General features: G+C 35.1%; 1 long non-coding RNA gene across 1 annotated transcript; it reads right to left on the bottom strand.

Annotated features, from left to right (window-relative positions):
* Window positions 1-35,742: 35,742 nt before the first annotated feature.
* On the bottom strand, window positions 35,743-57,296 carry LOC140699016 (uncharacterized). Its single transcript, XR_012077044.1, has 3 exons — window positions 57,187-57,296; window positions 36,504-36,656; window positions 35,743-35,791 (listed from the first exon to the last, which is right to left on the bottom strand). It is a non-coding gene; the product is annotated as an uncharacterized lncRNA (long non-coding RNA).
* Window positions 57,297-72,089: the final 14,793 nt, after the last annotated feature.

The following is a 72,089-nucleotide window of genomic DNA, read 5'->3' as shown; positions in this document are numbered from 1 at the left end:
TTAGTTCCCTGCTCTGCCTCTTAGTAGCATGCCCACTAGCTGGTTATTAAACACTTACCTGCTATCTGAAAAGTCAGGTTAATAATGATAATAGTATCTTATAAAGATGCTGGGAGTATTAAATGAGCGTTAGTGAAACTCAACATTCAATACCTATCAGGTGCTCATATATGCTATTAGAACTGTCGCTATAATTAATCTGTGAGGCATGAGAAAGGCGTTACTCTTTATCATTCCCTGAATTAATTCAGCCTTGTTTTAATAGGAATGCAATTTTAATAAGAAAATGAGAACGATGCCCTTTGGATACCCCAAATCCTTTCGCAAAGCAGGACACTTGGTGGGAAAGTCACATTCAGGGCCCCGGATTTTGCAAACCAAAGTTCTCTTCTCGAAAAGAAAGTTAAAACGAAACCCTATCACTACGAACATCTGGTACCTTCTCAGGACAGAGAATTATCTAGGGGGGAAAGGCTGCACTAAAGAAAATCCTGAAGAATGATGTGTCTAACTCAAGCCCGTCCAGGTGAACCTGAAATTTCTAGCAAGTCAAAAAAAGGTAACTTCGATAATTGGCGCTTTACTCTGGAGTTAGTGACTTTTGTTCAAGGATTGTTACTCAAAAGTGCCGGAAGCTGTAACAAATAAGGGATCTGACACATTCCTGCGATTTGTAAAGAAACCTTGGTTTGAAGTAGTAGCAACATCCAACTTTATGAGATAACTTGAAAATACTGATGTGCTTGTTTTTTTTGTTTTTCAAATTTTGAAGTTATAAAACCTAGTGTTAGAAAAAAAGTTAGGCACAATCAGAGCTTCAGTGCAAGTTTTCACACATCCTCAGTATCAGAAAAGCCAGCTGGTAGATTGAGTTCAATTCAGTTTCTTCCTCTATTCCTTATCAGAACAATTGTTCGCTTCAAATGACCTCTCTTCCTGAGACACTGTGAAGGTAGTTTCCTCTCTTGAAAAGCCTACTGAAATTTTTCATACTGATATATATCAAAGCCTCTTAAATCTTCTTATAAATTTTTGGAGGAAAAAAGCCAAATTAAGGCTTACTTAGGAAAAAAAATATAAATGGGCATAACATACAATCAGGATCAAATAAGACATAAATGAAATTTTTCATTAGGGCTTTTTACAGAAATGAATTGGATAAACATGGCTTTTAGCACGAAATATATTTTTCTCTTGAAATTTTGCTACTGTCCGTCTTGGGTCCTGGACTCAGAGACTTCGTTAAAATTGGCCCTACGTCTTTATCTTAGTCTATCAAGTTATGCCTAAACCTGATAGTGAAACAGTTCGTTGTTTGGAATTTAAATGGTAGAAACTTTTAGGAGGACCATTTAGGGCCATGCAAAAAAATTCTTAAAATATTTACATATCCTAACTGGAGAATTAAATTCAGAAATTCATGCTAAGAAAACAACACTTTAAAAATTTATGAACAAATATATTTACCCTTCCATTTATTTAAAATAAACCTACATGATGTAATTATCAATTTATCCAGTTATAAAAGCACATAATCTGTAAAATCTTCATCAGCTCATCATTGTTGTGAAATTATTTTAAATTCTTCATTCAATATGAAAAAGTTTAATGATACATGACAAGAAATTAAGTGCAAAAGTAAGATACATATACTGTGTCATTTTCTCTATATTCAAAAAGGAAACATGTTTGAAGTCACTGTTTTTCCTCTTTTTCTGTGAGATAATGTTACAGGTAATTTTACTAGCTTAATAAGATACTTCTCTATATTTCCAGAATTTTCTACACATACAATTTTTAAAATTAGAAAACTTTTTTGAAAGATAGTTTACAAAGATCAAAATTCTCTTAAAGCAAAACAAACAAAAATGTTCAATATTCCCTTATACGGATACCTCACTACACTAAACATTAGTTACGTGTGGGGCATTACATCCCCCAATTAAAGTTCAGCCGCCCTTGTTCACTTGAGATTAAGCATTGCTTCGGTCTAATTTTCTTTTTTCCACTGCACACTCATACCTCACATCTGCCATTCGTAGCATGTGACTCATCCCAGGTACCCAGAATGATGCTATGTGTGCTTCCTTTCCTTATCTGATTAGTCATTTCTAATATTATATCCCTCTATTACTCTTGTATTTCCTAGGCTTTTTTTTAAAATGTCTTTATTTAGTCTCAAGAGGATTTTTACTTTTATTTGAGCCACTTAGCCTAGAACAGACTTTGCCTTCCTTGGGCACCCGTTTTAAATTGGGCAATGCCTAGCACAATGTAGTAATCAGATGGTCCCCTGGTTTTGAATGTCCACTTGGTCAGGGCTGCATTTACATTCCTGTAGTCCTGTCTCTGAAACTTGGAGCTCTGTGAAAGAATACAAAGCTGACTTGCAGATCGGTGTGGAAATGTGTAAATGTTATACATCAAGGAAATAGACTTCGTAACAACAGGAAAGTCAGAGTGCAGATTCTGAGTGTTTAGACTCATTGGTGTGCGAAGCTGGAATGGAATGGTCCAGGAAAAGGTGGTCCCGAGCCCGTCTGACTGCCTGGCACAACAAAAGTGCTACTGCCCACCCTCACCCCCACACCAGAAAAATACCAATTGGCCACTCTATGGACTTTGCAGTTTTCAACAAGTGCAATGCAATCTTCCCTGCAAAAGAGGGCCTCCCAGAGCATGTGGCACGAAATTCCACCCCCAAGAAATCCAAGCCCAGGCTAGAAAGGTGGACACGCACACTGAGTGCCCACAGCTCCGAGGCTCTCTGGACTCCTTACCCTTGGTGGAAAACAACCAAAGGAGGGACAAAATCAAGTCCCCACGTGGGCAGAGTTTCCTCAGACAAGTGCTACTGTCTGTGTTCTATTTAATTTTTTTTTAACTAATGCAAGAAAATGTATTCAGAGGTGAAACAAATGTCCTAATTAATGTTTTCAGAAATTTAGGGATTTCTGTTTCTCCTTGTACTGTTTGATGCGTCTGCATTATTACCTCTCGGGGTTGCTCTGTGTCCTGATTATCTGTCCACTGATCTGTGCTTATTATTCCTGCCTCATTCCCTTCCTCTGAGTATGCTTCATGTTTGCAGCGAGCTAATCAGGACTGGGAAGAAAGGATGGGCAATTACCGGCTTCAGTCCCATAATTAAGGCTCATAAGAATCGTCCTATTACCCACAGGGAGAACAGACTTTGGGGCAGACACCCAAACACTTCCCAGCCACAGTTTAATACTTGTTAAGAGCCAGATAATGGATTCTGCCAAGTATCAGTGTCAGACCTTTTCGATTAGTTTATATTCATGATGCTTTCCTAGGAAGCTAACTTACTCATAGATAGTCTGTGATGTGGTTAACAAGAAGAAAAATATTTTAAAAGACATTTGAAGGGAAATTGCCATTGTATTTTATTTCTGTTTTATGTCTAATCACTTCTATTTCATCGTAGGGAAAAAAAAGAATTGATTCTAATATGCAAGAGCTAGGACCGCAGTCTAGCATGCCTTATGCTGAAAAATATGATTTGGGGTATTGTTGTCATTCTGTAACCAGCAGCCATTCTATTTGTTTATATGTAAATTTCCCAGTGGGCTCCCTTGTAGAAAAGCTTTGCTGAAGCCTGTTGTAAAGAACTAGAATAACAAGGAGCCTAGATTTATCCCAAGGAGCTAGAAGAACAGTGGTCCAGGGGGAAGTATAAAAAATGAAGGCAGCTTGAATTTACAGACTCATTATAAATATACTTTGTGTAAGTATGTATTTATATACATTTGTGTAAGTATACTTTGTATACCAAGACAAGTCTGGCACCTTTGAACTTTGTGTTTTTCAATCAGTTACCTGTATATATATATATGTGTGTGTGTGTGTGTGTGTGTGTGTGTGTGTGTATCTTGGCACCAGAACCAGGAGCTGGTCTGATAAAATTCCTTAAGGGCTTTTCTAATACACAGACTGAGATAAAAAAAAATCATCGCAGCAAAACCACTTCTGGTTTGACTCAGTAACTCTTGATTAGTCAAAGGGTAGTCTATTTGTTCACTCTATTTCACTCTAATATTATAGTTGTTGAGACAGTTGGGTTTTCTGGGCTTTGTAGCCCACTGATATTCTCATTCTGCATGTGTCCTGTGTCAGCCAAGGTCCTTGGCTTGCCAGAAACAGGAAATAAAGTACCTTAGGAATCAGAGGAATGTACTGAATCTCAGCAGCTCAGGGAATCCAGCAGAGTCCAGACAACCTGCTTGGAAAACGAATAGGAACAAAGGCAGTTGTAAGGCTGATCCAAGGCATAGAAAGTATTATGACAGCTTCTTAACATGTACATCGTGGCCAGGATGCCATATTGCAAGACATCTCCGTACACCCCTGTAGTTACAGAAATCAGATTCTCAGTCTTTTTGTCACTCATTCCATAATAAAGTCTATGAGAGACCCATTCAGGGGTTTGAGTATTGACCATGTGCTGCCAGAAGGCAGACAATGGGCGGACCTTTCCACTTCACTTCTGGAGGAGGGGGTTATGTCACCATGTCCCTTCAGTATTACATATAATGAGAAGTCCTCCTTATAAGAAGGGGAATTAAATGTTCGATGGCCCCAAATAACAGATGCTGGCTGCCTGTTTGCTCTCATGACTCATGGAGGTATAACTGCCCCACATAGACTTCCCTTTCCCCTCATTTCACATTTAAGCCCAGATTTGTAAGTCCCTTTCCCTGCAAGACACCTCCAGCTTGTTTGTCATTTATTCGGCATCTGCGTTTGAGGTGCTGCTGCGTCCTAGGTGCTGCTTCTTTCTGAGCACCTTCAAAACGGAGCTCATCAGTTTTGCTCTCTTACTGTGTATTTTACGCACTTTGTTTCTTGGTCTCTGGTAAACCCACCTGTTTAAGATTCATCCTGGAGTTTCCCCTTTCCCTCCTCTAGCCTGTTAACCAAATCATTCTAATTTTACCTTCTTAATATTTCAGGGACATATACCGTAATCTTTCTTTCAGCTACTGTTATTTATTGCCCGTCACCGAATTATGTCACATGGCTATAGTGCGACTCCGCAGCTTTTGTTCAAACACACGGAGCTTTATTTTACTTTAATTTCTGCGTTTTTGGTCATGTTCATTGCATTAGTAAATCTGGTAGCATATAATTAGTCAAAGGATATGAATTTTACATTATACTTGTTAAATGTTAATTAAAATTTAGTCAAATGCTATTGAATAATTAAGCCTGTCGGCAATCCCAGATTTTATTTTGTGTCCATTTTCTTCCTGTTTCCACTTAAATGAGTGGTTATGAGAACTAGGAAAACAGCCATGTAAATCTTAATGTTGGCACGACGTATATGCCTGTATATGTTAATTAAAGGCCATTATGTTTTCATAATTAATATTATTTACATTTTTGTTCCGACACCAGACAGTATAAGTCAAGTGCGGTTCTGCGTTTGTTTCAGCATCTGGAACTAAATAAGAGCTTAGATTGTTTTTGAATGAAAACAACAGAATTCTGGCCAATGGGCTCATTCCCTTAAATCAAGTCAGAATTACCAGCCGTTCAATATTATTCTCAGCTATGTGTCAGTTTAAGTATGAACTACAGTGCCGACATAAGGAGAAATTTGAGCTTTTAGACTTGCAGTAATTTGTGAGACATTTTATCTAGTTTCCTATTGCATATTACCTTCTTAGAGGAATTCTTCGCTTTCATCAGCTCAGGCATAGCTCTTAAATAAATCACCTTCATGACTGACCACAAATCTCAAACTACAGATGTTAGATTTTCTAGATGAAGTCCTCAGTGTGATTTGGGAAACTCTGCCCATCCCAGGAGACACTCAGTGTCTGTCCTTCTCCATAACACAGAGATATACACAGCCCTGAAATCATGTTGTATTTTGTTTAAACTTGTGTTTCTTTATATACAGGACATTATGCTGAAATTATTGGGGAAATCTCTAGCTTCTGAGTTTATAAAATATAAGCAGAGAGATAAAATGTACCGTAGTGTGCTTAATAGACCTCTCACTGTAAGGAAATGAACAAAAATATACCTCTTCTTCTTTACTATAGAAATTGACAACATGCTTTAGCTCTGGCTGATTGCACAGATCTTGTCTATTAAATGCTAAGTCGCCACATCCTAAAAGATACATCTGTCTATCAGAGGATAAGACCACACTAATCCCCCTGTAGGATTGGAAACGAAATTGAAAGGGTGCTCTGGGGGAGTTTGCCCTATTGGTTTAAAGCGTAGATCTCATAAAGCCCTTTTGCTGCCAAGTAGGATTGATTATTTTTCAAATGTGAAGGACAGGATTGACATAAACTATCCTTCCCTTCCCTTTATCACAAGAACCTATGGTGCTGCTTCATGGTATTTATAAGATGATATTTTTCAATGTCAAAATCCCGTGTTCATCTAAATTATAGATTTTTTTTTCTTGTGTGTGAGCACTCTAAAAAGCTTTTCTAAACGTATTGGCATCAGTTTTTAGCAGTTCTAGAGCGTTGTCTAGGGACAATCCTTTTACAGTAAAATGTGTATTTTTATGTGTTTAATCCTTTCGGTGATAAAAATAATTAAACATCTTAAGGGCATGTTATAAAGGACTTAGAGAGGTTTGTTGTAAAAGACAATTAAGCAGTGGTCTATTTGTGTAATTTTTCTGAAATGTTACATACGGACTTGGTAAAGCTAAATTAAACTACTTTAATATGTTGTCACTCTTCTATTTGCTCTGTTTTCTACTCTTGTGTATGTTGTTGCTCCATAAACTTTGAGCACTGATTGTCATGGTTAATTTTAGTCGCAATTTTATTAGTAGACAGACTGCAATTGATAACCCCAACACTTAATCAAATCAAAAGCATGTTTAAGGCACAAACGGCTTATTTCTTATGTGTGGCTCCATTCTTTTGATTCATATTACTCCATTTTCCCGAATAAGATAAAACTTGGTTTCATGAAAGATACCCTAGGGATATACAGGAAAGGTCAGTGACTTTAACAATGTTTGTTCTTCATTCCTGTCCCTAAGTCTGAGTGATTCTAAGAGGCTTTCATGTATTTTACGCTCCAGCATCTCAGCTTCTTGGTTACCAAGCAGCACTTCCTGGGATAAGAGATACACCTGCTAATGGCGTTATAAAACACTTCATGGGCACCATTTCTAATTTATACAAAGAGGGAAAATATACCAATAAACAGATTTCAAAACTGAATTAAGTGTGATTATGTCCTAAGAACAGCCAGCTGGCTTGAGGCTGGTAGAAGACACTCCTGGCACTTTGATGACCGGACACATCCTGTTGGGCTGGAAATTAGTAAATTGATGTGAAATTACAAGTAATTAGCTCTAGAATTTTTCACAGGCCCTCTGAAAATTAAAAAAAGAAAAAAGTTAATCGCTGGTTAATAGGAATAGTGTAGTTGCTAAAGAATGTTTTAAATGCTGTATATTAAAATGCTCTAAGGTGTCATGGGCAGAGATATCTCTAAGGGTATTTTGAATATGGAGTTAGATCAATGAAAGACAAAGCTAAATGGTGACCAACCCCTGGACTTCACAGCACCTCTCTATGTCCGCATCAGTTGGCCACCTCTGTCACCGGCTAGACAGAGCTGCGCTTTACCTGGTTCAGTGTATTCACCCCAGGTTTGGAATCACTGATGTGAGAGAAAGAATTTAGATTAACTTGAAACATTTAGAAAGGTTGAGGAAAAACTTCATAGGTTTTTTGAGCTTGATTTCTCTACTGACTGTCCAAACAACATCTCAATTCTTTGGATTAACCATACCTAAAATCACTACTTTGTCAGAATCGAAAGACAGAAATATAACACCTCCTCTCTAACTGTGTCCTTTTAGAGAGTCTCCTGTCCCTTTTCAGAAGCAGGAGTTGCCCCAAATTCTAGCCTCTCACTCTTTCGTAAATTGGAATTTCATAGTTTTTGTTTTTGTATCTTTTTTTTAAATTGGAGTTTTAGCTTCCCCACACAGAACTGAATTGGACTTTCCTCAAGTTAGAAGCTGCAAAAAAATAAAACCAAAAGAACAAAAAAACCCACAAAGCCTTGCCCTGTGCCATTGTCCTTTTTCACTATCAAGTTGTCTGGAGAACCTGTCTTTAGGTTTTAAGTTTTTGTTTTCTGTTCAGAGTTTGTAATTATTATTGATGGAGAACTTACTCATGATGAAACTATAATTTCTCCCTTTCTTCTCTGCACACATTCCCGCCTTTTTAGGGCGCTTTCTTATTCTCTGGAACACAGTGTTCCAGGCCCATCTTGTATTTTCCTCATCCCAGCTCGGGAGGTAGGCATTTTCCCAAGGAGCCTTTGATATTTTTATTGGAAAATAGTATTAACAAATCAACATCTTGGTGCTGGGTATATTCATCATTATTGGAGTGTCACTGCACATGAATATATGTATGTAAGTATATGTGCATGTTTGTCTATTTTACATCTATTTATTAATATCTAAGGAAACCCCACATGTGTTCTTATTGATACCACCATGCCACCAGATTTATTCTCCAAAAGTGGGAATGCTCCTTCTGCCTAACTGGGGTTCCTTGGCTCCTGCAAATGGACAGTGTCTGGGGCAAAAGGTGAAAGAATAAGAAAGAAGGAGAAAGAAAGGAAAATGGAAGGGAAAAATGAGACAGGAGTCAAGAAGCAGTTGAAAAGGGGAAGCTGTAGGTTTTTCAGGGAAATTTTAGTAAACTATGATGTAAAATATTTATCGCAGGCTAAATACTTGGTTACATCCCACATCGGTGATGATACACAGCTTGATAAAATGATGTGGAACGAAAGCATCCTGACACGTGTGGCTCAAAAGTGATCACTGGACTGTTTTTCTGGGTATCTGGCAAAGATGTTTACCGGAAGATAGGAAAGATTAAGAAATGTCCACATTTTGTTAACTACTCCAATATGAGGTAGAATGATTTCAACTGAATGTTATAATCCAGGTCAGCAGGAATTAGGCTAGAACTCAAACAAAGCCACTGACTTATCTGGTCTGTTCGACTGAATAGTCCACTCTGGACCCAATTTACACCTCAGAAATGTAGAAGCCTAAAAAATTACCTTCAGTGTAGGATAAAACACATAGCTTTTGTATGTCTGAGAAGGGGAATACATTTCCATTGATTCTGTAACTATTTAAAATTCTGTGAGGTTTATTTTAAAGTGAGAAAGAGTGAAAATAATTCTACCCTATTTACAGATGCTGTATATTTCCCCCAACTGAAACCAAACATAATTTTGATATAAGGGATAGATGTCAGATAAAAGAAAATATTTGCTCTCATCTGGACCCAATTGGAATATTACCTTTTCTAAGAAGACTTCTGCTGTCTCCCAGGTAGTTAAGCAATTCCTTCTTTATAACCCCACAGTACTTGTAAAAACCTTTATTGCAATAGCTAATATGGAACGTTATGAGTGTTATGAGAGCCTTTCAAAATGATTTAATGCTTAGACAGAATTTCTGATTAAGTTGAAATGTTACTTCCTCCTGATTGGTTTCATTTATTAAGAAGTCTCTAAAAGAAATATTCCTTAGAGAGGCTCATTAAGTTGTAACTTTAAGCAAATTGATTGTACATACTTAATTGTTCTGTTCCCTTAAGCATTGTGTCTGGTGTAACAATATCAAAATCATTTTGGCAGCACATGTGATGATTTTCACTTTCAGTCAGAAAGAAAAATATTGCCCAGTGAACTGAGAACAATATATGAACACACACAAACATAAACGACTCTCCATATAAGTGTGATGCACACACAGACACATATACACTGAGAGGCATATGCATATGCAAGTCCAACCAATGTGTACTCATTGAGCAACATTAGCATGTGAATGTCCTCAGACTTTTCTGCCATTTGCCTCCTAGATAGGAACCACCTTTGTTCGTCTGAGTTTCATTGTCTACCTGGTAACAATGTTGATTCAGCTTCTGCTAGGTGAGTCTTTAGGTTTTGCTACATGGAGTCAGGTGCAATGGACAAAGGATGCATTAGATGAGGCTGTGAAATCAGTTGTATAGGGAGTGTTGTAAAGAGAAACCCAAAATTAGAGATAGCATATAAGAGAAGCTTTAATTAGCAACAAAAAAAAAGAAAAAAATAGTTTCAAAAAAGATATATTGATTGGACCATGTATCTTTTTCACAGTGTTGAAGTGTAAAACTTGAATTTAGAGTTTTGTTCTTTACACTAACACAGTAATTCTGGTCACTGTGAGGCTTAATGTTTTCTGCAGTTTAATATATGGCCTCTATTATGTTTATATGCTTATATTGGTTAGTATGTTATATACTAATATGCATATTTAGAAATTCATATCTTCATATATGTGCATATATGTATATAAATATATATCATCACATGCTATTTGTCATTATTTAAATGGCAATTACTTTTATTTTCTACTTATTTTAATATGTCTGAAATCAGGAGGCATTTTGAAATCAATGGTATTTGATTTGAAAAAGTGTTCCTTAGTTTTCCATAAAATATTGTTTTATCATACTATATATAGAAATATAGATTTGAATAATACATAGATTTTATTTTATATGTAAAAATTTATTTTATTGAACTGATCAATTTAATCAATTGGATGAAATTATACCTTCCTAATTGATCATTTAAATAATGAAATCAGGAAAGCATTAAAAAAATGAAATGAATTTGAAGAAATATTTTCATCACTGTATAAAATAGGTGTTGAATGTTAAGAGAAACATTTATTTTTCTGCAAAATTTCTGATGCCTGCCAATTTTCCTGTTTCTTCAAAATGCTACAGTTTGAGCTCAATAATACATTTCATTAAGAGGCAAAATTTGATATTAATATTAATAATGTTAATTTATATTAAGCACATTTTGAAACTTTATTTTTGTAAGGGTTATTCATCAATCTAAAATTATTAAAGTTTTAAACTGATTTTTAAATGGCTTTGAAACATTAATACAGCTGCTTAATTTAAAATACTCCCAGATCAGAAATGAACACAAACATAGACACAAAGACACACATACCACACACACAGAAACATAAGCACCCACAATCTAATGGAAGACTCTTTCCATTTTAAAATTTACAACAAATAGAATTTAGATTATTCCAAGTTTCTTCCAAATTAGTGAATTACTTTTTTCATCATCAATTAAACTGCAGCATTTTTGGAAAAGAGTAGACCTTAAATTGATTATATTTTGTTTTATGGAATATTCTAGGGATGTAAGGGGTGGTGATGTGTGTAGGTAACTTTCTCGGTTTTAACAAATGTTTTTGACCACTTATATACCCTAAGAATTGAGATAAGGCCCTATTATTTATAGAAGATGATAGATAGATAGGTAGATAGATAGGTAGATACAGACAATCTCCTTTGGAGTCATGAACAGTTTATTTATCTTCCTTAATTCAGAATCATAAGCTAAAAATGAAAGATGGGGCATGGAGGTTTACTTCAAAATTTCCTCTGTGCCTAAGCACATATTATTTTGTTGATTTGTATTATTAGAAAATCCTCCTTATATAGACACAGATTCATATTTTATTAGATACATATTTGACCATTGTCAAAATAATGAGATCAATGATTTGGAATGTGTGAATAAATCTATGAAAATCAACAATAATTTTAAACAACTTTTTTATCATCTCTAAAGACTGCCTAGTACCTATATAATATTTAATCAAAACTTAAAAAAATAATTATTTTCCTCTGCATGCATTCACTCCCATTGTGTAAAATGTGCTCTGCCCATTTACCATAAGCGTGACTCAATATGAGAAGATGTGAGAAAGCCAAAATGTTTAAAAAATGGACTATATTAAATTTACTCATTGACCATAAGAGGCCTTATAATTTCTCCTTCATGTCATTGCATGACTTGGCCAATGTTACACAGTCAGTTTGTAAAGAATCAGGACAAAAACTGGCATAATGATTTCTGGTTTATTTTATGCTTCTCATATAGGCATATAAAAGATAAAGTCTGTACATAGTCATTTGAATTATAATAAAGGTGACACTACAGCCAAATGAATCAAAGATAGTCTTTCCAATAAGTGATGCTGGATTAACTGAATATTATGTACAGGAAATATGAATCTTGACTCTACTTCACATCATAGACAAAAAATAATTTCAGATCCCTTGTGATATGAAATACAAAAGTTAAAGCAATAATGCATGCAAAATAAATTGGAAATGTTTTTCTGGAGAATATAAAAATATTTTTTAAAAAAGATACTAGAAGATCTATTTATAAGTAAATGGTCAATAATTTAAAGAAAATTAAAATTGAGAAATTTTTATCATTAAAATACATTATTTTTATAATGAAAAGGCAAACCATATACTGGTGAACTAATTTGCAAAAGATATATTTGACAGTACTCTCCCACCCTAAATACACACACATACATATATATGCAGCAAAAGAAAAAGAAAAAAGATGACAATCAATGGACAACAGCCTTAGACAGTCATTTACAAAGAGACTATCTAAATGACAAGCATATGAAAATGTGCTCAACCTCATTGGCCATAAAGAAAATACAAACTAATGCTGCATTGAATATAGTACACACCCACTAGAATCACTAAAGTAAATTGCCTGACAATTCCAAGTCCTGTGGGCTCTGTAACATCTTCAACTGCTAAGAATTTATATTGTTATAGACACCTTAGACAATTGTTCTAAAGTACATACCAGTGCTTTATTTGGGCATAACATATAACCTTAAAAATCACACATTTAAGGCATTCCCTTAAATATGTGAGAGTATATTCACCCAGACATATACAAGAATATTTATGACAGTACTATGTTGAATGATTCCCAATAGGTAATAAGTCAGATGTCCATGAGTGTAGAATACATAAATAAATAAGATGCGGCATATACATTAAGGCAAAAATATACAGCAGTGCACATAAATAATGTATTCTACACATAATAGCATGAACGGGCTCGCAAGAAAACATGTTGACTAAAGGAAGACAGACTCAAGAGAGTCAAGATGGCATGAATCCATTTATATAGTTTTCAAAGTAAGTGAAACTGAGAAAATTCAAAACTCACAGGAAAGGGGTAAAATAATCAGTGTGTGACTATTCAGCATTCACAAAAGAGGTTCTTCCTGTTTAAAAGCAAAATAACAGAAATGGGTTATGTTTTGGTATTAGGATAATTTTTTTCTCCTAGGTTCTGTGTTGCTCACACATAACTTTGTGGTGAAAAATATGCATTATAAACAAGGGTGTTCCCATGAGGTTCCTCTAAATAGCAGGAATAGATGGTGTTAAGTGTGAAGGATTTTTTTTGTTACAAAGTACGGAACTTCATAAATGTCTATACAACTATTTTACAGTTTCAAATTAAGCTACCCAAAAACCAAAAATTAGTATAGTCCAGGTTATTCTTTTAGTATGCCAGTTTCATGTTTAATTTCTTTGTGAACCCTTCAGTGGTAGATAGGTTACCCACTGAGGCATGGATGAAGTGAACATTTAAGAGCACCAGGCTGATACTCCATCGGCAGCTCCTTTCCAATATGGTGCCTTTGACCTATGTTTTTGTATTGCCGCGTTGTGTGAAACATCTTCCCTAATGTGGTGTTTGTTCTCTCTTGCTCTCATTAATAAAAAAGATTTATCTGATACATTAATCAGTGAACACAAATGATACCCACTGGCAATGAGAAACTATTTGTGATTTTATAAGATGTGCTTATTATTAATGGTGTTCTGCTGGTTATTGCAATTAGGCATGTGTAAAATTTTCAGAAGTGACTTATGATGATTAATTTCTCAGATAGCAAACTCTCCTGTCCTTTTTATAAATGACGAGAGTCTGAGATTTATAGATGTTGAGTAACTTCTCCAAATGCACAAACAAAAGATGGCAACAAAGGAACAACCATCACTGATGGTGCCCTTGCTAACAGATTTCCTACAAGAGCAGAATTTGCTTTACCAAAGAAAACAGCAGTCAAAAAAGAGACCATCAAAATCCCTCCCTGCACATCAGCCTAACTAACATATCTCAATCAATGATTACAATTTTCTACTAAGGTAACCCCTTAGACAGTAGAGGAGGATGAACTTGTGTCACGGGAGCAGTAGGAACTATGGTCTGAAGCAAGCATTGCCCAAATTTCCTGCAAAGACTCATGCTTTATCTTTCAGATTAATGCAGATTTTGCATATGGCCTGGAGCTATCCATGTTTGATTTTACTGGCAGTAGAGTGTATAAAATTGCTCACCAGGAAGATGATATATCTCCATTATCCTTATACCTCATGACTAACTGCAGTTAGCTGGGAGTGGAAAACAAGCCCTCTAAAACAAAGAGTTGACAACTAATAACGTGCCTTATTTTCCCTTGCTTAGGTCTAGCGAAGTCTGAGGACCTACTGTGTGTCAGCATTTATTTCAGGGCAAAACCCTATGAGAGTAGGAAGAGTCAGAATGCATAAATCTGAGGGAATCTTGAGCAGCTCTCTCCACTTATCTGAACCTCAGTTTCTTCATGTATAAAATGAGAACGACAAAATTAGATTTCATAGAGCTATCACAAGGATCTCAGGTGACAAATGCTTGTGGATGGAAGTGTTTCTAGAAACCATGAAGGGCTATGTACATTTAAGAGTCAGTCATTGTGTGTATGTGTGTGTGTGTGTGTGTGTGTACACATATATATACATATACAATATATACATATACATATATATGGTAGGCTTTGGGTTTAGGTGCTGAGGATACAGTAGTATACCAAACAGTCAAACATTTCTGCCCTCATGGGAATAGAAGTAACAAAGTTAATGATTATATATATGATATAGGCCTGTAAAAGCTCTGCCTAGGTAGATATTTAGACTTAAATGTAAGACCTGAAACTATAAAATGCTAGGAAAAAAACAGGAAAAATGTCAAAGTTTTTTGACACCAGTCTTGGCAATAATTTTGGATATGACACCTAAACCATAGGCAACAAAAGCAAAAATGAACAAGTAAGATTACATCAAAACTAAAAAGCTTCTGCACAGCAAAGAAAACCATCAACAAAGTGAAAAGGCAACTTACCAAATGGAAAAATACTTACAAATCACATATTTGATAAGGGGGTAATATGCAAAATAGATGAGAAATTAGTAACTCAACAGAAAGAAAAAAAATAAATCCAGTTTAAAAATGGCCAATTGGACTTGAATAGACAATTTTCAAAAGAAGATATTGAAATAGCTAACAGGTACGTGGGAAGGTGCTCAGCATCACATATCATCAGGGAAATGAAAACCAAAACCACAGTGAGACATCACCTCCCCACTGTTAGAATGGCTATAAAGACGAGAAAATAAGTGCTGGTGAGAATGTGGGGAAAAGGGAGCACTTGTACACTGTTGGTGGGGATGTAAATTGGTACAGCCACTGTGGAAAACATTTTGGAGGTTCCCCCCAAATTAAAAATAGAACTACCATGTGATCCAGCAATTCTGCTTTTGGGTATATCTCCAAAGGAAATGAAATCAGTATCTAAAACAGATACCTGCATTCTCCTGTTCATTCCAGCCTTATTTACAATAGTCAAGGCATAGAAACAACCTAATGTCCACTGATGGATAAATGGATAAAGAAAATGTGACATGTGTATATGTAATGGAATATTATTCAGCCATAAAAAGGAGAATATCCTGCTATTTGTAACAACATGGAAGAACCTTGAGGGCATTAGGATACCTGAAATAAGCTAGATTGAGAAAGACAAAACTATATGATCTCATTTATGGGCATAATTTAAAAATAAAACAAAACAAACAAACAAACTTCATAGAAACAGAGAACAGATTGGTAGTTATCAGAGGTGGGTTTCAAGGTGGGAAATGGTTTAAGCTGGTCAAAAAGTGCAGGCTTCTAGTGCTAAGATAAACTTGAGTTCTGGGGATGTAATGTACAGCATGGTGACTTTAGATAACTACACTGTATTATATATTTGAAAATTGCTAAGAGAGTAGATCCTAAAGGTTCTCATCACAAGGAAAAAGGTTTTTGTAACTATGTGAAGTGATAGACGTTCACTAACCTTAGTGCGGTGGTCATTTCACAATATATATGTATGTCAAATCATGTTGTTCACCTTAAACTTATAGAAAATTATATGCTAGTTATCTCAATAAAACTAGAAGGAAAAAAAATGACAGACATAGTTAAGTCGATTGAAACTAGATGCCAATTAACTGTTGGATAGAAAATTTGAACGTAAGTTTTTCTTTGTTATTTTAGAATACAAAGGAAGGGGAAAAAGCCAAGACCTGATTACACAAAATCACAGAATCTATGACTAATTAAAAATGAAAGCTGGAAAAAAGGAAGATGCGTCATCACTTGTAAAATATTTTGTCTCTTAGAAAGACAAACGCATAATTCTGACTGAAGGTTTCTAAAAGAATGGTCTCAGCTGCCAGTTCAATTAAATTCATTTAAGAAAATACCAGACCCAAACTGCCTTTTTCCATTATATTCTAATATCTCTTAACACATTTTTCTATAGCTCTCTTCTCATTTTCGCTTCCCATATTCCATCCAAACTGAAACACTAGATAAAGCCTAAGTCAGAGTAGACTCAGTCAGTTTAATCTGAACAAGATGAGAAAAGAACCATTTAATTAAATAAAATTTAATCCACAGAGGAATACTATTTTATTAAAATTAAAATAAAGTCAAATAAATTCAGAATAGACCCAATGAATTAATTCAAGCCATTTTAAACACAATTCTGCAGAATATAATTCAAAATAGATAAAATATTATATACAATCCTTATAAAAATCATATTATAATGAAATGAAAGGTATCAATGTAATCCAGATTAATTCAAAACATTTTAACATACGGAAACCAAACTGTCAAGACTCAGTACATTTAATCCATATTAGATACTTAGAATGTTTAATTCAATTAAATAAAATTCTATATAAGTAACCTTAGTCCAGAAACATTTTTGTTTATTCCAGTAAGCTAAAATCAATTCAGTTTAATCCTTTACAAAAAGTTAAACTTGGCTCAGATTCATTCATATACGTTTAAATTTAATGTAACCAGTAATTCTGTGGTCAGCAAAATTATCCTTCAGAAGTGAAGCAGAAATAAAAACTTCCTCGTATAAACCGAAACTAACACTAATAAATTTCACTGCCAGCAGAAATGTTCTCAGAAAAAATATTGATAAGTCTTTAATCTGGCTACCCAAAACAAACAAACAAACAAACAACAGCAAAACAGTGGACACAAATTATCAAATAAGAAATCAAGAAGAGAGTCATCCCTGTTGATCTGATGAATATTAAAATATAGAATGAATAGTAGAAAAAACTCTATGCCCACATATTTGATAACTTAAATAAAATGGACCAATTCCATGAAAGACACAAACTACCAAAATCACACAAAAAGAAAGAAAGAACTTAGATAGCTCTATGTCTACTAATAAATTGAATCACTGATTAATAGTCTTCCCCCAAAATGCAACAGACCCAGACAGTTTCACTTGTGAATTCTACGGAACATTTAAGGAAGAATGGTACCAGTTCTCTATAATCTCCCCAGAAATGAGACTCAGAGAGAACACTCTAATTCATTCTGTCATTCTGTGAGGCAAGTATTACCCTAACATGAAAACCAGGTGAAGACATTACAAGGAAGGGAAACTACAGACCAGTAATTATTATGAATAGAGATGCAAAATTCTGCAACAAAGTATTAGCCAACTGAATCCTAATAAAAGGGATAATGCACCACAAGCAGACGGTGTTGGTTTGTAAACTAGACCACATAACTGAAGGGCAAGCAGAGACTGAAGAAAGAGGCAGGCCACTTCAGATGAGGAGCTAGCAGGTTTAACAGGCAAGGGAACATACATACAAGGCTTGCCTTGGGCGGGCACAAGATGAGTATGTCTCCATACCCGCCTGCCAGAATCATTAAAGTTTCTGCAGAGGCTTTAACTGGGTTCGGTCATATATACCATCTAGATGCTCTCAGGACACACTGCTTTCTCAGGACTGTGTCCTTGAAAATGACTCTGGCTTTGGGAACAGTGGGTGGAACATACATTCCAAGAACAGGGGAGGGGGTGAGGAGCCTCCCATGGCCCAGGTCCAGCCTGAGGGTCAACCAGTGGTCACTTCTCCTTGATGACCTCCTCTTCCAGGTATCCGAGGCTGGTTCATCTGTCAATGATAAAGTGATGGAATTTTCCACATCGACAGGTTAAAAAATCATATGATCATATAATTAATGTCGAAAAGCATTTAATAAAATTCAGCACCCATTCATAGATAAAAGCTCTCAGCAAACCTTAATAGAGATGAACTTCCTCAGCTTGATAAAGAGCATCTTAAAAAAGCTGTAGCTAGCAGCATATTTAATTGTAAGAGACTGGATGCCTTCCAGAATGCGTAGAACATGTGCATAATTCCTGTTTCAAGCTGAAAAGAGAATTCTCAACATGAAACAGGGAAATTGAGAATAAGACTAGGATGTCCTCACTCATCATTATTATTCAGCATTATAAGGAGGTCCTTGATAATGCAATGAGGCAAGAGAAAGAATTGAAAGGTTTTTTTTTAAGGTATATAAATTAGAAAGAAAGAAAAAAAATCTTTTTAAAAAATAAGTCATCATTGACTAGTATATTTAATCCAGATCACTATCCAGATCACTCCACCTACTTGAAATTAAATTCCAATTTTGGTTATATACAACTATTAGAAGAGTTTCGTTTCATCCAGAAAAATTCACTGTGGTTTAAACCAGAGCAGAGATTAGTCATAATGGTAGGTTCTCCATATGTTTATGCTTATAAAAAATAAATTAGTACCTATATTTTGGATTTTTTGGGGTCCTGGATCTTTAAATATTTAATAGTCTTACATAAATATTTGAAAATCATTGGCCCAGACCACTTTAATTCAATTAAAGTCCCTGCTAAATTTCCTATAACATGGTACATTTCAATTTAATTCAGTTAAAATTCCTGCTAAATTTTCTGTAATGTGATGGATTTACCTTGGCTGAAATTTAGAATCTCCTTGGAAGCTTTTCAAAATTCTCAATAACCTTATCTCACCTCTGGTAATCCAAATTTAATTGTTTTAGGGTAGCGCTCCTGTAAGGGTAATTTTTAAAAAATTCTCCAGATGACTTTAAGGCAAAGGAAGTTTTCAGAACCACTAGTTTAGGAACTGTTACTATTTGTATTGCCAAATATTTCCTGGAATCTCTACCTATAAAATTGGCCAGAGACCCATTTCACAGCAATTTCCTTTACCTCCTGGGTTCGGATATACTAGGTATATCAGGGTGAAATATCTAACCGAATTTGCAGAAGCATTCTAGAATGGTATAGAAGCCCAAGTAAGTGGATGGGCCCGCATGTTAAAGCAGTGTTTCTTGAAATTGATTGTATTATTGTCTGGGGATCTTGTTAAATTGCACCACAGATTCTGATCTATATGGTCATGAGGTAGGGAATGAGCTTCTGAATTTTTAACAAGCTTCTGTGTAATGCTAACTATGATCCGGCCAATCCATGAACCCCCTACTTTTAATAAGAAGGCAGAGACCATGCTTGCAGCTGCCGGGACTCTAGTTGGAGAATCCTAGCCTTTAAGTGCAAGGTGCCAGTATTCTAGCTCTGCGATCACTCTCTTCTCAACATGAAGCAGGAGTTGTGCACATGCTCTAAGCAGCCTTCAGGTAAAGATCATAACATGTACTAACTTTACGTGTTTTCCGTACTTAAGAAAGCATATGGATATATATACATGAACGGTCATATTGAGGCAAATTTAATTTATTCTAATTATTAAAAATCAAGCTACTCACACACTTAGCCACTTAATGGATTATTAGTTATAGACTCTTTAAAACAAAGCTAATGCGTTACAGCCAAACACCTTACATCATGCTGATGCATTCGGAGTTTGCTTTGAGCCATGCATTGAGAAACAGTCACCTTGTGCTTAAACTTTGCAGCTGATAACTTTCATCCTACAACCTTGGTAGTAACATAATTTTGGAAGAACTGGAATAGTTGACAAGGAAATGTGATGGTGAGTCAGTGTTATAATTGTGTGAGGCATGAGGTGGAGGGAGAAACTAGCTCACTACGTATAAACAATTAGTCTAGTTTCTTCAGTTAATATGAAGGTAAATATAGGAATCCGCAGAGAATTTGAACTGATGCAAATTATATTGTCAGGTATTCAGGGCTCCTTTTTAACTACCTACCAGGAAATTTTTTTTTCTTTTTCTAATTCAAGAAATTTGACCAGGGTAATTTACAGTTATGAGAACTAGATCGTATGTGGGCAGGGAACTCAGCAGGTCATTGCCACCAGGGTTTTTAATCCATACTCAAAGTAAACCATTTCCAGGAAGATTTACTTTTCTAAGGTGGTGGTTCTTGGCCTTGACAGTTCTATCTAAAATTGGCTGAAAGTTACACTATTTTTCCTCAGATCATTTCAGTAAGATGGTAGATTCTGAAGCTATTTCTTAGTTCAGTGGAAAACATTTTAATAAACTGAATGTATAAATACACACAAGGACCTCTAGGCACTGTTAGCGTAACTTCTCTGCCAATGCACACATGCAGGCACGTGCGTTCTAGCACACAGACTTGCTGTTAATAATGTGTATTGTATTTTCAGATACATAGTTGTTTTAGTCAATCCAGACACTTTTCTCTTATCCAGCCAAACATTTTCAAAGCTCATTAACACATCACCGTATAATTATAATTTCACTCTGCACAGCACTTTCCTGTTGACTGCAGGGTGGAGAATAGTTCCCTTTGGTGCCTTTCTCTCTCATCTGGAGCAAAGAACCTAACTGCTGTGACCACTTACGAGAAAAACTTGGCTCGCAGAAGGCCCCAGATGGAGGTCGTTCCAGTGTGTTTCCAGAGGCAGCATTTGTGTCTTTCGTGGACTTCCGGGCTGGCTCCTTTAAAGACCTCATGAACTTCTCTAGTGTTGACGTTTAGAACAGCTTGGACTTGCTTTTAGATATTAAGTTCAAATAACCTGTATTTACAACTAGATTATCTTCCTATGTTTTATTGATGAAAAACGTATACATTCCTGAAAATTTGGGCAATAGGTGATGAATAAATATAGCAGCATATAATGTGATTAGATTAACAGCCACAGTGTTAAAATCGTCGTTCCTTTTCAACCCCTAAAAACAGTCAAATGACATGCTCTACTGGACCGTAGACTGTCAGCAATGTTTTTGTTTTATAATTATTGAATCATGAAATGTTAAAATTGACTTTGATTTTATGAACTGGAAGCTTTGTAGCATGTCTGGGCTTATGCTTGTTGACTCGGTGGGATGACTTCAGTGATCTCTAAAATGTTGGTTTGATAGGTGTGATAACTTCTGCAGTTACACTTAAAGCTTACCTGTTTTGTTTATCTCTCACATGAAATAAAACCATTCTACTCTTAAATGTCAAGATCAGACACAATTAAAAGCATAAAGCAAACGTTTATCTTAATAATAAGCCTTTAGTAAAGAGGGCTTATGACACCACGAACAAAGTATATACTTTCAGAGATATACAAGATTCTATAACTCCACATATCAATGCTTAGCTAAATGCACACTCAAAACTGACTATAAACAAACTTATTTCTTTTTTTCTGTTTTTTGTAACTGAGGTAAAGCTGATTTACAATATTGTGTTAGTTTCACATATACAGCAAAACAATTCAGTTATAGACATATATACATATAAATATATATTCTTTTTGATTCTTTTCTGTTATAGGTATTACAAGATATTAAATATAGCTATATAGTAAGCCCTTGTTGTTTTATCTTTTTTATACATAGTAATGTGTATCTGTTCATTCCAAACTCCTAATTTAGCCCTCCTTCTCTTTCCCTTTTGGTAATCATAAATTTGCTTTCTATGGCTGTGAGTCTCCTCTTGTTTTTTAAGTCAGTTTATTTGTATAATTGCTTAGATTCCACATATAAGTGGTATCATATGGTATTTGTCTTTATCTGTATGACTTACTTCACTTAGTATGGTAAACTGTAGCTTCATCATGTTGCTGCAAATGGCATTATTTCATTCTTTTTTATGGATGAGTAATATTTCATTGTGCATATGTATATAAATATATATATATATATATGCATGTATATATACACATATATATACCACATCTTTACCCCTTCATTTGTTAATGGGCAGTTAGATTGCTTCCATGTCTTGGCAATAGCTAAAAGCACTTCCTCTAAGATAAGGGACAAGAATGCCCACTCTCACTGCTTTTATTAACATAGTTTTGGAAGTACTAATAGCAGTCAGAGAAGAAAAACAAATAAAAGGAATCTAAATTGGAAATAAAGAAGTGAAACTGTCAGATGACATAATACTATACATAGAAAATCCTAAAGATGCCTGCAGAAAACTACTAGAGCTTATCAATGAATTTAGTAAATTTGCAGAATACAAAATCAGTGTACAGAAATCTGTTGCATTTCTATACACTAACAACAAAGTATGAGAAAGAGAAGTGAAGGAAACAATCTCATTTACCATAGCATCCAAAAGAGTAAAATACCTAGGAATAAACCTACCTAATGAGGCAAAAGACCAATACTCCAAAACCTATAATTGAAGACCATAGAAAAAGATGGAAAGATGTACTGTGTTCTTGGATTGGAAGAACCAATATTGTTAAAATAACCTTACTACCCAAGGAAATCTACAGATTCAGTGCAATCCCTATCAAGTTACCAATGACATTTTTCACAGAACTAGAACAAAAAAATTTTTAATTTGTATGTATGAAAACACTAAAGACCTGAAATAGTGAAAGCAATCTGAGAAAGAAGAACAGAGCTGGAGGAATCATGTTTCCTGACTTCAGACTATACTACAAACCTGCAGTAATTAAAACAGTATGGTACTTGCACAAAAACAGACACAGTGATCAATGGCAAAAGATAGAAAGCCCAGAAATAAATCCACACACCTCTGATCAATTTATCTACAACAGAGGAGGCAAGAATATACAATGGAGAAGAGTCACTTCAATAACTGATGCTGGGAAAACTGGACAGCTACATGTAAAAGAAAGAAATTAGAGCATTCTCTAGCACCATACAGAAAATCAACTTGAAATTGACTAAAGACATAAATGTAAGACCAGATGATACAAAACTCTTAGAGGAAAACGTAGGCAGAACATTCTGACATAAATCACAACAATGTTTTTTGGAATCTATCTCAAATATCATCTCAGTATTTCGGGAGATTCCATTTTGTTAATGGAAACAAAAGCAAAAATTTAAAAAGCGGAACCTAATTAAATTTAAAAGTTTTTGCACAGCAAAACAAACCATAAACAAAATGAAAAGACAATCTTGGGAATGGGAGAAAATTGCAAACAGAGCAACTGGCAAGGGTTGATTTACAAAATATACAAACAGCTTACACAGCTCAATAAAAATTAAAAAAAAAAACTCAATCAAAAAATGGATGGAAGACCTAAAGAGAAATTTCTCCAAAGAATACGTATTCTTTGGAGAACAACAGGCCCATGAAAAGATGCTCAGCACAGCTAATTATTAGAGAAATGCAAATCAAAACTACAATGAGGTACCATGTCACCCTGGTTAGAATGGCCATCAACAAAAAGTCTACAAACAATAAATGCTGGGGAGGGTGTGCAGAATAGAGATCCTTCCTACACTTGTTGATGGGAATGTAAATTGGTAAAGCCGCTATGGAGAATAGTATGGAGTTTCCTTAAAAAACTAAAAATAGAGTTACCATATGATCCAGCAATCTCACTCCTGGGCATATATCTGGAAAAGACAAAAACTCAATTTGAAAAGATGCACGCACCCTGCGTTCATAGCAAAACTATTTACAATAAACAAACTGATTTCTAGGCTATCACTCTAAATCCTACAGTTTGCTTTTATCCTTGTTTTGTAAGTATAAAGCAGGCATGATCAAAAGCCAAAGTAAAACATTCTTCCAAAAATTTCAGGGTGATTGTAATTTTATTTCAATGTCATTTTTTAAAATTACTCATTCTTCAAAATTCCTTTGATTATAATTCTCTTCCTATGTCTAAGTTACATTGTTTAGAGTTCATGAGTTAACAAGACAGTCTACACAATGACTTGTATTTTAATTGAAACCCTAGTCTCTTCCAAGTGCAGAGTTGGGCTCCTGTAATTTCAGAAACTCTTGCTTCTCAAGATCAAAACCTAGACATTCAGGTGTTCTTGCTAACTCCTAGGCTCCTTTAAAGTTAAAATCCCTGATTCAATGCAATGGATTTATATCCAATACTGTTTTCATTCACTTATTCTTATTCTTATTCTTATTCTTATTCTTATTAGACAAAATTATGACCTCTTTTATTAATCTTATATACAACATACATAAGAACACTTGTATTATGAAATCAACTTTAATTCAACACAACAGTTTATCACATAGTGATCATTATTAATAATGAAAGAATAAAGAATAAGAAAAGATTACTTCCAGATAGTGATTCATATATTTCAAATACAACACCTAATTTTTGCCTTGAAATAAAAGAAATCACTAAAACCTTCAAGAGGGCATATGATTTGAATGGTGCCTTGAATAATGGAAGAAAGAAGTTAATATTAATCCAGCTCTTAGCTCTAGTCCATCATATAAAACACGTAACAAGCATGTAAAGTATTTACTACTATTTTCATTTTCCAAATAAGAACTACAGTTCTGCAGAATTCAATAGGGTACCAAAGAGAACTCAGCTAGTGAATAATGAGTTTGGATTTTAATCCAAGTTGGTTCCTAGCCCCCTTTTTTTCCCCCACCACTCTATTGCATAGGACACATACGACAAAAAAGATGATCTTTCTGGAGAAACACAGAACTGGACATTATGTAACAGGCCTCTGTTTATCTAGGCTTGTTCCCTTATGCTACTAATGAGAGAACTGTGACCCAGATACAGCAAGAAAACTCCCCAGAGACATGCCCAAAGTAGTGTTGGTGTTAGGACTAAATTTCGGTGTTTTGATTCCTAGTTTGGTCCCTGTTCCTCTCAACATCCTTGTAGAGTCATGTCAGCAATGCTATGCATGACCTGAGGAGTACTTCCTTTATTCAGGTGGTCAGAGTAGCAATTGCAGTAGAGAAATTATACAGAAGAGGTTAAAATCTTGAAAAATAGCAAGAGGAACATGGAAGAGACATGGATATCTTGAAGAATTGCTGAAAGACGTCTCCCAGAAGAACATCTGTTTGAGAGCTGCTTATTCACGATGCTTGTAATACTGTTTACTGAGTGGTGATGTGTTACTTGCACTGTCCCATAGAAAAAGCAAAGAATTAAAGAGTTACCGTCTCAGTCCTAGAAAGGACTTTAGGATGGAGGAAAGAAATATGCTGTTAACATACCCAAATACAGGACACAGGTTTGGAAAAAGACAGTCATCTTGCTCAGAAATTTTAGTGCTAATTTTATATAACTGAAATATTTTAAGTAAAGTCAATACATATTACATGTATAACAGCACATAATAAAATTTGAATACTTTTTTCTGGATATCAGGCACATAAACTAACACGTTTGCCAACTCTTGTACCCTTATTTCAAGTTTGGAATGACATTCAACAATACTTTTCAGTTTGTATCTAAATAGATTGGATCTTTCAGATCAGTAACAACTCTAAAGAAATGGGTAAGGTCTAGAATGCAGGTTTTTCTTCCTTTCCCTACCTGCTTAAAGGATCCCTCACTCTTGTAATCTACTCTCTGTTCATTTTAATGAGAATCTTTTTATTTATTCAGGTGGGATCTAAGGATTGACAAGTTCTTTGCTTATTTTACTTTTTAGGCAACTCTGTGTTAGAGAGATAGTGGTGAGGTGTCCAGCCTTTGCTGAATGACAATTCTATTTTACTTCCTGTCAAAGAGATTTATGTCACCTTTCCGACCTGATTTTTTTTAATGGAGCATATTTTTTGAACACGAATCTGAGTTTTTTTTTAGTACTAGCTAGTAGTCTCTTCCTTCTCACTTGACTATTGCCTTCCAGATTAATTACAAGAGATTGGCAAAATGAGAAACCCTTCATAGTATGATACCCGGGGTGCCAAGAGATGGGTCTGACTGTTTATTAGGAAAAATGTTATTCTGAGAATTCTAACTTAAATACGTGAGGAGTATGTGAGTGCAATCAACCACAATTATGCAATATTTTCAATATTATTGTTTAAATGTCTCTTCTTATTTCCTTTACAAGTTAATCTGAGGGTTATGTCTTATTTTATACTTATTTTTATTCTATTCAATGTAGTGCAAGGTTCTGTCTTATTACACTTTAGCTATACTGACAAGAAATTATTACTGAATCTAGCCATGTTGTTTTTCATGGTTGGCTGAATTTCTTAGATTATAGTCAAAAAGAAAAGAAAGAAGGAAAAAAAATCTTTAAATCAGGTTGATTCATAGTCAGTGCTTCCTACTTCTGAGTGAAATGGAGCATATTTAAATACACAGTTTTGAGAATTTCATATACCACCTTGATACCGTGGACTGTCACATTGATGTAGTACATACACATTGAGATTTATTGCCATTCATTCTGAAAGAATAAAAGAATGACTAAAGTCGACTTACTGTAAATTTCAAGCTTCGTAAAAGCTTTCCAAGCAGTGATGCTTCACAAATGACTAATCACCTGACAGCCATTTTGTTTTTATAAATGAACATTAAAAATGTTTAGTGATTGGTGTAGAATATAATTTTAAAATAATTATGAATACCAACTGTATTTGACCATTTGATTTATTATCCTGTGATATTCATATTAATAATTGTAACTTCCCACTAAGATAGGAAGTTCAACTTCTAAAAAAAGTTTATAAGAGAGGAAGGTTATTTGAAATATTGGTAGTCTTTTGGCAGTCTTCCTTTTCAATGCCATAAAGCTTGAAGCATTTATAGGTGTCTGATGTGAATCCAGAAGCTATTCTGGAAACCTAGTAGAATCGTAAAAATGGCAATATCCGGTGTCCTTAAAAGTAAGGACAACTATTGTTTGTGAATTTTAGGTTTATGAAATTTTTAACATTTCGGTGGAGTAAAACAGAGTTGATTAGTTTTTATCACCTTGACATTTACTTTCAGTCAATAGAAGACCATGGCGCTATTATCCGGTCTGGAGTTATTTAAGTCATTTAAATTAGATTTCAACCAGTATCTTGCAGGTATAATATAAAATGTCACCAACTGGGTAGAATTCAAGAATAAAGTTATCCTGACCTTAGTTGAATATATAGTTTCATGATACACATTTTGGAGTTTTCAGTTAATTCCTTTTGAATTTCCTTTACAGTTAAAAAGCAAACTAATGAGGGCTTCCTCGGGATTCCAAAGGCTGAGTAGGATTTAACTCTTGCCATGTTCTGAAAAAGTCAAAGCAGCTGAAAGAGGTGGCATGGGGGAGGGGGAGCACAAACTGTGAGAACAGAGAATTTAAGAATTTTGATCAAAATGTTTTATTGCTCTGTGCAATTTTCTGAAATCTCAGTCCCCTTCTGAACATTATTCAAAAAGCAATCAAGGGGTTCAGTGTGTTAAATCCTTTTCTCTTGTGTGTTTAACAAGAAGGTAGATGATCTCAGAGGTTAATTGTAGTTTTTTGATTCTGTGACACTATTTGAAGTTTGCATATGAGCATGTCAAATTTTATAAGTACTGTTTGTAGATATGATCCTAGTTTTGAACTTAGACCTTTTCTAAAAAGGTGTGGGAGGAGGTGACTTATAAAATGTGTCCCAGAAATTTGATTTTAAATATAGTTAGTGTCAATATGACAGACTTTATAGGTGGGACTGTATTTGCTTTTATACTTTAATGAACATCAATTTTATTTGTGTTGCAATATGCTTTATTGATTTACTAGAAAGGTAATTACGATTACTATGAAATTGTGCAATGGTAAAAACATCTCACATGTAAGGTTTTTTAAGGTGGAATAGTTTGTGAGTGGGTTCATACACAGACACTAAAAATATGTGGATAAAATACAATATTCACAATGGGAAAATGTATCAATGTGCCCATTAGTCAATTAATAGGAATCATAGATGGATATAAGGAATTAAACAATGCCCCACATTAGCATTCTTTTTAACGTTATACCTCCATCTCTACATATTTAGCTGAAGACTATTTTAGACAACAGGTAAATTGTCTTTCTGATAAAAACTAGTGCTTACAGATAGGTAACATTTTTCATTGTGTTTTAAAATCTGAAGAATCACATATTTATTTTACATAAAAATGGCTTACGAGAAGAAATAATTTTAGATATGTTTTCAGCTATAAAAGAATTTCACAGTCCTTTACGTTAAATTTTTTTCAACATTTTTTTGTGAATTCACAGTCAGTAGTTAAAAATTATAAGGGAAGAAGCAAGTTCATTTTCTTATGACAAACATGGTTTGGGAATTTAGATGAAAAAACATTTTTACAAAGCAAACCTTAGTCCAGATACATTTTCTCAAAAAGAATATAATTTCAAAGTTATACAAAATGAAACTACTAAAGCAAGCCAGTAAATAATACAGAAAGTGCTTTGCCCCTACTATATAGGTCTGAACAGAAATTTAACTAGATGATAACAGACGACAGAATAATAATGTGTAAAATTTTATTTGCTTTATTTATTTGGACAAAGGTCAATGGCTAAATTAGCACATTGACTTGTCAAAAGCTCTCGGGTTCTCAGCTTCTCTTCGTTTCATGGTCACTAACTTTGAAACATCTGGTTTCTTGTTCCAATCTTAGATTTCGCCAAGATGAAAGTCAACAGACTGGAGATGTCTCAGACTCAGTCTGCACAGGATCACACAGCAGAAGAGTAAGAAGGACAAAGAAGCAGCAGTGTTGTCTCTGGTTCCGACCGTGAGTAATGGAAGTTCATACTTCTTGAAACATTCTTATGCCTTGTTTCCACACCACCATATTTTCTTCATGTCTCCTACCTCATTCACGGCTCTTTCTCAGAGTATTTTATGAATTACACAAACAAGCAAGAGCAACTTTCCCCCAGTGGTGGTTCTTGATTCTGGGTAAGGCTTAAGGATTAGGCTCATCCCAGGTAGAGAAGCCCCACGGGGGGGAAAAAGAAAGGGAGGACTTTCAGTGGTCACTCGGGGCTGGCATAACAAGTTAGTGACTTAGAGAACTCAGATGACCAGCTGGCTTGACACAAGCACTTTTGCTGAGCTGTGAATTTACACACAGAAGGCTGGGAAGCCAAGCTGAGAGCTTCTTAAAGGTACAGTGGTAGAGTCTCCCAGTGCTTATGAAGCAAAAGCCAGCAAGGGAGGGAGCCTGTCTCCAACATGCAACTGGTCCCCAGCACTTCCCAGGTTTAGAACTACATAGTGTGGCAGGGTGCAGAGGCAGTGCACAAAACAGAAGACCTGACTTACTGCAGACTTTCAAGGTAAAGAGACCAAACATCAGCTAGGTTCTCAGTCAAAACCTCAGGTGTTCTGGCAAGAGAAATAAAGTTGCACCAGAGGTGGGCTGAGACTTACTATAAATCCAACCCAATCCTGACTAAGCTCAGTCTATTTTAGATTGAGGTGTCTATTCTTATCCTGTCTTCTTAACAAAGGAAAGAAAGGGAGGGAGGGAGGGAGGGAGAAAAGAAAGGAAAGAAGGAAGGAAAGGGAAGAAAAGAGAGAAAGAGAGAGGGAAAGAAAGAAAGGAAGGAAGGAAGGAAGAGAGAGAGAAAGAAAGAAAAAGAAAGAACAGAAAGAAAGAAAGAAAGAAAGAAAGAAAGAAAGAAAGAAAGAAAGAAAGAAAGGAAGGAAGGAGAAAAGATAAGAAAAGAAGGAAAAGAGAAAAGATAAGAAAAGAAGGAAAAGAGAAAAGAAAGAGAAAGAAACTTCACCTTTGAAGATAGACAGCATTATCTGGAGGCTGTTTGCTTCTTGTATTCTAGATAAGGAAAAAACCTCAAAAATATGATCAATAATCAATAGAAATAAAAAGAAACTGATACACACATGATACCAGAATTAGAGTTACCAGGCAAGAATTTTAAAATAACGATTATTAATATGCTAAAGAAAATAGAAAAGGGACAGAAGCATAAAATAATGATGGATTTCAATATGTAGTTGGAACCTATATTAAAGAATAAAATGGAAATTCTGGATTTGAAAAATAAAATACAGAAAATTTTCAGTTTGGTCATTTAAACACCAGATTGGCTATATCACAAAAGAAATTTAGTGAACCGGAAAGCCTGCCAATAGAAAAATGCCTAAAATGAAAAGCACAAAGAGGAAAAAAGAAAAAAAGATGAATTAAAGAGGTAAGAAAATTTGGAGCATGCTCAAAAATTCTAAGAAATATCTTTCCTGGAGCTCTAGAAAGGAAAGAAAGATGTTCATTAATTTACCTTTGGTCCTGTTACGTTTTAGGATCCTGTGAAATGTTGAGGTTGGCCCCCTGTGCGGGCATTATACTAATAAAAACAAATAAAGAGTTTATACCAAAATGCCTGAGCAAGAAAACAAAATACTTGTTTTTCTGTTAGAAAGATGTATCCATCCAGCAGGTTAAAGGTCTATTTGTCAGTTAAATGGGTCATTCTCAGGCTATCTTAGGCTCTAAATCCTTATAGAGTGTGTTCTCTGAAAGCTGTGTAGGATTGAAAAATAGTGAGAAATAAGGGAATACATTGTTCTTGGGTTGTTCAAGCAGAGTCGCCTTGGAAATGTAAAGGTCATGTTTAGTATGAAGAATGGGGTCCCTTTCAGATTGATGAATGATGTTGAACGATCCGGATTTAAAGAAACAGAGTCAAGAATAGACAATAATGCCACACTCCAAGCCTCCCCTATACAAATGGGGAAGAAAAAGAGCTTGGAGAGGGGAAAATAAATAAATTGTGGATTTTCAGATCCACTTAGTACTGGTAGCTATAGTTTATAAAATTCTGTTGCTGCCCGTGGAACTTTCAAGCAGTCTTGCTGATGGTGTGATTCAATTATAAATGAGAAACTTAATTTCAGCTGCTTTAGTAAATATTGCATCTTTCTTAAATGATAAATTACTAATTTCTTCCTGCCTAAAGCTCCTATAACACTTAGTAAGAAAATAGTAATTCTGCCTACATATATAACAGCATTTTGACTCCATAAAACCTTGGGTCTGGTGGGAGGCAATAATACCCACAGAAAAACCACAATGACAACAGAAGTAGAAGTCACCATGCCTCAGACAGGTACTCGAATGTTTATGAGAGGCCTTTTGCTTCTTTTTATTAGTAAGAGCATCAGAAAATAAAACCATCAAAACACCAAAGAAGAGATCAGGCATCAGTTTCTTAGACAAGGGTTGCCAGGCGGGCACTTAGGAAATTAAAAAAAACTTCATATAGAAATAACCCCAGTTTTATCCATGGCATAGCCCCTGAATCACAAGAAAGGTTGCTTTGAAGTAGAATGGGGCAATTAAATATAATATTTATATTTGGTGTTTGTTGCAAGAGTACATTTCAATATAGGCTGTAATCATGGAAACATACAATGTCCAGTCTCCAGTGTTTACTTTCTCAACAAGGTGGTATCGCTGATTTAAACACCTGGTCTTTTCCATTGTGCCTCGTAGTCAATGGGCAGCAACTTTGTGTGGGGAAAAAAGAGGTCTGTGTGATACCAATTACTAATGAAAGAATGGTGGTTGGGGGTTCATTACATACCAGGTATAAATCATGCAAGCAGATGATCCTCACTAAGCAACAGTGATCAGGTCCTTTAAGCTGAGAGGGATGTATATGTAAGGAATGGATCAGAGAGGAGTTCAGCAGGATCACACAAAGGAAGGAAATGGAAAACTTCAGTTAAAGGCATTCACTAAATGATTCCTTTTCACAATATAATTTTTGTCATTTAAGTTTTATTTAAAATTTAAAGCAGATAGCAGCTTTATTTTAAATTGCTAACCTCTTCTAGTTAAAGGATGGGCTGTTCTTTCAAAAAACAAAAAAAAGCCTCTCATCTCACAAACAGAGAGGCTGATATATAAAATAACCACTTTCATAGAAGGACTGAATAAGGTACCAATAATGGAGGGAAGAAATAAGAAAACTCTAAGGAACAAAGGTGATCCAGTTGTGAAACTTGTTGGATGTCAGTCAAATAATTCCCTTTTTTGAATTTGGCTTAATACCTTCGGGACCTGTAAAATATTTAGAACTAAAGCATCTAGATCATATCATTTATTTCTCCAAAAAGTTCCAACAATTCCCTGTTACCTGCAGAACAAAGTCCAAGTGTCCGAGTCTAATACCATAGGCTCCTTCAATCTTGTTTGAAATAAAATTTTCAGCGTCATTTCTGATTCTATTTTTCCATGTGCTTCATTCTGAAATACAGCATCAGACTTTCTTTCCAGACATACTTCACCTAAATCGAACCAATTCTGGTTAGAAAAAAAAATCTCATTTGGGGCTTCAAATTTGATTGTATTTACAAAACTCTTCTTGATACTCAAAATCAAACTCAATATTGAGTGTTTTTCTCCTTACATACACATCATTTCAGAACGCCTTTCTTTAACAGAAAGTTATTTGTAATTTTCCCCGCTATTTATTTTAAAAGACATAAAAGGCCAATTCTCAGTCATATTCATTTTGCATTCCTGGCAGCGTCTTACTCTGGGATTTTCCAATATCAGACATTTGCTAACAGAGTGTTGAATCATCAAGTGAATGAAAAAAAAATTCTGATTTTATTTAGTATTTGGGGTGAGTAGGGGCCATTGCAGGTCTATCATAAACTATCTTGTTTTCTGAATTATAAATGGCGTAAACCACATTTTTGCAAATATCAGATCTCCAGTTATGTAGAAGTGGTAAACGTATCAAGTGTGTGTGTGTGAGAGAGAGAGAGAGAAAGAGAGAAATAGCATTATTTACATTCTGAGATATTCTCATTTGGGGAGAATGTTTCCAGGTGGTCTTTCTATGACCATTAGTAACAACATTGTAATTCCCTTTCATACTATGTGCCTTCTCCCCAGTTACTCTTTTCTCCCATACATAATAAAATTAATTCCAGGTATGCACAATAGAGGAGATTTTTGAAGACAGGTGGAAACCTACTTTGAAAAGCTACTGTTGGAATTTGTGGCTACTTCGGTACATTTAGGAAATTTTTAGGTCCCATTGACTTCTAAAGTACACATTGTATTCAATTTGTAGAATTTCTGACTTTGGTTGGATCAGAAGAATAAAGTTCGATGCTTTTTTCATTGTACTTTTATCCCGAAGATTTTAAAAAGAGGAAAGTGTATCATAAGTAAACGTGTCCTGAAAAGATATCCAAGGTAATTTTTCTCTCTCAAGAGCGGCAGGTCGTTCAGATAAACACACAGCCTTTGAAGTGCTTATCTAAACCAAGCAGAAACCCCTCCTCTTGGTCCAACTCCTCGCTTTCCGATTGTAGTGCGATAGAGGAGCTTGGATGTTTCAGGGGCTGGAGCAGAAGGGGAACAGGAATGTGATCTAAATCATTTTATTTGGATTCCCTACTATGTTCTTTTTATTTGTTAGCATGATGTGTGAGCAAGCCCCCGTACCTGGACTCTTAGGTGACTTCTTTGGGTTTCCCCCCAATATTAGGTCAAGATTTCATAATTTTCATATATTTAATTTTGAAAAAAAAAAAAAGATGCCATCCCTGAAACAGTTAGCTCAGAATTTACTTTAAGGGCTCCTGACATGGTAGAATTTAAATTAGAAGAAAAATGCTCTAAAATTTCTTGTATTACCTGTGATAGGCACAGTAATGACTATGTTTTATATATTATCTAATTTTAGGGAAAGGGATAAAGTACTTGAGTTAGCCCTACTTTACAAGTGAAAATTATTTATATTAAGAAGTTAAATATACTCAAAATGAGAGACTTAGTAGAGACCCAAATCAGAATTCATACTCACGCCTGTGTGCCTTTAATCTGTGAAACAGATGTCTGTGATTTTTTAATATTAAAATTTGTCTCTGGAATTTGAAAATTATCAAGACATCTATAAGCATGCCAAAGTAAACACCTGAAGCTTTGTGAAAACACTGATTCCATTTTCCAAATCCATGAAGATGTCATTTAAACTATTTTAAGGGAAATTGAGTGACTCAATGACTATCTTTACTATTGCATGTTTTGCATTTTGCTTAGAAGTTATATTAAAAATCAAGATATCATAACAAATTAATAAATCAAATCACAGTCAATATCCTACATCCATTTAAAGTCCTTCTGTGTGAAAGGCATTCAATGATGAATAATTCCTGCCACCGTAGATTTGAATCCTGGTTAGACTGGCTATAAAGCCACGCTTCTTAATTACTGTTCTATGCATGAAGCTGTTTATTCCCACCTAAATCCTGACAGTATTGGAAAAAAAAAAAAAAAGCACAGTAGCATGTTCTCCCCAAGATCACTTAAAATTGCGACAATTGGTAATCTGAATTTGCCTTAAAAGCATCTTTTTATTGTCTGTTTTTAGACAGCTTAATTGAGGTGAATCATTCAATATGCAATTCACTCATTTAAAGCATACAATTCAGTGTTTTTCGTGTGGTCACTAAAGTGCCATTATTGCTATAGTTAATTTTAGAATATTCTCATCAACACAAATAGAAGCCTAGTTAGTACCTTTTAACTATCACCTTTGTGTCCTCTCAGCCTCCCCAGTCACAGGCAACCACTACTCTGCTTCCTGTCTCTCTTCACTTGTCTATTGCGAACATTTCGTATAAATGGAATCATACAATATGTGGTCTTTTGTGACAGGATTCTGTAACTTAGCATGTTGTTTTTAGTTCCATATATATTGTAGCATGCATCAGTCTATGCTTTCATTGTATGATTAAACAATATACAATTACGTGGATATACAGATCTTATTCTACTTACAATGGGTTTATTGGGTTGCATCCTAATAAAGCTATGATAAATTGAAAATACTAAGTTGAAAATGCATTTAGTGAACCTTTATCACCCAACACCATAGCCTAACCTAGCGTACCTTAAATGTGTTCCGAACGCGTAATTAGCCTACAGTTCGGTAAAATCATCTAGCACAAAGCTTATTTTAAAATGAAGTGTTGAATATCTCATGTAATTCATTGATTACTGTGCCAAACGTGAAAAACAGAATTGCTGTATGGGTACAGAATGGTTCATGTATTGGCTGTTTGCCCCCATGATCTCGTGGCCGACCGGGCGCTGAGGCTCATCAGTATCAGTGAATCTCAAAATCATCACCCTATGTGAAAGGAAGCATGATACAGAAAAGGACGGGTTACCTAGTTTAATTTATACCCATTTCTAAAGCATGTAGAGCTAAGCTACAGTAATAGCAATCATGAGAATGGTTGTGTTTGTTAGTGAGGTTTACTGGAAATGGGCACAAAGAAAATACATTTGACTTAATTACAGTGCTTTATTTCCTAACTTTGGTGTTGATACATGTGCATAAGCATGTATCAGGACTCACGAACTCTAAGTTTAAAAATTGTGTACAGAACTGTATGTAAACCACACCTCAGTGAAGAACAAAACAAAACAGCATAGCAGTCTGCACTATCTTTAGGAGGAATGTTTGCCACTTTTCAAAATACCTGTGTAAGGAGAGAAAAAAAGAAATAGAGTGAGAGAGAGGGAGGGAAGAGGAGAAGGAGGAAGAAAAGATGGAAAGTTTTTATATTAAGGCTTAAATTAATGGGGGAAAAGTAAGTTACATCATGTCATTCTCATATCTTCCAAAAGCCTCAGCTGAAAGGAGCAACTATGTCAATGTCTGTACCTATATGTACACTCATGGTATATGTATGTATACAGGTACATATATTACACAAAATATTCTTTGTAATTAAAACTAAATGTAATACATAGTGTGTACTGGCTTCTAGAAACTACAGGAATGCAAAAACAAAACAAAAAAAGACAAATAACCAAAACAAAACAATAACCTAATCACAACTGCCAAAGTTAAATTATCTCAATATTTTGGGTTTTTTTTTATAAAGTTATGATTTGTATATAGAGAGAGACATAGATACACATATATGCCATGTATATACACATACGCACATACATATAATGCAGTCATAACAAGTTACTTAGATTCTTTTTATAGATTATTTTTGTCCTCAAATATTTCGAAGATAGTCTCATAATTACAAATATTATGCTGAATATTTTAGCAACTTTATTGTACCGCATAGTTATTGTGTTACTTTCACAACAAATCAGAATCAATCAGTGTTCCACCAGGGAAATGGGACTAATAGGAATATATATGAACAGATTTATTGCAAGGAGCTGGCTTACCTGGTTGTGGGAGCTGGCAAGGCTTGTCTGAGACCCCAGAGGGCAGGCTGTCAGGATGGACAGGTTGAAACTTCTTTTTCTTCAAGCAAGCCTCAGTTCTGCTCCTAAGATGGAGTCTTTCACGCCATCGAATCAGGCTCAAGATAATCTCTCCTGCATAATAAAGTAAACTGATTATGGATTGCAATCGCATCTACAGAATAACTTCATGGCAACACCTAGGTTAGCGTGTGTTTGAATATCTGGAGTCTATAGCCTCGTCAAGTTGACACATAAAACTGACCATTGTAATGTCCCTTTTTGGTATCTTTTTAGGTTTATTTATCTTTCACATCTTTGAACATGTACCTCTACACATTAAGCAATTTTTTCTTGTGATTATATTTTAGCACGTATCACTAATTTAGAGTATTTGTGCCAATTTCCATTTCCATCGGAAGTGTATGAGAATACTTCATTTCTTACACACTTTATATGGAGTCTTATCTTCCTGAAAAATTTCCAAATTTTTTATGTCCACAATTCCTGGAACAGTGCTTGCACACTAGTAAGGAAAAATACTTACTCTTGGATACTTCAATAGCCATAGCAAGCATCCTTTTTGCGTAGGATAGTATGCATCTAAATCTACAGTTTATTTGGATAATTTTATTCATTATAGGAATATAATTCACTGTATAAAATTGACCTTAAAATTATATCTAAATAATAATATACTATTTTCTTTTCCTATTTAAAGAAAAAATTATTATATATCACATGGTCACTGTAACTGTTTTCTTAAGTTTAAAAGTCATTATGATTAATTTCTTAGTGTTCCTCTCTTCAAAGGGAAAATATACAGTCTATGATATTTATTTAGCCACTCTAATAAACTTTTCTAGAGTAGTATGTTTTTTCTTTTGTAATTCAAAGAATGCAATTTTCTCATTTGTAAATGTAGATAATTATTTTTTTTCCAAAATAATTATAGTGAGGTTTACATGAAGTAATCTATGTAGAGAGCTTGGCACAATTTTTGGCATCTGGTAAGTTCTCAGTTAAGTGTAGCTATTAATGTTATTACCTTTAAAAGTAATGAAGTCTGGTGGAAAGCCTGCTTTTAATCATATCAGGGTTTGAATACTTATTATGCCAATTTTTGCCTCTATAAAACTAGGTAAGTTACTTAGCCTTAACCTCTTTTTTCCAACCTATAAAACAGAAATTATAGTAACATTTATCTCACAATGTTATGAAAATTACATAACTGAGAGAATTGAACGAGGGCTTGGGAAACTACCAATGTCTATAAAATCGCATTAATTATAGAATGTTGTTTTGATTAATACCCATGCTTTCTTTTATTATATTAAACAAACTTCTCGTTTTGCATCATTTCATAGAGCAACTACCGCTTCTAAAACAGAATCTCTTTCCCAAGTCCAAATGGAATAATCCATCTTTTGGCCTACTTTAAATAAATGGGGTTAAATTAAGATCTTTTGTTTGCCTACCTACAAAAATCCCTATAAGGCTTTCCAAAGCCCATGAGTGCTCCAAGCATTTGGCGTGTCGCGGGTGGGGGAAATGCTTTCCTTGCATTAGCTATGTAACCGTGTCCTCTATTGCATCAGCTGTCCTACTCCAGAGTAATAAGGCACAATGGCTTCCAGGCAGTTTGGGAACAATTGTCATGCCCTGTTAACAAACATAAAGAGAACAGTATGTTTTCCTCCATTATCCAGGGCTGTATGTACTTTTTACTGCTGCCTGTCTATCCCTTAATGGTACTACAGCAGCAGGCAGAGGGTCAGTGATAAGTTGAAGGAGACTTCAGGCTTCACATTGTACGCTAGTGATAACCACAGGTTGCCCAGAGCTAAAGGAACAGTTTCCTTTGCTCTGTGTACTCAGTGTAGTCTCGTGGGAAAATACTGATGAATGTACCCAGAAGCTGTTTGATTTTGGTTTAAAATCTCCTTGGATGAAGGATCTAAAAACATACCTCGCAGGCTGGTAACAATTTGGCAGACCCGTTTGTTAGGACATGTCAACTCTGAACCTCAGCCAAAATGGAACATGGTTCCACACGACGCATGAATTTTAGTTATTGACATTGTTATGAAGTTGTTACGAAAAGCATGGGAAATTAAAGTAGAAATACATAGTAATTAATTGCAAGCCAACCAAAATAATAATTCTCTGCAGAAATGAATAGCCTCATCCAAAAGCACGTGATCATTTGTGAAGATGCCCCACAAACTCCTGAGAATGATTACCAATTTGAGACGGGGGAAAAATCAGAATCTACACAACGGCGCAAGAAATGTTTAAAACGGAGAAATTATACTATTACATTATGTAGAATTATATTATTATAATAGTAGTAATTGCAATAGGTAGTTAAATATGAGGAAATTATTCCAAGTGTGAGAAATACTGACAGAGTTATGATTATAATTCACATAGGTGGCACACTTAAATATGCATGCCAATTCAGCTCTTACCTGCATGAAATTATTTCTGGTGCTTGTTATTATAAGGAATGGATTGATGATACAATGAGTGAAGTCTAGGAAAATCTTGAAAATGTGTGGAGTTTTTTTTCTCGTGAAATAATCTCATCTTTTATTCCCCCATTGTCCTTTTTTCCCACAGAGCTGTCTCTCCTTCCCTGTTCTTTATATTATTGATCTTTATTGATGATTCTAGAGATTTTTCCTTTGTTTCACATAACTCAGAGGTAATCTCACAAATCAAAGATAAGTGATTTGATTGTATTTTAAATTCCCAGAGGGCCAGTGACCACATTTTTCTTTCTGTCCTTTCTCAAAATCTGGTAAAATGTTAGACTATCAGGGAATTGGTAACTATATCCAGGATGATGATGATTTTCATTAGTTTTCAGGTGGGTGGTTTGGCATCCTTCAACCAAACTCACGTTTTTACACATGTACATGAATTCAGTGTCCAACTATGGAGTCACTGTCAAAATAGTTCTGCTTGGGTTCTCCCCATTTAATCATTGCCTTGGAACAGAGTCCTTTGCAACAGCTGTTATGCATCTAGTCAATATAAATGATGTTCTGTCTACATTTAGTCTGTTGATTGGTTCTTCTGGCAACTCGCAGAGAAAACCATTTGGCTTCAAGTCCTTAATGTTAATGCTGAATTCAAGATTTCTACCCAGAATAGCAAAATTAAAACAGAATAGAAAATCTGATTAAGTCAAACTGCTGATTGGAAATTTATAGAACAGATGATTTCCTTTTATTGTTTTTGATGTATAACTAGCAGCAATTCCTCACAACTCTACACCCAAACCAGAAGTCCAGTTTGCGGACTTCCTATTGCGATGCTTCTTTGCTGTGTGTCTTTCATGCATTAAGAGCAAGCAGAAAAATCAGATTGGAAACTCCCATTGTAATAAAACCAAGCAGACTTGTGAACTCAAAAGACTCACTGACCACTGACCCTCCTAAGATCCCACACATTGTTGTTGCTGTTTTATTGAAGGATAATTGATTAACAGTGTTGTGTTAATTTCAGCTGTACGGCAGTGATTCAGTTATACATACATACATATTCTTTATCAGATTGTCTGAAGGTAGTGATAAATTATTAGGAAATATTTTATTAAAGATATACAGAATACAGAACAAAAGTGGAACTTCAGCTAAATTTAGCCTTCGTCAACAGAAGGGATTTATTGTACTGTGTAGCTGTGAAGTGTGTTCCTCCATACATTTCTGCTAGTCTCCTGGGCTCCATCTCCTGGGCTCAAACATCAAACAGGTTTCATCTTATCAAGTAAGTTTTCTTGAATGTTGAAGTTTATATAGGACTGTTCTAGAAGCAGAACATGTAAAATAAATTAAGAATATTGGCTGCTGCATTTTATGAAAGATTTTTTTGTGGGTATTAAAGCTAGTCAGTGAAACCAAGAGAACAGAGGGTAGAACGATGGTTACCAGGAGCTGGTCCAAGGGTGAAAACCTTCAGTTATAAGATGGATCCAGTCTGGGGATCTGATGTACCATGTGGTGTCTGTTGGTGATAATACTCTATTGTGTACTTGAAATTTGCTAAGAGAGCATAGATCTTAAGGATTTTTACTGCATACACACTAAAAGGTAATAGTGAATTGTTGGATGTGTTAATTAACCTGATGAGGTGAGGTAATCATTTCACAAATTATACATATGTCAGATTACCATGTTGTACACTTTAAATATATTCAATTGTATTTGTCAGTGAAGCTGAAAAAACTTAAAAAGTAAAAATAAAATAAAAGGCTTCACCAAGTAAAATCTAATGTAGAGCCGATTTATAAAACAGATTAATACAGAGCTCCTCCATCTGAAATGAAGATCCATCGGCATGTAGTCCTCCCCTTTATCTGTTGTGCACGTGTGTGTGTGCAGGACACACATGCACAGAGAAAGGAGACACAGTGGGAGGGGGTGGGGGAGCACACATGGGCAATTTTTGATGTTCTTCCAAACAGGACTCAGATCAAAAAAAGCCAATTTTAAGATCTCTACTGCTGGTTGCTCCTGCTCTGTAGCTATATACAAGTAAATGTCTCAGTATTTATAAAGCAAGTTTGCCTGGTAACTATAGGTCATAACTAATTCGCTTGCAGAGAATTATTATGCACGAGGGCAGTAAATAGTGCAGATATGTTTTCTTTTTAATCAGAAATAACCACTTGATTTAGTGGACTTGCTTACAGTGATGAAAACTAGCAAAAATTGAGTTAACAATGATGATGAGTCTAAAGAGCAATTAACATAAATTGATTCACTTGCAAAGAAAAAAAATTGGTTCCACTTCTAAATTCCTTATAGATTTAAATTCATTTAACATTCAGAATGGTCCTATGATATCGCTATTATTATTAGCTCCCAAGTTACAGATGAGAGAAGCAAAGGAAAGGTAAGTAACTTGCCCATGTTCAGACAGTAATGAGTGCTGAAACCTGGCATCCAGACTTCTGCGTGGGATTTTACACAACTCCTTCTCATAGAACTGGACACAGAACTCTTAGCAAAGCAGTAATATAAAATACAAAACTTTGAGAAATATGTGGCGCCATTAAGTTTTTCAGACATGGAGACATTTGTAATTCCATATTTACACACATACACACAGAGGAAACCATGTGCCAATCAGAAAAATGTTTAAATGAACATTCACTTTGTTAACTTCTCAGTGACATTTTATAGATGCTGAATGCTTTTCCTTCGTACATAGTCTGTATAAGTTCTCTATAAATATAGAAACCCTCTGTTACTCTCCGTAAGAACAACGCTGCACTTGGAGAATTACATTTTATGCAGTTTTCAGAGTACTTTATCTCTCGCTTCATGCCACTAGATTAATTTAACAGTTTCCATTTCAGCATGTACTGTCCAGGGCTTCTTGAAATGAAATCACTGTGAATCTCTCCAGACTTAAGAAGTTATCAAAGTATTTGAACAAATACTAGTATCTTCAAAAAGAAGATAATCCAACAACAACAAAAAAAACCCCACCTTCATTTAAAGCATGCAAACATTGTTAATATCTGACAAGGAAAAATGGTGTTTTGCTAACACCTTCTCCATAAGCTGCACTTAAACCCATCTTGTAATTCCTAAAGTGAAAAAAATCAGATGAAATATTGTTTTCCAGCCTTATTTTATTATCCAGTCATGGTGGAGCCAAAGCAGTTATTTCCAGAGCCCCTGAAGGATTCTCAATGTCTGTACAAATCAACAGTAATTTTATTTAACAAGCAATTATATTTTGTGTACCTACTTTGTGTCAGGCATCATGTCAGGCATCTGGGATACCCGCTTACATAATATATGGTATCAGTCCTCAATGGATTTATAGTCTATTAAGCAAGATCAGACAAAAATAAAGTGCAATAAAGTATGGTATGTTCATGATGGAAGCCTGAATAACATGCTATGGAAGGAAATAAGAAGCACATCTGAATCAGATTTTGATTCAAGGGTCAGGGCTGGATTCCTAGAGGAAGGTTAAATTACCTGAATTCTCAAATTTAAATTTTGCTTAAAAGTGAACATCATCAGGCAGCGAAATTAGCCCGAATGAAATCATGGTAGCATGACACCGTGTGCCTTCCTCAGTAAACCTCGTGCCATTTATTATGGTAAATAACACAAATGGAATTGTGATTTGAGATGAAGTTAGAGAGGGACAAGTGCGCTAAAGTATAGAGTTTGAAATTGGTCCTGAAAGTTATGCAGAACTACTGAAATATTTAAAGCAGAATATTAATACTAGAATTTTGGGAGCAATTATTCTGCTAACTATTGTGGATGGATTGGAGGCAATTCTAATTAGAGTCTGGATATCGAGTGGTTCTGTTGTGCTAATCCAAGTTTTCAAGAGACGTGAGCTTATGGTAGGATGAATGTGGTAAACATTAGAACGATTGGGAGAGTGGAAGCTATAGATCATGACCAGATACAAGGTATGGAAAAGGGTGGTTAAGTGAGAATGAAGAGGACAAAATGTAACCCCCAGCTTTTTGTTTTGGACAAATATGTGTTCTTGCTACCATTATTTGCTAGCAAATAAGATATGGAAGAGAAACACATATGGAGGAAAAGATGATAAATTTGGTCTCTGATATGTTGGGTTTGAGGTGCCAATGACGTACCCAAGGAAAGTGTTTCTGTTGAGCTTCACAAGGAGTGATTATCTGAGAAGTCGGGAATAAAGACACAGACTCAGAAGTTACTAAAATTGTACATGGCAGTGAAAGCCACGGGTTTTGATGAGTTCGCTGATTAGAAATGCAGACATCTAAGGGACAGGACTGACAAAAAAGAAACTACAAAGGAGATCAGCTAAGATTTACTCAGACAAATATGACAGTGGTACCTAGTAACCTGATTCATATATATTATTGCCTAAGGGCACAGATACTACAGCCAAGACTACACCTAAGTTCAAATTTTGGCTCTATATCTACCTAGACAGAAAACTTTTGACAAGTTGCTTAAATTCCTTGAGCTCACGTATTCACTTGTTAAATGGTATATAGCCCACAGGGTGATGGGGAAGATTAAATATTAAATGATTTAAATTTATGGTGTATGATAAGAATTCAATAAATGTTAGCTCTTGTTAGCATTTTTTGAGATATAATTGACACATAACAGTATATTAATTTCAGGGGTACAACATAATAATTTGACATTTGCATATATTGCTAAATTCTCACCACTGTGTCTAGTCAACCTCCATCACCACACATAGTTACAAATTTATTTTCTTGTGATGTGGACTTTTAGGATCTATTCTCAGCAATGCTCAAATATACAACACAGTATTATTAACCAGAGTCACAATGCTGTACACTGCATCCCCAAGGCTGATTTATTTTATAACTGAAAGTTTGTACTTTTTACCCTGCACCCATTCCATCAACCACTGCCCCCCAATCTCCCCAATCTGGAAACCACTAATCTGCTGTCTGTATCTATGAGTTCTATGAGTTTTGTTTAGTTTTGCTTTTAGTTTCCATATATTAGTTAGATCATGTAGTGTTTCTCTTTCTCTGCCTTATTTCATTTAGCCATAGTGACCTCAGGGTCCATCCATGTTGTCACAAATGGCGAGGTGGTCTTCTTTTCATGACTGAATAATATTCCATTGTGTATGTATACCACATCTTCTTTATCCATTTATCTGGGCACTTAGGTTGTTTTCATATCTTGGCTATTGTGAATAATGCTGCAATGACACGGGAATGCATATATCTCTTCTGTATCCTGTCTCCTTTCAGTATATTCCAGGAGTGGAATTACTGGGTTGTCTGGCAGATCTATTTCTAATTTTTTGAGGAAACTCCATTTTGTTTTCCATAGTCCCTGAACCAATCTGCATTCCCATTGATGGTGTTTGTTTCCTTTTCTCCACATCTTCCCCAGCGCTCGTTATCTCTTGTCTCCTTGATGATAAGCCATTCTGACAGATGGGAAGTGATATCTCATTGAGGTTTTGATTTGCAGTTCCCTGAGGATTAGTGGTGGTGAGTCTCGTTTCATGTACCTTTTTGCATATTGCATTTAGCCATTTTTTTTTTTGTCTCCTTGGGAGAAAAATGTTCATTTAGCTCCTTCTCCCTTTTTTTATAATAGGATTTTTTGTTTGTTTGTTTATGAGTTATTATATGTTTCAGATATTAACCCTTTATTCAATATATAGCTTGCAAAACTTTTCTCCCACTCTGTAGGTTGCCTTTCACTTTGTTGTTTCTTTTGCTCTGCAGAAACTTAAGTTTGATGTAGTCCTGAAAACAAGCGTTATTATCGGTTATCCATTAATGAATAATAAACTATAATTTGCCTTCACTGATAAAGCTCACTTTAATTGTTTTTATAAAAACTTGCCTGTCCTCTAAGCATCACCTAGCCTAATAATAATAAGATGTTGCCCAAGTTGTTTTTTTGGAACTTGGAGTCGGCTGTGTCCAGCTTGAGTTCTAGCCAGTTAAGACTGGTTAAGACCCTCTATCACTCGTCTGAGTATGAGTGTGTGTTGGGTGACCTTTTGAAGTCAGAGGGCCAAAAACTCCACCCTCAGAGCATGCTAATGCCACCATTTTCTGTGTCCCATGTAGAAGGTTGTAGCTTAGTTGTGTCTGCGCAGGACAACAATTTCCTCACCTTTTTTTATTGTCTGTAATTACTTCCCCCCATGCTCTCCATGCCTCAGGTTTATCCCACAAGTGACCAAAGCCCCTTGCCTTCAGGAATGTGGATTTGAGATTTGTTCTCCTGTCTCCTGGCTTGGCTGCCTCATGAATAACCCGCTTGTCTGCTGCAAACCTTAGCATCTCAGCATTTGGCTTGCTGCGCTTTGGGCAATCAGACTTGGCTCAGTAACGGTCCCATTTGTTGATTTTTGCTCTTGTTGCTTGTGCTTTTGGTGTCATATCCAAGAAATCATTGCCAAGACCAGAGTCTCGGAACTGCTTCCCTATGTTTTCTTCTAGGAGTTTTATTGTCTAGGTCATATGTTTTTAAGCCTTTGATTTATTTTGAGTTAATTTTTGTGAGTGTCAGATAGGCCTCCCAACTTCATTTTTCTGCGTGGATTTGTCCAGTTTCCCCACCACCATTTGTTGAAGAGGCTATCCTTTCCCCACTTGGTGTCCCGGGCCTCCTTGCAGAAGAGCAGTTGATTGTGTGTGGAGGGGTTTGATTTGGGGCTCTCCATTCTGTTCCATTGGTCTATGTGACTGTTTTTATGCCAGCACCATACTCTGTAAATTACTACCGCATTTAATATAGTTTGAGATCAGAAAGTGTGATGCTTTCAGCTCTGTTCTTCTTTCTCAGGATTGCTTGGGCTATTCGGGGTTTCATACCAATTTTAAGATTTTTTTTTTCCTGTTACTGTGAATAATAGAAAAACCAAACAATAATTTCATTGTTACTCTATGAATACATTTTTAAAGTTGTTTTCACTTTTTATGTAAATGACAAGCCTAGAAGCATCTATGATACAAACTGCTTCTTAACTGTTGGGTAAGAAGTCCTGAAGAGACTATATATCTAAATTTAGGTGAGTGCCCATCGAAAGTAAATGTAGTTTTTAATGCTCTGCCTACATTTCCAAGAATTGTTTTAACTATTAAAACGTAAAGGATTCTGCAGTGTATCTGGTGAGTAATTCAACAGTACGCAGCAAAATCCTTTCAAAATATATCACTCTCTTTGACCAATCATTCCTTCTTACATAACCATAGAAAACTGGAATAGATATGAATAATATGCATAGGTACTAGAATATTATTTGATTCGTGGAAATTGTATGTGAAAAATATTATGAGGGGAATAACACAATGAAACTCATCAAGCATTACATTTTGAAATAAACTGCAGTGTGTGGCATTGAATAAAAGAAGAACTGAAAAGAAATGGGAACACGAGGGCAAAATAAGCTGTTGGAGTAAGCAATCATAAGATACAATGAGTTCTGAAACGCCGAAATTTTACCTATTGTGAAAGTGTCACGCCTTACCTTCCATTAGGTTTAACTAAACTTGAACTTTTTACCTTAACATATTGTGATTCCTCAGTTTATTGTATTCCGTAGAGCTGAGCGCTGGAGATGACAGTCCCATTTTTCAGGGGACTTTACTTTAGAGTCAGGGTAAATTAGAGCAATCAATCCTTCAGTTATAGTGAACATCTTGACTATGTATGTTACAAAGAAGGCCCAACATTTCAATGTTCTGTATTTTCAGCTATGTAACGTTTTTAATTTGAGAAACCTAAAAGAAGAATCCAACAGGGAAACTTCCATTTTGCTGCACTATGCATCTTTAGGTCATACTTAGAAAACATAGACAGCCTCATAAAATATGCCAAAATAATAAGACCAATGTCAGTAATAATAATTAACAAATAACAATTCAAATTTCACAGGTACCAGACAGTGCTCTACTCCCCCACTCCCAACTCCCTGTGAATGTCCCATTTAATCTCCAAAATACAAATAAATAAATAAAATGATATATGATATAGTTACTATTATAATCTTCATTTTATACATAAGGAAACTGAAGCACAGATCTTTTAAGGTATGCAAGTTCACGCAGGTGATGTGGACAGAATGGATTCTGGGTTAGTACCACCAAGTGCACCTTGGTCAGACTAGAAACAGTTCTGTTAGGTTATGAAATGCTAAGGCCTTTGTCTTCATTTCTGTGCTTGAAACATTTTTTTTACTGTCTTTACATTTTATTGTCAGAAGAACAATTAACAAAATATGGGCCCTCTTCACAAGTTTTTAAGTGTACAATAATAAACCACTGTTGACTCGTTGCAGTGCTATACAGTGAAATGTCTAGAGTGTGTTCACCTTGCTTAACTGAAACTTGATGCCCTTTGTGTCCTCTCCATCTCCTCTCACTGCCAGCCCCTGGCAACTACCATTCACTCTTCCCTTCTGTGAATTTGACTATTTTAGATATTTTATGTAAATGGAACTAAGCAGCGTTGTTTTTCTATAACCAACTTCCTTCACTAAGAATAATGTCCTCAAGGTTCATTCGTGTTGCATACTTCAGACCTTCCTACCTCAGCTTGAACTACTGATCATGACGTGGTGTGACCAGACTAAACGGAGACCGAGACCAGACACAGATGGTCCTCTGTAAAATATACTCCACTGAGAGGCAGAACAGATATTCAGTGCTCGATGGTGCTTAAGATCAAAAAGACACAGAGAAGTGATTGCAGACACGATGGGGAGTGTTCTCCTTTTCCGGACCAGGGACAGTGTCTGATTTCTGTGGAGTCAAGATTTTCAAGTCCTCGTGAATCTGGATTTTGAAAAATTCTGTCCGAAAAGTCCTTTAAAAACGCAAGTATTGTCTCAATTGACAAATGACAGAGAATCGAATAGCTTTTTGTTTTTGCATCTAGCTAAGGATTAAGTAGTAAGAATCCAGTAAATAGATGGTCAAAGACTACTGAAATTTAGTATTCCTAACTCGCATGTGTATTCTTGGAGGTTCGGGGTGCTAATGCAGCAGCTTGTTTGCATGCAGTCAGCGCAGGTTTGCCTGCAGATGGCCAGGGATGATGTGTTAGACAAGAATGATGGAGTGGGATCTTGACTTGGTCTTGATTTCCATTTGCTGACTTTTTAACTCGTTAATTGTAAATCATTATCTGTTTAATCTGTTGTGGATTGTCTGCATAACCCTAGAGCATGTACATATTTGCATATTTGTGGCCTATAACTTTCCAATAGCGAGGCTTTGAGACATTTATATGCCATAGTTGGAACGTGAATCATCCATATCCCTATTGCTAAAAGAAAACAGATATAATCCTGCAAAAACTGCTTATGGAGTGTGATACTTCTTTGGTGATCTGCTGTATGTGGGTTTGGGCAAGTTGCATATGAAACATTGCAGAATCATCTCAAGGTAGGTGTAATAAAATGATTCCCTGATTTTAATATTGGTAGGACCAAAATGCACACGCTCATAGTGTTCTAAAATAAAATTCTAAAATAAGAGATACAAACTCATAGTATAAGCCTTATGACTTTCTAAAAGAAATCCGTCTACATTAACCTTTATCTTAAGTGGATACCATCTAAATTGTTAAGATGAGCATAAAAATCTTTTTAAATTCCACCTTCCCACTCCTGATGGTTCACAACCTTGGGAGTTTCCCAGATGAAATTGAAAATGGGCCCCCTGCACAAAGTGCAAGGAGAGACCAAAGAAAGAGGCAGACCACCCAGATTAGTAGGTGGACCTTTTAATAAGCAAGGGAACTTTGACAGGAGGTGTGTCTTGAGTGGCTGAAAGAAGAACGGATCATCACACTGGCCCACCAGAATCATGGGTTCATATGGAGGACTTAAAGGGGTTTGGTACTGTATTTAGTCCAGATGGTCTCAGTGACACCTTCTTGCCTCACGGCTGTGTCCTGGAGTGGCTCCTAGTGCAGGAACAGTGGGTGGAACATACATTCCAAGGACAGGTTTGGGATAAGGAGCCTCTGATTGTCTGGGTCTAATTCTCAGGTCTTCAGACTCAGACTGAACCACACCACCAGCTTCCCTGGGTGTCTCGCTTATAGACAGAAGATTTCAGGCTTCTCAGCCTCCATAATTGTGTGAGCCCACCCCTCATGATAAATCCTTCCCCCGTCTATATTATATATACTTGCATGTACACACACACACACACACACAGCATGTACTATATAATTTATATGGTTTATATACACATATGATCGTCTCCTGTGATCATCTCACCTGAGACCATAGAGGGTGATCATCTAAACCACTCCACCTCATAAAGACTTGAACTTCGGTCCTCCCACGTGAAAACCTAGACTGGTTACCTAGCCACTTCTCCTTGCAGGGGTTTCAAACCTAGCATCTCTTTCCTTGGGAAAATGTAGCTGCTGAAATACGTGTTTCTCTTTTGCCAAGCAATTTCTAGTTCACGTTCGGTTGTTAAGAGCTTCGCCTTATGCGCAAGTAAATCTGGAGTCAGCCAGAAACTAAGAGGAAATTACACAGATCTGAGGGCTTACTTCTCCGATCTCTTGCTCCCCAGGATTTTGCTACTCAAAATCTGGCATCTCTGAACTTCAGTCCTGAGGCTTCTGAGACTGCTGCTTTTTTCTTCTATTTTATTCTCCCAAACTTCCAATTGGCAAATGCCCTCAGGGGAAAGGCCAGTAAATGTGGAATTTTTCACATTGTGCTTTCTTTCTCCCAGGAATTGCAGCCTCATGAGTTCTGCCTGCAGTAACTCCTCTCCAAAGATTTCAGACGGTTGTTTCATTTTTTGTTTTGTTTTTTTTTTTTTTAGATTTCATGGTAATCTTTGGCAGAAGGATTAGTCAGTGCAAGCTGTTGTATCCTACTTGTCTTCCTCTTTTACTTTTCTGAGAGATTTTCTGGAAAACTGGTATTGTTTCTTCATGATTTTTTAAATACAGTTCACAGATGAAATCATTTCGGCCTGGAAGTATCTTTGTCAACAACATTTTGGTAATAAATTTCATTTTTCTTTTTTGATTGGCATAGGAATATTCAGACTTTCTAATTTTCCTTGTCCCTTTTATTGTTTCCTTTTTCAGAAAAATGGTTTATTTCACATAAGCCGTTAAATATTGTCATAGAATGTTCATAGTAGTCTCTTAGTATCCTTTCAATGTGTGTAGGTTTAACTGTTAATACTAATTGTTGTCTTCAAAATTTTAAATAGGAAATGCTGTGACATGTTCTCAAAATTCAGACTGTATCAGAATAAGTTTTCCTTTCACCTTTGCCCTTCAACAATCCAGCTTCCATAAAATCGATGGGATTCTATACGTACTGTTCCATACCTTACCTTTGTTAATATTTTTCCACAAGGATTTCTATATTAGGACATAAAATCTTCCTCATTCTTTCCTGTGACTAAATAGCATAGATACATCATGATTAATGTATGCATCCCGTATTGCTAAACATGTAAGTACTATTCAGGCTTGGGTTTTTTTTTTTTTCCTATTTGTAACTAACAGTAACAGAGTTTTTAATGTTTGACAAAAAATTTTAAAGGTCACAGAACGATCATAATTTTTTCCTATTCATATTAGCACTGCTTTGCATATTTCCAGCTCACACAGTCATTTTAATAGTTCTGGACAAAGTAGAGATTATTTATTTTCTATCACTGACGTGACCATGCTGACTCTTTCTTGCTAATTAAGTAGCAGTCACAAATGATTTAAATAATCAGTATTCAAGCTTGTTATTAAAGCAGTGTTGCATTGAACAGTATTTATTATGTGTAGTTCCACATATGGATATATGGATATGTCTTTAGGGTAAGTTTCTATGCTAATTGATTAGTCAGATTTTTATATGCATTTATAACTTGGAGAAATATTTCCAGATTTCCTTCTCTAGAGATTTATCCAGATTTGCACTCCTGTGTGTGAGAGTCAGTATCTTCACATCTTGTCAACACAATTTAATTAATAATACTAATTTGAAAAAAAATGGATTCTCAGTGTAATCTTGATTTCTGTTTATGCTTTTATGTGTGCAACTGAATTTTTTTCCTGTATTTAAAAAGTGCTTGTATTTTCTATTTTTTAAGTATCTATATCCATTATCCATCTTTCTATTGGACTTTTGGTTGATTTTGAACTAATTAATTAATGATGTTCTTTACATACTAGAGATAGTTTCTTTCAGCCAGAGATGCAAGCTACAAACCTTTCCCTCTGAGTTTTAGTAGGTCCTTGACTTGGCTTGTGGTCACGGTGTGCCATGCAGATTTTCATTAAATTTGTATATGGTAAAAGCCAGTGTTTATGCCTGTAGAGTTAATATGCTCATTTTCATTGCTATAAAGTATTCCATTATATAAACATACTATGGTTTTAAATATTATTAGTTTTATTTTTGAAGAATATTTGAAGATTTCCATCTTGAAGCTAATACAAATAATGCTTCTCTGGACGTTCTTGCACCAGTCTCTTGGTGAACATGTACACACTTTCTGGTGGGTGCCGGGAGCCAATTTGCTGGCATTTTTATTAGCTATTTTCATGTTCAGCTTTAGTAAATCATGCAGAATGAGTCTCAAAGAGATATACAGTTGTTTCACTTTGCCACCATACTTAATACGATTAGACGTATAATTTGTGACTGGCTGGTTTTGATGTTGGACTGCCTCACTGTGGTTTTAGGGTTCCTTTCCTTCACTGCTGAATAAATTAAACATCTTTCCATGCTTACGAGCAATTTGATAATTTTTGTAAGTGTCATTTTCCTAGTACTACGTAAGCCTTCTTATACTCTGGCTTGATTATTTGTGGTTATATGTATTGCAAATGTTTTATTTTATCCTTTGTCTTTTTTTTTTTTCTCTGAGCCATGTCTCTTGATAAACAGAAATGTTTATCAGCATTATCAAGTTATCAATCTTTCAATCTATCAAAAAAATCAAATTTTTATCAAATTATCAGGGTTTTTTTTTCTTGATGGCCAGCTATTTTTTTATACAGTTCAAGATATCTTTGTGGTTTCAAAATTCATGGAGAAATTTTCCTGTTATTTTCTCTTGATAAATATCCAAATATCTAAGCATAATTTAGTGACTATACCAGCATTCTCACCAATCAAGTATCCATCTATGGTTTTGTCGGTTTCTGGGCTTTATATGCTTTCATTAATCAATTTACTTATTCTTATACGTGTATACGTTTCTTCAAAAAAAAATTACCAGGTAATTAATTTGAAAATCCTAACTTTATATTGTATTCTTTTTTTTAAACATTTTTTATTGATTTATAATCATTATACAATGTTGTGTCAAATTCCAGTGTAGACCACAATTTTTCAGTTGTACATGAACATATATATATATTCATTGTTACATTTTTTTCTCTGTGAGCTACCATAAGATCTTGTATATATTTCCCTGTGCTGTTCAGTATAATCTTGTTTATCTATTCTCAGTTACTATATATTAAATATCTATCATAAACAATTATGGAATTGATATTCTTTTTCTCCCCCCATTTTTATTCTTATCATCTGATTTTATTTATTATATTATTGCATTTGTGTCTATATTTAAACTGTTCACTATATTCTACCTCTGTCTCTTGATTTGCTTAAAATATTTTTGACTATAGCTGCTAAAGAGAAGGAAGTCAGCACGTCTTACACTTTTTTCAACCCTTTTCCCTCCTACTTTCCTCTGTTAGTTTTATTATTTCAAATTCATCAGACTTGACACCACTTATATTCAGTTCTTGAACCATTATCCTCTTATTTGTTATATTTCAATTCCTAAAAACAAGCAGATTATTTCTGTTGTCTCTAAAGCCAGTTATTATGCCTTGGCAATTCTCTCTTGTTTTTTTCCCAGTAGATTGTTTGTAGAAAGATGGTCTTTGGAAACAATGTCCCTTCTTCTTAGGTACTTAAAACAGTGTTTCAGTCATGCAGGATAAATGAGTTCTAGAGACCATTTTGTACAGCACTTTGTCTGCAGTTAACAATACTATATTGTGCACTTGAAAATTTAAGTGGCTAGACCTCATGTTAAGTGTTCTTACTACAGTAAATTAAAGAGACAGAAACAAAGGGCAGGAGGAAGCTTTTGGAGGTGATGTGTGTATTTAAAACCGGATTGTGGGGGTGTTTTCACAACTGTATTCATATGTCAAAAGTCATCAAATTGTATATCAGATTGTATACTTTAAATAAGTGTAATTTCCTGTATGCCTCAGTAAAGCTGTTAAAGTAAATAAACTCACTTGTGAAGACCTTGAAATACACTAACAAGTGTGAATAATTTGTATAATGAATCGATATATTTCAACCCCATTCAATAAATAGTACTGATAATGATGTAAACTGAGAAAAAAAGTTACAACCAGTTTCCTTTGACTTTACACGTAATTGATAGTTGGCAGGATAATTTTGTCCTTTTTCATTTCCTTTCTTTATTGATTCAGTAGGCATTTTCCTCACTATCTTTTAGTGTTGAGTACTGCTTTGCAAGAGTCTAGGCCAGTCTGTGTTTGCCCAGTACAATGATTTTACCTTTCTGCTTGACTGTCCAATTTTTTTTAACCTATGAATGCTGTAATTTATTTTCTAGGATGTGATTTAATGCTGGTCATTCTGTATCCATGTCCCACGAAATATGTATACTTACAGTATATATTCAAGTTTTTCTTTCCATTTCAGAACATTTATATCTGAAGTTTTGTTCTGTTTTATTGTTTAAATTTTGTTTAGGGAACTTAATTGTGTATGTTTATAAGGTGTTCTTACCTGAATATGTATCATTTTATCTCTTTATTCTATTTTTTCTTTTAAATTTTTTTAAAAAATTACCAGTTTTGCTTTTCTCCATATTTCTTAGTATATTTTTAACATTGCTTATCATGCTTAGTGTCTTTTTAAGTTTACTTTCTTGTCTGTAACAATTTTTTTCCACATCTTTTTTTTTCCTTGATAACACAGGGACACAGGTTTGCAGTCCTTCTGGTGTATTTCCATCCTTTGTAGAAGCTCTTAGATATCTGGTATGTATTCTTATTTCAAAGAAGTGATTGGTTTCTGTTGTTATTTTGTATTTCATCCATGGCAAAACACTTAAGTTTTAACTGTCCTTGATTTCATATAAACATTCTTCTGGAACTGGTTTTCCTATCCCTCGTTTGCTTTTTACATCTCATCTGTTTTTGACTTGTAACACGATCCTTTGCTGCTTCTTTCCAGCTTCTTATTTTTGAAACTTAGCTGTCCTTCCTGGATCTGCTCTTTGAAACCAGTTCTCATGGGGAAAGGAGCTTGGATCATGTTCAAATCTTGCAGGGACAACAGGTTACTCAGGATGGGACTATTACCTGAGTAAGACTGTTAGACTTTTCTCCCACCAACCAATGAAAATAAACAACTGGAGCTTATTCAAGTTACAAAAATAGCTCCTCTTCCTTGTCACTCCAGGGACACGTAGATTCCTTCAAACATGGCTTATCTTTGTGATTCTTTCATTAGCCTTGATTCCTCTAATTCGTAGAACTCAACCTGATGTAGGGAAGATTCTGATTCCAGCACAATCACCCGTCCCTGGTCTTCCAAACTAGGGATTTAGGTTTTTCATCTCAAATGAATTTTCCATCTCTAATACAAATGTTCCTGTATGTCTCTGAAGCCCACAATTGCAGTATTTCTCCCTTTTGCTTTCCTTCAACTTGCAATATCTACTGCTCAGCCTTGACTCCACACAGATTTCCACTCATTTTGTAATCTCAGTATCGTTGTGTCAGTTTCTCATTCCTCTTGTTGCTTTGGGGTAATATCGAGGAAGATAATGGGGAAACGTTATTCTTCACTTTGTCATTTTCAAAACGGATGTCTCTGTTGATCTTTTACCGTCATCATTCATTTTTTTCATTTGTGACCTCCTTTGTACTCCACATCACACTACAATGTTTTCCTCCTCTTTGTTTTTTGTCTTAGATTAAAGCTTCTGAAGGCAGTTTTTTATAACACACCTGTCTGCTGTGAAGTACTTAGCATAGTGTCTTACACAGAGAGAATATAAATATTCAAACATGCAATTAATGGTGGTTGAAAAGACAGATGACTTAATTCTATGAATAAAGACTTTTTTGTCCTAATTTTAGTCTTGAAAAATTTAAAGATTTACCAAAAGAAGAAAATGATTGCAAAACACCAAAGCCAGATTTCTTGTATTATTAAGTGTGAGATTTGTAGAAAGACAGTATAATTTAGGTTAAAATGAATGAATAGGAGGAATAAAATTCAAGTTAATCAAATTGAATGTTGGGTTACTATAGATCTGATCTTGTTTGAAAATTGGAATAGAATTAAATGGGGCAGGACTGGTCTGACTTCTGATCTGAGTTGAATTGAATTCAGTTCAATTAACAGGAAAGAAAAAAGTATTTCATTCATCAAATCAAACGGAATAAATTTTTAAAATTAAGTTGGTTAGTTTGAATTGTTGTAGTTGACTATGCTTTGACCAGATTTAGTTCAGTTGAAAAAGTGTAATGGAATTATGTGGATTAAGTAAGTGAGGGCTGGAACGCTCTGAACTGAACAGAATGTTATAAAATGAGCCTGATCTTAGGCGATGTGCTGTTCTTTATATTGAATTGAAAGAAATTTCTTATCTGGAGAAATTTAATAGAAAGCCCTTTCTTAGACAATTATGCTGAAAATACATCTAAACACAACATTAAACAATTCAAACATTTCTCGAGAGAATATTTACATTCACACTAATTTTACTTTAACGTTTCCTTTATTATATAAGTACATTTTCTTATCTGTGGTTTTGGCATTGTTAACCCTTCATGAATGCATAATATTTCTAAAGGCTAGACTGTATCTTCATAAGAGGAACCTACATTTTTATTTCTCATGAGATCTCTCTCTCAAATAGAATATTTCACTAATCCTATCTTAAGAAACCTCCTTCCTACAAAAATAAAAATAATTACACTTCTATTTTTAAGGTTTTCTGTGTAAGAATTTTAACTAACCCTGACAATCCATGACACAGTCTATATAACACTTTAGTAAGAACTCTAGAAGTTAATATACAAACCCAATTGCTATGGAAATGTCAAGTCCAATAACAATAACAACAAAAACAAGGTAGGTTGTTTCATTTTCAAAAGTAAAGACAACAAGAGGTTTGGAACGTAGAGATTCTAAGCTTTAGAGACAAGATAACCTAAACAAAAAAGAAAAAAAGAAAGAGAGAAAGAGAAAGAAAAAGAAAGGAAGGAAGAGAAAGAAAGGAAGGAAGGAAAGTACATATTAGATAGAATTCCTATTGAAATTAAAATCTTGCAACAGCGCACGGTGTAACTGCGATATTCTGAAACTATAATCCTGACATTTAATTACAATTATCTCCATTGCCTGTGGCAAGAAAATGTTTTCTTTTTCTTCTGCAGAATTTTATGCAGGAGAAATCTATCAATGTGTCATTCTCAAACTGATACATGCCAGATTTGTAAAATTTCCATTCCTAATGAGATAAGGTATCTCCTCCATGTAAAGGGATTTTTGCATCAAATCAGAATACTGGCCAAATAATAAAGGAGCATAGTTCTAAAAGCCCATTTCTCTGTTTCAAGGAAATAGAATTTTCCTACTTTATGAAAAAGTAGCAATTATTCACATTTTTTCATCAACTGAAGTGGGATCGTCCACTTTAAAGAGCCAGCTCATTTAAAATATCATCTATTAGTTTAAATCTTGCCCCACGATAGTTTTCTGTTCTTCATATTGAAAGCCAAGTGAAGGCTGCCTCTTTCCTCTGTAGTATCATGTTTTGGGTTGGTTTGGGTTTACTTCCTTTACTTTTTTATGTTTTGGTGGAGGGGAAGTGAAGTACAGACAGGCTAGTCTGAATGACCTCTGACGCTCACTAACAAATAGTTATCTGGCTCTGTGCAGACTGATAAAAATATTTTGAGCTGAATCTACACCTATACATTTGTAACCACTAATTCCTATGCACATTACAGTTTGAGAACATTTGCATTGCTCTTTCCTGTATGCATCACGATAGGAGATACTTCAGTTATTTTGAGTGAGGTCCTAAAGTGGGCAGGCGAAAGAATATTATACTCACAGTTAAAAGGTCTGAGTTTCAAATCTGGCTGTGCTCTTGATGAGATGTATGACTTTAGGTAACTTGTTCTTTTCTTATTTCCACTTTCCCGGATGATGATTGTGATCATATCAACCTCAAAAATGTGTTGTGGTGATTAAATTACAAGATTTAGATAATACGCCTGGAAGAATATGGGTACCAAATAAATGTTACATGAACTGGAATAACCAAACTGCTTCAGTGAATAGGACATTCCCTCCTGACAGATGACTCTAGTCCATTAATTAAATAATTACTCTAGTTATAAGTTTTCCAGATTATTATTGCTATTAATTTTCTTCTAGTTATTGATAATGAGAACTTCTTTTCCTTTTAACTCACTGACTTAAAAGTATTCACTCTCATCTATTTGACAGCATACTGATTGCTATTAGGAAAATAAGCTTAGAGGTCCTCTTTGTATGTATTTTATATTATATAATATGATGTGTTTGATACCTGGTTTTCCCGTTTTTTTTTTTCCTCAACTTCTTTTTACTGGATAAAAAAAAACTCTATATTTTTATGCCCCTGCTGTGATCTAAATCTAAGGGGAAAGGTTACCTGGGGAAATAAAAGTGAAGAAGAGAGAAAAAACTCTTTTTTCACTTGTTTTCAGTTTTTGCATACTTTATGATTGGGCCTTCCCTGATGTCAGGAGTAGAAGAACTAAAACAGAAAGTTGTTTAATGTCTCAGTTACATTTCAGTAGCCCTTGCCAATAATTATTTTATAGAAATTTAGATAAATGATAATCCTGAATTATTTAAATCCTGTGAAAGAATTGTGATGTTAGTTTCTATTAGGCTGCATCTGATTACAATTAATCAAGAAGCTTTTGGCTAACAGCTTCTCGCTGAAGAATTCCCCCACTAAGCCTAGTTTTGAATATGGCTTTTAAAGACCTTATTTCTGTCCCCCCAAAAAATCAAGTTGGCAGAACAGTACCACGTATATGAAGTAACAGAGAAGTATATGCGACATATAAAGATTGATTGTTTGACGTGGGCTGAAGAAATTAAAGAATTACAGTAAGTGTTAAAGCTGAGGACATAAATTAGGGACCAAAATGGAATCTTTGGGTACTCAAAGTATTAATATTCATTGAGTGGAGACTATATACGCCAGGCAGTTTTATCTCATCTTTGTACAACAGGTTGTTCGAGGGAAAAAAAGGAATTACCGATTGGATGACAGCTCACTCTTTTTAACTAAGGCTTTCCAGGTCACTTAATATTGAGATCGTCATTGTTCTGGGACTTTGTTGTGTGTGCGGTCTGCCTACGGAGCCACGTATTTTGTAAGCAAGAGTATTCTCCCTGGAGGTAGAGGAATGAGACTGATCGGTCAGGCCAAAGCTTATTCAGTGATAAATTCAAACTTGGGGACTATCAGGTAATATATGGAGTAGACCAGGGGCCAGAAAACTTTTTCAGTAAAGAGTATATTAGTTTTGCACCCCATGTAGTCTTCATCACAATTTCTCATTTTTGCTGTTGTATGCTTAAAGTTGTCATAGGCAACACGTGAATGAATGGGCCTGACTGTGTCTCACAGCCACTTGAGTTACATAATCAGACAGTGGGCAAGATTTGATCTGTGAGCCAATATAACATGCCAAGTAACTTTATGTATATGAAGAATTACTGTGCCATTCCAAGTTTTAATCGTTTTTCACTGCATACCACCTATCTTAAAAGAAAGGAAGTGCCCGTAACTTCTGTATGTTGACTGAGTGGCCAGTACTGTTTTCGAGTCTTTATCACTGTGCCATCCCTTTGCAAGAGATCGTGCCCTTGCACATTCTAGCCAGCATCCACGATTGCTCCCAGTGTTTCTGGTCTCCCGGTGTTCACACCCATGTGAACTCCCTTACTATATTCCGTTAGGACTAGCTTGCAGCCAATAGGATTTTGCAGGAATGCTGTTTCTGTAGATATATCATTTTTAAAATGCTGGTTTCCACCTGGCCTGCTCTTGGATCACTTGCTCTGAGGGAAGCCAGCTGCCTTGTTGGGGACCCAATGGCGAGGTCTACATGGGGAGAAACTGACCTTTCCTATGCACAGCAAATATTAATTTGCCAACGATGTGAGTGAGCTGACTTGGAAGCAGATCTTTAGGCCACAGTCAAACCTTCAGATGCCTATAGCCCTGACCAACATCTTGTTTGTAATCTCACAAGAGACCCTGAACCACGACCACTCAGCTGAGCCATTTCCTAACCTGATACAAAGAAATCTATGTAAGATACTGTGCTACATTGCTAAGTTTTAGAGGGTTTTGTTTTTCCAGCTGTGATAACTAAAATGCCATGTTATCAATGAAAAGATAGCAAATTTTTACCTGGGGGCCAGATATTAAATAGTTTATACTTTCTGGGTTCTGTGGTCTCAGTTGCAAATATCAACTGTCATTGTAGTGTAAAGGCACCCATAGGCAATATTCGAGAAACTCAGCATGGCTGTCTTAATAAAACTGTATTTATAGAAACAGATAGTGGGTCAGACTTGGTTTGTGTACCAGAGTTTTCTGATCCTTGTTAGATTTGGGGGGGTAAAAAATCAGAGAGTTTGAATGTCTTCAACTTCTATCAAAATCTTCACAGAACTAACAGTTTACTTATTTAACAGTATCATCAAAGCAGGGATCTTAGGGATAGATGGCTTTCTTCAATTTTGTTTTCAGGTATTTTAGTTTCCTTTACTTTACTTAAGTTATTCTTTTCTTATGTAGCTCTACAGCATTTAAGTGTAGAGCACAGAAGAATTTTATAGCCTAAAATATTCCCACTTAAAGTGAATAGCCTGTGACTTTTTCCATTACATTCTCTGCAGCTATTCTAGGGTTATCTTTTGAACATCCTTAACTTTCATCAGAAAAAACAAACAAACAGAAAACAAACTTAAAGATGGACTGAAGATATGATAGAAAAATTAACAGTAGAGAGTTTAATGAGCTTTTTTTTTAACTGCCAAAAGAGGAAGACACTATCATACTCATCTCTACTCTTAAATCACAGAGAAGAGTTCTCATAAGCACTGCAAATGACATCATTATTTATGACATCAAGAGACATTTTAAAATGGGTGAAAAATTCTCCACTCCCATTAATAAATTCTCTATTGGCAATGTCTGTTTAATAACCATGGTGGAGGTTCTACAGGCAAAAATTTAATAGAGTTGTTAAAAGATCTTAACACTAAATTGATTCTACATATGTTTTGTAGATTTAATTGAAAATTTTTATTAATGGAAATAGCCAAGTACTTCAAACAAAGGATTAAGTTCAAAAAATTTCAGATTACGACATAACAAAAACTTTGAAACCTGCTTTGAATTTGAACTTAGGAGACTGAAGTTGTAACCTTTTCTGAAACTCAACTTTCAAGATGTGAGTGGGTGACCCATGCATACAGATGATGATTTAGTTTTTGTGCCTGCCTCCATCCACCTCAAATTTATACAATTTTTTTGGAAACAGATATGCCACTCCTAGGTTTTGTTCTATATATTTCCAAAAATGAAAAATACTAAAGTGAGATCATGGGTCACATGAAACAGAGGGTTTCAATCAACCTGTCCAAATCGATGAACAACTTCTTTGCTTGAAGTACTGCCAAGACTAGATCAAATCTCAATTTCAGGATATTCCAAAAAATAGTCAAAGGTTATTCCAGAATTTTACCGTGACAAACAGTGGTAGAATTATTAACAAATCACTAGTTCATTACATTATTTTAGTGATTCATGATGACTATTGCAAAAGATGTTTCTACTGAATGATTTAGTTTGTCATTCAGATGCTTTGCTGTGAATCAAATAGGCTCTGTTAGTGATTTTACACATGGAGCTTTAAGGTGAGTTTCTTATTTAGGAGAAGATTCATTGTCTTAAAATGGAGAAAAGTTAATTATATGAGTTTGGCCAAATGGAAGCAGCTTAGGCTTTTGATCTTTGTAAGAACCTTTGTACAAATAATTTCCTCGAGGTAGGACAGTAGATAAAAAAAAAAATCTTAGTTGAATTTCCAGAATTTATACTTAAGAGCATTAGACTTAGACTATTTAAAAGGTTTACTTAAGGGTGAAAAAATGTAATGATGACTAAATATTGAGATTCTCAATCTCCCATTTTCCTCATGTAATACAGTTTTAAATACAGAACCACATCAAAATGGTAAGAGGCATCTTATGCTGCAGTGAGTTCAGCCACTTGGCTTATCACTTTTTTTTGCCAAATCTGTACAAAAATGACCTTGACTGTCATGAGAATTACGAATTAGCTGAAAACATACATTGGGTATCATAGCCAGTTAACTGTACATGTTACACAATCTCATCCATGTTCCTGATGTTCCTGATGGTGAAAGTTCATGCATCCATGATCCAGAAACAGTTGAATCTGACCTAGTTATCAGTTCCACCACTTTTTTTTGCTGTGTGACTCTGGTCAAAGTGTCTCTGAATATCAGCATCAGAGTTTATATGAGGATCAAGTTAGCCTCTATAGAAAGCCATTGTCACCAGGGAGTCAATGATGTATGGAGATAATTAAACCTTTTAAATATACCTCTCCCGGTCAAGGGAGCACTTTACATAGTCCTTTGGATATCAATTAGCCTCTGTATTGGTAAAGCATGTCTGATACACTAAATGGAAGCTCATTTCCTTTTGCTGTAACATTTATTAGAAGTTTACTCTCTTTTCCATCAGACCATATGCTCCTTGAGGAATCGTGTCAGATTTCTTTCCTACCACATTACTCTTACTTAGTGTACTAATGGGCACATAAAGGCCCTTAATAAACTTATTTTGATGACGAGAAGAGCTTACCAAAGAACCAGTCTTACCTGAGTCTCACCCACAAAATAAAACGTCAACTCTCTCTCTCTCTCTCTCTCTCTCCTTCTCTCTTTCAATGCACTTACTGCTAGCTTTCCTGTGCATGTTAAATTTTATTGAAAAATTCCTAGAGGAAGAGAAACTGTCTAGGAGTGTGGACTGTCTGAAAAGAAGAGTGAGTGTATACAAATGTCATTGCTGTGATTTGCAACTCTTACAAAGGGCTTTGCATCATATTCTTCATTTAAACGTGTGGTTGATTTTCAGAGAGTCTATAATTTTTGCTATTGATTTCTTCTTTGTTCATCCTCTTTTTAGCCAGATACCACTCATGCATCCCGTGACTCTTGTTTTTAACACATTACCAATCATGCACATTATGTGAAACATTTTTTAAAATATAAATTATTGAATATGTGGCAAGAAATGATGATGATAGAGAAGGTAAAGAACAAAACAACAGGGGAGTAAAAGAGGAAGAATGGGAAAGGAGGAAGGTGATAAAGAAAAAGAAGACAGTGAGGTGGTGATTATTATTTCATTCTTTTTCTTGCTCCGGAATTGAGGACAAAAAATAGAGAGCTGAGGGTGGAGGTCCACATTCAATAAATTAGTAAATTAGTAAAGCAGAATTTACATGTCCTGGATTTACTGTCAATACATTATAAGTGCTAATAAAAAAGAAAAAGTGGCTTATTTAATCCTATGTTAAATCTCATTAGTGGATTTTATATTTTCTTGCACAGATGGAGTTAGCTATTACATACAACTTGGTCTCCTTCCCCACCTGGATCTGTATTAAGTATATTAAGCAATCCTGATTTTATATTTATTCACTTATTTGATGCTTGACTTTGTCTCTGGTCATTTATTTTCTCACACTAGAGGAAAAAACATCACAAAATGCATTAAAAATGCATTTAGAAAGTTCTCAATAAAAGCGTCGTGTCATTGTAAGTCATTTGTCAAAATCTTTGGAAAGTGTACGTGTGTAAGTACACTTCTGTTTTTTCCACTCATGATAGACAGTTAGGAACATCAAAGAATCTGTCAGATACTTCTCCCGTGGTTCAGACTCCTTTAAATCAGAGCTTCCATGTAATAGAGATCAATTTCAACTGTCCCATGATGTATTGTGAAGGTGGTATTAATATTTAATTACTTTTAAAGAGCTGTCTAAACCCTCATTAATGTATTCAGATAGCTCTAAGTTAGGCAGTGCCAGAAAATATGGATTTATAAGTTATTTTCTTTCAATGCGTTATTTTCCTGTTTTTCTGACTTTCATATTGATAAATAGCTACTTTATACTGCATACTACAAATCATGAAAATGAATACTTGATATTGTGAAGTCATATAATTGCTAATGGAACCCTTTTATCTTTAGACTTTATTGATGATATTTTAAAAAAATAAATATGACCATAAAGTCTTACAGTTGCCAGACGATGAAAGCATCTATCTCTAAGTCTCTAATTCCTGAATGTTAACTCTTGGAGATTCATGCCCTTTAAATCCATTATATCCTTTCCCTTCTTTTTAAAAGAGGCAAGATTGCTCTCTTAACAGTTGCATTTCACTCAAATAATTGACTGCTTTTCATTTTCTTTCTATCCTGGGCTGACTTGGTTGCAGAGTCTTTTATTTAGTTTGAGTTTTCTAGAATTAAGAATTGGTCGTTCTGGAAAGTGATGATAGCACATCAGACTTACTCACAAAATTAGGCCACTGTATACACCTACTTAAAGAGGATTTATGGACGTCAGCATTAAATCCATGATTATGCACTGTCTTACGTGACATTTATTAGCTAATGACTACTCGATAAGTATTTATTGAATTGCTAGTACGTGCCAGATGTGTCAGTGACCAGAGAGACTGGGCATCTAGGGCGTGGACAATACCAATACGTAATTAGTTAATTAATAGGCTAATTCAGAGATCTAAACTATAGTTTTGGGGTCAAACCCAGCCCACACTCTGTTTTTGTAAACAAAGTATGATTGAAATACTTACTGTCTAGACGTGAAGAAAATGTTTGCGGGTCCTCTGTCTAACTGGGATCAAATCAAATAAAACATAATCATTTACTTTTCTACTTACTGTTTCTGTGTTAATTTTTATGAATAGCGAACAATAAACTATGCATCCATACAGACATATACATATTTACATGTACATATGCATATGTATATCTCCTAATTATACCTCATCTTAATAACATTTCTTGATGCACTCTTTCCAGCAACAGAGCTTAATTATTTTAATTGAACTCAGGCGAAAAAAAAAAAAAAAAAGGCAAAGGTATTTGACTGCAACGTTCATGGCCAGATCATCTTTTTGGCTTCTTAATCACCAAATGATGATTTTTCTCCAAAATGAGCATGATGGTTGGAGGATGTGACAGAAGGAAAGGGGGCAACCTAGGAAGCTTCATCAGACCAAGCATTCTTCCCTCTAAGCCAATTCATCTACCTTTTTTTTTTTTTCTGATCTATCATTAGTTCATTTAAGACCTAAAGAGTTGTTCATTTTTGTTTGATTTATGTTGTTTTATTTACTTTTTATTTGTGCTTCTCATAGGTTCAGGCATGGGATTGGCACATGGTTAATGCTCTGACAGTACTTGTTGAATTTACTTTGTAATCCCTCGACTGACATCTTTGGTTCCTAGGATTAGAGCAGACAGGTTTTAGAAATAGTTGTTTACGTAGCAGTTTTATTCCATTCTCACGTAGACACCACATAGACCAATGATTTATTAGTAGATCTTAAGTTAGTATGTTATTTACAGTTAGTATGTTATTCCCAGTGCATGTTGGGCTTTTTTCCTTCTCTAAAGTGAAAAATGGTGGCTGTGATTATGGAAGGAGGTAATCTTTACTGAACCAAGGTATCAAGTCAGGGAAGGGAGCAGGGGAAATACGGTACCTATTACGCACTCCTCTTGCCCTCTCAAATGTTTGTGCCCGGATTCTCACAATAGTCTTATAACTTGTGCCCTGTTTCTCCTCCTTTTTCCCCTTATGTTTGTTCTCAGTATGGTAGCCAAAGTGATCTTTCCAACGGGGAAGTCAGACCATATCACTTCTCTCCCCAAAACCCTGCAATGGATTTTCATTTCAATTACAATAAATGCCAAAGTTCTCCTAAGAGTTTAGAAAGCTCTGATTGATTTTTTCCTTTCTCTCTCTCTCTCTCTCTCTCTCTTTTTTTTAATCTGTTTATACTCCATTTGCCCACACACACTTTGCTTTCTGCCCTCCTATCCTAGTATTTTCCTTTGGCTCACTCCGTTGTAGTCAAATTTTGGCTTCTGCTTTGTAATTAAGACATGTTCCTCCCTTAGAAAGTTCACACGGCCTTTCTCTTATAAATCTATTATATTGTATCTATTTTGTTTATTTGTCTCCTCCTTCATGTTTTCTCTCAATTTCTGTCCTCTTATTGAAGCAAAACTTGGCCACCTGTTAAATATTGCAGCCCACATTCATCTTGAACCAATCTCTGATACCCTACCATGACTTTCTTTTCATGATAAGTGTTTATCACCTCCTCATGTGCTACAGAGTGTCTTAATTTATTATACTTTTAATTTACTGCTTACTGTTGCTCAGTCTCCCCCTGCTGGAATGAATTCTGGGAGTCAAGGATCTTGTTTCTTCACTGGTGTTGCCAAAGCACCACAGTACCTAGTAGAAGATCAAGAAATATTTGTAGGAAATGAAAAGGTATGTACAAGACTAATTTTTTCCTATTGACCTGAACAGAGGATTGCACTGATCTTGATCTTAAGGTAAATAATCCCTCAAGTCTTAGCGATGAGAGAAATGTGTACCAGTGAGCAATAAGAGAAAGTAATTATTTTTTGGTTTGAAGATGATGCTTGGAATTGTTTCAGTATGTGGTGATTTTTCGTATATTTTGTGGACAAATGTGTGCCATCCATTTAAATAAATTTTTTTCTTAATTTGCTTAGTCATTCATTTCTGAAAAAGAGTGTTGGTGTCCCCAAAGTAAATATATTGTGAAAGCTCAGAATATTGTGGATAAATTGACTTCATTGCCTATGCTCTCAAGCAGGCAGCAAAGTTATTTGATGCTCCATTATTTTCAAGAGGCTATGTCAGCAAAGACAAATTTGGCATGTAACCAGTGAAAAGGAATTTGTAAAGGTCATCACAGGATGCTTACAAACCTCCAGGGAAGAAACAGAGATTCTAGGAAAAGCTGCCCATTTTTATTAGAAGTATTTCTCCAAATCTTGGTTTGGTTTGCTACTCTTTGGATAGGTGGCTATCTAAGGACTTTTCTCTTTCTGGCATCAGCTGCCAGTTGGCAAGTCTCATGTAAGTATTTGCTTCACACTGTGGGTAGAATGATCTGTCACATTGTGGTTGGAGTGATCTATCAGAAAGATCCTGCATCATCCACTTAAAACCTAATTTGAGCATAAATGGAATAGTTGTTATGGTCACAAAAAAATCCCTCTGAGAACTGGGGATCTGGGTTCTACTCCTGGCTTATTTATGTTCTAGCTCTATGAACTTAGGCAAGTCATATAGCCAACTTATTTCTCCATATACTGATCAATCTATAACTTGTACCAAATCTGAGGTTAAAACTATATAATATTATATGAAAGAAGTATTTTTAAAGGCATTTTCAAGTGTTAAATAATTTTACTAGTATAATATATTAAACTCATTTTAATTTCATGGCATAATTAAAGAAAAAAAAGAAAATGATCTAACATATCAGTCTTACTGAATAAATTTAACTAATTAATACTCAGTTTAGCCAGGTAATACTCAAAGGAAAACAAACCCATAAGATGATAATATTATATCAAAAATATAAACCCTCTTGTGATTGAGTAAACAAATCCAAAAGTTTCATGATTCCTAAGGGTCATTGTTATGACTAGCAAGATTATTGATTTGGGAATAAAATCTTTAGAGGAATTAAGGTTTGTTGTCAGGGATGACCACATGAATAACTCAAGTCCCTCAGAGTGGCATTGAATTTTGGTTAATTCACCAACCAGAGAATGATTGCTTGTCAGTGTAATTTGCATATTCTCTACAAAGTGCTCTTAGATTAACAAACAGAGATTAAGTTAGAGCTGACCTGATGCTGTATTATTGCCAATTATAAACAATAATGAGATGTAAGTAACGTTATTGACAAAAGAACCAAAACTTTATATCTATTAGTCAACACATTCTTCCATTGAAAAAGTATTCATAAGAAGTAAAACTACAATTAAACATTTGTTTTTCAGGCATAGATTCAGAGCTGTGGTGGAGTTTGAACATGAGTAATGGTGGTATATGGTTAAATATATAAAGACATTAGGTAATGATACTGTAAGAATATTCTTGAATACATAAATGTAGGTAAACATTCATTTTCATATACATCTATTTTAGTGATTCAGAAGATCTTTGTTTCCTTCCAGTTTCTTGACAGTGGTTCGTGGACATGTGATCTCTGGATAGCTAAGATATTGCTATAATGTGACATTGCATTTAAAGCTAGCTGGTTACATTTCCAGGAAGTCATGATGGAGAAATCAGTTAAAAATTGCTTATGAAGAGCACTAAAATACCCACAATGTGATTTCCTAAATTGTTTTTCTCTAACTTGCTGGGAAGGAGGATTACTTAACAAAGCTGGAAAAAAATCCATTCAAAGTCAATTTCCAACAGTTTTGTGACACAGGCCATTACAAAGTAACCCCAACTATTAGTAAGCTAAGCTCAGTTGCATTTCCTCTTACATCACCTTTGAATTGTTCTTGAGGCATTGCTTAGTCTCTGGACAGCTTTGCCAATACAGTTTAGCGGAGTGTGAGGCCTGCCCGTCAGCCTCCTGACTCTGTTTTGCTAAGGGTTTGGAGAGTAATTACTCCCCAGAGGTTATTGCCTGCCCTGTGCAATATATGCTGAGCAGTCTGACCAGAAATTCTGATAGATTCAAGCCTGGTTGCCTGCCAGCTCAAGCGCAGGGAGGATTCTTGGATCCTGAAATGTTATCGGGTACACAAAGCCAAGCAAGATCTTCAGGAAACTCTCCTGTGATTTTAGATTTTAAAAAGCAGTGGGTTTCTTGAACATCATACTTTACGAAAGAACTGAAAAGTGCCATCTAAAATTTACTCTTTTTCATCTTCCTATGTGATGCAGGCTATTGGAGCTAAGGGATTTCAGAATGCATTCATCTTGCTGCATTAAATTGTGTCATTTTCCCAGTAGGACACAATTGATGCAGCTTAATATGACACATCAGATAGAGATATCTGCCTTGACTGTCAACCAATAATGCTTGGTAGGATACAAACAAATACAATAAATTAGCCAAAACTTTTGAAAAACATTAGCAGTGAAATGCATATTCTCATTGAAAATGTATAGCTAAAGAAAAATATAAAACCAGATAAAATGTTTCACTTTTTGGTTGATGTAGAGATATATTGTTTTTATAACAGTCTTACCATTCATTTAAAACATTAAAGTAGCACATAGCTTTGTATCAAGAACATAATAAGATTTATTAAATTATTACAATTTTTGTTACTATTTTAGTATTGTCTTGCTTGAAGTTAGCTAAATAAAATAACGTTTAAGAAATATACTATATACTTACCAATGAAGAGAAGGAAGTTCTGCCGGGAAAGAAGAAAATAAAGACCCTAGTTTTTAAATTGTCTTTAGGAATTAGTAATAAAGTGTGTATTTAGTTATGTATTATTGAAGTATAGTGGATATATGTTATGTAAGTTACAGGTGTGCAATATAATGATTCACAATTTTTAAAGCAGAATCATTAGGAAAGTCTTATACAAGGTAAAAGTGATATAATATCTTTCCAAATTAGCCTAAGACCTGGCAGGATTAAGTAGCATATCATGTTAAAATATGGGTTAGTATTAGTATAGAAGACATAGCCGATTTCAGAAATTTTTAGCACATTATTGGTAATTAATTGACATTCCATTTGATATGTTACATGTTAATTAAGTCGGGGGAACCAAAAATGATCATAATTTTTTAATTATTTTTGCCTAGAGACTAAATTCTGGGCTTATTTATTTGGTCAAAAAAGAGTCTTTTGTTTAACGAAAATGTATTGAACTTAATGTGGTACTGTTACATGCCCAGAGACGACAGTACTGACAGTGGGTAAAAAAGTCCCTGCTCTTTTATGCCCTTCTGTTCACGGGACTGTTCATGACATTCCCAGCCTATTTCCTCTGAGAAACTCTTCTACCATCACAGTGTTTTTCCAAATGCATTAAGTGATTGAGGACGCTTTGCAGAGGAGTATGTGGTGGCAAGTGGTGGGAAGGTCATTTCTCTCCCTGGCCTCCCAGGAAATAAGACTGTCCTTCTAGGACAGGCGGGATATTTGAACAAATAATTACTCAGTGAAATATGTTTGGCTAATACTGTTTCTCTACTTTGTCTACACTGACTTTAAAATATTATAAAATGTTGCCTTGTAGAAAAAGATGACACATTTAAACAGCACTGTAGACTGCATGCAATTCTAATGTGTTAAGTTACCCACCTCTCCTTCAAACAGTCTTTTTGACGTGGGTTTCATTGACTGTTTTCAGAGTTAATCTTTATTAGTCTAAGCCAATTACGGTACTCCATCTGTCTGACCCGTGATAGCTCACAAGCCTTGGCTTAAAGCAATCGACATGTGTTATTCCCTGATGATTACTATTGGTCCACAGTCGGCACATAGTTTACATTAGCTCAGTCAGACTGAAGAGAAGCATTTCTAGTCTGTGGTTAAATAAACAGCCCTCTCTCCTCCACTGAATATGAATCATTTAGATTTAGAGGGAGTCTGTCTATGCTGATACTGACAGCCCTTTTCAGTTAGAAGCCAGCCCGAAGGAAGAACCAAGAGAACCAGAGTTTACAGTTCCCCCATTGTTTCATATCATACTAAGTGTGAAAACAAAAAAGGATTTCCTCCCCTTTACCATTTTAAGTTGAGTTTTTTGTTACTTGAAGGTAAAAAGAAACTTGAACTGATTGTAGCAGATAACTTGGCAGAGAGCCTTCTTAGAACCCAGTTCTGCCTGACTTCCAATTCAATTGTTTTTTATGGTCTTTGAACTACGTGGAATATATATCCGATGACATTGTGAGTCAACTAATTCTAAACCAGGGTTCCATGACTTCCCATGTCTTTATTTTCACATTTGTCAAATAATCAATTAACTAAAAAACAGGAATAACTACATGAATGCCTTACTACTTAGGGAACAGGTTTGAATTTTAGAGTTATATTTAGAAAATCTAATCAAAATCTAAATAATAATCTGTCTTTCAAGTGCTTTGTTTATCTTTATTTTTACTGCTATAAATAATTAAGCACATTATTACTGTTTATTTGAGCTTATGTTCTTGCTCTTACGTTCTCTTTGCATGAATAATACACTTGTCAATGTGTTTTCACTTTGTAGTCATTTTCTACAATATAGAAAGGATCTCTGAACTTTTTTTAAAATCCCAAAACTATATGTATAGGGATTTGCACAACTTAAACCTTAAGGAAAGTTGGTCAAAGAGAAGGAGGAAGATGTGGATAAAGTGATTTAAAGTAATTTGTTCAACTTCTAGCTGTCGAAATATACCAGAGGCTCATGAAATGTGGGGATTGATTCTGGTAAAATTCATCAGATGAGAAATTGATGGGAAATACTAATCAGAAAGGAAAAATAAAAGTAAAAAAACACTAAATGTATAAGCTTATTTTCAGATGAGATAAAGATATTGACAGCCATTTTGATAATCAAACAGTAATGTTGGGTAATATTGATTAGAAGGGGGAGAGAGAATGTTTATTACTCTGGAGACAGGAAATGTATTATGTACGTTCAATAGAAAGAAGTGTTCAGCCAGTTTGGAGGACTGTGGACAGGTCAGCAAAATACAGAGCAAAAACACAGTCTTAGTAGAAGACTGCAAACTATTTTTATTCTTGGGAAGTTAAAAGTCATGTGAACTAAGAGCAAAGGTGAATTTTTCAAAAACTGAGTTGGGGATATAACTGAGACTGGCATATATTGGATCAAAATCTTTGCAGCTTTGTCAGTGTTTTGGTCTCTCCTCCATGATGGTGATATTACAGTAAGAAAATCACCCGAAAAATGGAGTCAGTGATCAAAGTGGAGGGAACTAACTTTCGTTTAGGAAAAATTGGGGTGAAGCGTTTGAAAGCAAATCACATGATTAAGGAAGGATGAATTCATAATAGAATGACCTTGGACTGTAAATAAAAAGAATAAACTAAGCCTGAAGTTTGGGGAAATAATTAGGTACTGCAGACAAGTTTTATTTCCTTCTGAAGTCGCAGTAATTTTAAATAACTAAATATTTATGGACCAACGCTGTCTGACTTGTCTTTGTCTGATGTCATCACTGAAGAGGAGAGGATAGTTGGAAGTTCAATGTGCCTTTACATATAAATTTGTTAAAGTACAGATTCTGTTGCTGCAATAAAAGTCAGATTAAAATGTTTCCTCAACAGGATAAGAGTTCATTCCTTTTTCTCATGTAGCAGTTCATGCATAAGTAATCCCGGCTGATATAATGGCTCCAGTTGTCACGAATCCAAGTTCTTTCTGTCTTTTTAATATTCTATCTACAATACCTCACACCTGCCCTCAAAGTGCTGCTCCAGCTCTTGCCATGACATCTAAGTTGGTAACAGTAGGAACCTCTGAAAGATCCAACACTGGATTTCAAAGTTGCTTGGGTCAATACATTTCCTTTTTGAATCAGGTTATTTTTCATTGTGTTTCTTTTATTTGCAGTGGAAAGAATTCTAGCTCATTTTAGGCTCTCAGTCTCCTGCAAGATAACTTCCCAAGCTTCTAACCTTGAAACATTAAAGCCCTTCATGATTTGAGCACAGCCTAGCCCTCTAGTCAGATGGCTATAATGCCCTGCCGTGTACTTAGTATTAAAGTGGTATAGCAGATTATCAGGAATTTCCCATAAATATCGTGGTC

The sequence above is a fragment of the Vicugna pacos genome, chromosome 10 (assembly GCF_048564905.1).
Source record: "Vicugna pacos chromosome 10, VicPac4, whole genome shotgun sequence".
Classification (NCBI taxonomy): domain Eukaryota; kingdom Metazoa; phylum Chordata; class Mammalia; order Artiodactyla; family Camelidae; genus Vicugna; species Vicugna pacos.
This window is presented reverse-complemented; position numbering and strand designations above follow the sequence as displayed.